Source organism: Saimiri boliviensis, chromosome 15 (assembly GCF_048565385.1).
Source record: "Saimiri boliviensis isolate mSaiBol1 chromosome 15, mSaiBol1.pri, whole genome shotgun sequence".
Taxonomy (NCBI): Eukaryota; Metazoa; Chordata; class Mammalia; order Primates; family Cebidae; genus Saimiri; species Saimiri boliviensis.
The window spans coordinates 76,255,471-76,326,227 of record NC_133463.1 but is presented as its reverse complement, the minus strand read 5'-3'; the positions used below and the strand labels follow the sequence as shown (position 1 = coordinate 76,326,227).

The window sequence follows — 70,757 nt, the reverse complement described above, 5'->3', positions numbered from 1 at the left end:
GCATGTTCTCCTATACTGTGGTGGAGAGAATGCGCTCTGGAATCCGATGAACATAGGTTTGAATTCTGACTCCACCTTCAATCAGCTGCATGAGTTTTGACAAACTACTTCGTTGCTTCAGCCGTCGGTATTCTCTGTACAATGAGAACCATAAAAAGAATGGGCGAGCTGGGTGCGGTGGCTCATGCCTGTAATCCCAGCACTTGGGGAAGTGGAGGCGGGCGGATCACCTGAAGTCAGGAGTTGGAGACCAGCCTGGCCAATGTGGACAAACCCTGTTTCTACTTAAAATACAAAATTAAGGCCAGGCGCGGTGGCTCATGCCTGTAATCCCAGCACTTTGGGAGGCCGAGGCGGGTGGATAATGAGGTCAAGAGATCGAGACCATCCTGGTCAACATGGTGAAACCCCGTCTCTACTAAAAATACAAAAAATTAGGCCGGGCGCGGTGGCTCAAGCCTGTAATCCCAGCACTTTGGGAGGCCGAGGCAGGTGGATCACAAGGTCAAGAGATCGAGACCATCCTGGTCAACATGGTGAAACCCCGTCTCTACTAAAAATACAAAAAATGAGCTGGGCATGGTGGCTCGTGCCTGTCATCCCAGCTACTCAGGAGGCTGAGGCAGGAGAATTGCCTGAACCCAGGAGGCGGAGGTTGCGGTGAGCCGAGATCGCGCCATTGCACTCCAGCCTGGGTAACAAGAGCGAAACTCCGTCTCACAAAAAAAAAAAAAAAAAAAAAAAAAAAAAAAAAATACAAAAAATTAGCTGGGCATGGTGGCGTGTGCCTGTAATCCCAGCTACTCAGGAGGCTGAGGCAGGAGAATTGCTTGAACCCAGGAGGCGGAGGTTGTGGTGAGCCGAGATTGCGCCATTTCACTCCAGCCTGGGTAACAAGAGCGAAACTCCGTCTCAAAAAAAAAAAAAAAAAAAAATTAGCCGGGCATAGTGGCGCATTCCTGTAATCTCAGCTGCTTGGGAGGCTGAGGCAGGCGAATCACTTGAACCCGGGAGGCAGAGGTTGCCGTGAGCCGAGATCATTCCACTGCACTCCAGCCTGAGCAACAAGAGCAAGACTCCATCTCAAAAAGGAAAAAAAAAAGAGAGAGAGAATGGGCGAGATCATGTGTGTGAAGGGCTTGGCACACTGCTTGGCGCACAGTGTTCATGAAGTGACAACATACTGTTAGTTTTTCACCAAAAAAAGTGAACTGACATCCAGAAACTAAAAAGAGGAAGGCACAGGCGTCGCTAGCAATGAGGAACCTTTTGGCCTGGGACCTCTGGAAGAAAAAAAATCGGAAGGGTGTGTGGCTAACAGAGGACATTTGACTAAGGACTGAAACGTTAATTCAACTTTCAGAGGAACCCTAATGGCCTTGCACCCTGTAAGCAGAGAAGAACCACATGCCTGGATGGGTGAAGGAGCTTGAAGTGAGGAGGGGCTTCCTTACTTACGAATGCATGCCCATGCACACACGTGCATTCGCACACGGCTTCCCGTAATCTGTCATTCAAGGCTGGAAAGTGGGAGGAAGAAAGAAGAGGCAGCAAGGGTGGGTGGGGAGCAGGAAGAGAAAGCCATGTCCAAAAAAAAAAGGAAGGAAATGGGGCTGGGAGTGGTTGGCTGCATAGAGGGCTGAAAGGAGAAAATAAAACTGGCTTCCAATGGATGGAGGTGATTGCCCTCATTTAGATTTACCCCTGTGAATAGGTCTTACCTGGATTATGGAGTGCCTGCTGTGTGTACTTGCTGGTTTAGCACTGGGAGTGGAGTTGATCTATGCTATAAATCCAACCTTGGGCCGGGTGCGGTGGCTCAAGCCTGTAATCCCAGCACTTTGGGAGGCTGAGGCAGGTGGATCTCAAGGTCAAGAGATCGAGACCATCCTGGTCAACATGGTGAAACTCCGTCTCTACTAAAAATACAAAAAATTAGCTGGGCATGGTGGCGCGTGCATGTAATCCCAGCTACTCAGGAGGCTGAGAGAGGAGAATTGCTTGAACCCAGGAGGCGGAGGTTGCGGTGAGCCGAGATCGCGCCATTGCACTCCAGCCTGGGTAACAAGAGCGAAACTCCGTCTCAAAAAAAAAAAAAAAAAAAAAAAATCCAACCTTGGAGGTGCTTACCCACCTGTACTGGGCTGAGTAGTGGTCCCCCAAGTTCATGTTCATAAGGGACCTCAGAATGTGACCTTGTTTGGAATAGAGTCTTTGCAGCTGTAATTAGTCAAGATGAGATCACACTGGAGTAGGGTGAACCTTAAATCCAATGATGGCTTTAAATCCTTAAATCCAGGCTGGGCGTGGTGGCTCATATCTATAATCCCAGCACCTTGGGAGGCTGAGGTAGGTGGATCACTTGAGGTCAGGAGTTCGAGACCAGCCTGGCCAACATAGTGACACCCCATCTCTACTAAAACAAAATTAGCTGGGCGTGGTAGCTCACGTCTGTGATCTCAGCTACTTGACAGCCTGAAGCATGAGAATCCTTGAACCAGGGAGGTGGAGGTGGCAGTGAGCTGAGGTCATGCCATTGCACTCCAGCCTAGGTGACGGGTGACAGAGTGACAGAGTGAGACTTTCCCAAAAACAAAAACAAAAACAAACCAAGGACATACAGAGATACATACACATGCAGGGAGGAGGCTGTGTGAAGTCAGAGGCAGAGATTGTGGATATGCATTTATGAGCTAAGGAACGCTAAGGAACGCTAAGGAATGCCGGCATCTGCTAGAAGCTCGGAAAGGCAGGGAATGGCTTTACCCTAGAATCTTCAGAGGGAGTACAACCCTGCTGACACCTTGATTTTAAAATTCCAGTTTCTAGAACTGTGAAGAGAAATTTTTATTGTTATAAGCCACACAATTCATCATAATCTGTTTTGGCAATCCTAGGAAACTAATATACCATCATAAGAGAAAAACAAGCCAGGCATGGCAGCTCACATCTGTAATCCTAGCAGTCTGGGGGACCAACGCAGGAAAACTGCTTGAGCCCAGGAGTTCGAGACCAGCCTGAGCAATAGAGGGAGACCCCAGACTCTACAAAAAATTTAGAAAGAAGCCAGGTATGATAAATAGCACACACTTGTAATGCTAGCTATTTTGGAGGCTGAGGTGGGAGGATTGTTTGAGCCTGGGAAGTCCAGGCTGCAGTGAGACAATGATTGTGCCACTGCACTTCAGCCTGGGTGACAGAGTGAGACCCTGTCTCAAATAAATAAATAAATAAATAGATGGGATTTCACCACGTTGGCCGGGATGGCCTCCATCTCTTGACTTTGTCATCCGCCTGCTTCCGCCTCCCAAAGTTCTGGGATTACAGGCGTGAGTCATTGTGGCCAACATGGTGAAACCCCATCTCTACTAAAAATACAAAAATTAGCCAGGCATGGTGGAAACAAACAAACAAACAAAAACAGAAAATAGGCTCTCCTCACTTTGCAAGGCACTGTATTCATGGAAACTCATTTGTATCAGAACCATGTCCTCACTTTTCATGGTTCCATGGTAACCAAGGTCAAGCCTCAGTTAAATGAAATATACTATCACATTGAGAAGAAAAGAAAAAAACCCATAGAACCATACAAAGTAAGGACTGCCTGTGTACACATGTGCACACACGCATGAAAAAGCACAGTATATAATTCATCAGAAAGTTAATGAAGTGCGGTGCAAGGTGACTGTGAGAAGACAAAGATGCAGAACGAGTTGGGAAGGGCTTCCTGGCACAAGCTCGTTTTGATCAGAGTTTTTTTTTTTTTTTTTTGAGACGGAGTTTTCGCTCTTGTTACCCAGGCTGGAGTGCAATGGCACGATCTCGGCTCACCGCAACCTCCGCCTCCTGGGTTCAGGCAATTCTCCTGCCTCAGCCTCCTGAGTAGCTGGGATGACAGGCACGCGCCACCATGCCCAGCTATTTTTTTTGTATTTTTAGTAGAGACGGGGTTTCACCATGTCGACCAGGATGGTCTCGATCTCTCGACCTCGTGATCCACCCGCCTCGGCCTCCCAAAGTGCTGGGATTACAGGCTTGAGCCACCGCGCCCGGCTGATAAGAGTTTTCAAAGGTTGGAAGAACTTGGACTGTCAGAAAAGTCACAGGGGAATGTTGGGTGTTATTTTCTTTCAGGGTTCTGATGCCTCCTCTACCACTAGCTTGCTGGGCCATCTTCACCTGCTCGCACCTGTTTCCTCTTCTGTGGAAAGGTGATCATACATCCCGATTTTCCTGGAAACACCTAGACCTGATCATCCACAGAAGCTACTTGGACTCTCAAAGGTGGCCTGGTTTTTCTTTAATTTTCTTTTCTTCTTCAATGTTTTTCTCTTTTATTTACTTCTCAGAACATACCACTTTAGGTGGCCTGGTTTGTATTGAAAACACCGGGATTGTCTTTACGTTCTACATTATTTATTTACTTTTTTGAGACGGTACCTTGCTCTGTCACCCAGGCTGGACTGCAGCGGTTCAACTGGCTCACTGCAACCTCCAGCTCCTGGGTTCAAGCAATTCTCATGCCTCAGCCACCCGAGTACCTGTGATTACAGGTGTGAGCCACTGCGCCTGGCCTACTTTTTACTTTTCAAATATGAAATTATAACATTGGCTGGACGCAGTGGCTCACGCCTGTAATCCCAGTACTTTGGGAGGCCAAGGTGGGTGGATCACTCGAGGCCAGGAGTTCCAGACCAGCTTGGCCAACATGGTGAAACCCTGACTCAAAAAAGAAAAAAAGAAAAGAAATTATAACATTGTATTAAATACGCATTTCAAATGACAATTTCCCTGGAGACTCTGATACTCAGCTATCCTGTGGTGGGACCTTCCCTGAATAGAGAACCACTTGACTGGTGTGTCACTGAGTCATTTCCAGGGGATTTAGCCTAAGGTTTTAGAGCATGGACTTGAGTCAGATCGAGCTGGGATTGTACCTAAAGACCACCCCTGTTAGCTATGTGACCTTGACATTCATTTACAACTGCCCCTTCCCCATTTTGGAGGCCCAGTTTTCTCATGAACACAATTAAGCTGATAGCAATATACAGTCTGTAGAATTGTATACAAAATCAATGGTATACAAAATCCTTAGCACAAAACCTTTCATAAAGTCATGATTTCTTCAACGGCAGTTTTGGTTGGGTCGGATGGCTCACGCCTGTAGTCCCAGCACTTTGGGATGCTGAGGCCGGTAGATCATCTGAGATCAGGAGTTTGAGATCATCCTGGCCAACACGGTGAAACCTTGTCTCTACTAAAAATACAAAAATTAGCCGGGCATGGTGGGGGGTGCCTATAATCCCAGCCATCGGGAGGCTGAGGCACGAGAATTGGTTCAACCTGGGAGGCGGAGGTGAGTTGAGATCATGCCAGTACACTCCAACCTGGCAATAGAGGGAGACTCTGTCTCAAAAAAAAAAAAAAAGGCGGTTTTTAAAAAAATCTGAGAATTCTGTTTAAACTTCACAGAGTTTATTTGGGTTTGATACTTCGAGACTGTAAGAGTGGAGACACTACAGAGTGCAGACCAGCTTATCAGCTGTGTTGTGGGTGGGGGCTGGACTCCAGTACAGACTACCCCAAATGTAGATAGTGGAAGAAAGGAAGACACAGCTGCCCAGGATTGGGTTGTATGTACACCGTGTTATGACTTGCAGCGTTTCTGTCTCTGTGCCATTTTTTTTTTTTAAGGTTGTTGCTTCAGAGCAAGACGGCATGAAGTTATGGGGAAAATTTAAAGAATGCTTCATCCCTCATGGCTTTTTAGTTGTAAGAAACAGAAACTCCTACTGGCTAATTTAGTCCTAAGAGGAATTTTCTAGAAAGGTGTTGGAGAGCTCCAGAATTGATAGAGATAGGAAAGCCAGGGTTGAGACAGCTTTGACTCAGGCAATACCAAGTGTTTGGAGAGCTGCATGACTCAGTCACTCCACGGACAGCCACCAGAAAAGATGTGCTCTGCCCGGGGTCGTTCCAGCTAAGATTCAAAGTCCGGCCGGGTGTAATGACCCATGCCTGTCGTCCCAGGACTCCAGTAGGCTGAGGTGGGCGGATGGCGAGGCCAAGAGATCGAGACCTTCCTGGCCAACATGTTGAAATCCCGTCTCTACTAAAAACACAAAACATAGCCAGGCATGGTGGCACGTGCCTGTAGTCCCAGCTACCCAGGAGGCTGAGGCAGGAGAATTGCTTAAATTTGGGAGGCAGAGGTTACAGTTAGCTGAGCTCGCACCACTGCACTCCAGCCTGGCAACAAAGCAAGACTCTGTTTCACAAAAATAAATAAATAAAAGATTCAAAGTCCTGAGAGAAAGAGTCTGCTCTGTCTTCTCTGGGCATCTCTGTGACTAGAAGAGGGCAGGCACTTCCTTAGTTCGGCAAAAACCACCCACATTTGGTAAGAGAAAATTCCAGGTCGGGCCTGGTGACTCACGCTTGTAATCCCAGCACTTTGGAAGGCTGAAGCAGGAGAATCTCTTGAGTCCAAGAGTTCAAGACCAGCCTGGGCCACATGGTGAGACCCTGCCTTTATTAAATTCTTTTTTTAAATCAGAAATTCCTGCTCATTAAATTCTTTTTTTAATTTAAACAGAATATATATATAGTCCAGGTGCGGTGGTTCATGCCTGTAATCCCAGCATTTGGGGAGGCTGAAGTGGGCAGATCACGAGGTCAAGAGATTGAAACCATCCTGGCCAACATGGTGAAACTCTGTCTCTACTGAAAAATACAAAAAAATTAGCTCGGCGGGGTGGCATGCCCCTGTAATCCCAGCTACTTGGGAGGCTGAGGCAGGAGAATTGCCTGAACCAGAGAGGTAGAGGTTGCAATGAGCTGATGTCGCACAACTGCACTCCAGCCTGGCACCTGGCAACAGAGCTAGACCCTGTCTCAAAAACATATATATATATATATATGACAGGGTCTCATTCTGTCATCCACACTGGAGTGCTGTGGCACAATCTCAGCCCACTGCAACCTTTGCCTCCTGGGTTCAAGTGATTCTTGTGCCTCAGCCTCCTAGATAGCTGTGATTACAGGTGTGCAGTACCACATAGCTCATTTTTTGTATTTTTAGTAGAGATGGGATTTTATCATGTTGGCCAAGCTGTTCTCAATGACCCACTCGTCTCCGCCTCTCAAAGTACTAGAATTACAAGTGTGACTCACTGCGTGTGGCCAAAAAAAAAAAAATTCCAAAAAAAGATGGAGAGGCATTACCCAAAAAGGAGGAAGAAAGAACACTGAGCAGTCCCAAGGCCGTAAAGGCTCCCTGGAAGTGAACTTGAGCTGCTGTCTCCACCTACCCCTGAATGCCTGTGTCCTCTGTGTACAGACAGGTTGCTCCCACTCCCGTCTGGACCTCAGCTTTTTCACCTGTAAAATGAGGCAGTCCACTCACGTGACATTAGTAGTCTTTCCATCCAGATTGTTCTCTGGACTCCGGCAACTCCCACGGCTCTGATCTCTCATTTCCTTCCATTTAGACTCCAAACCTCCTGTCACCAAGGTCACAAATGGAGACTGAGACATCCGAGGCCAGCTTCCGAAGGGCAGACCACTGGCAGGAGGCCCTCTGGCAAAAGCCCATGGGCACTCAGCAGGCATTCCACAGCAGTGCCCACATTTATGCTGGGGAAGGCAGCAGTCCCCGTGCCTGGGAGGGAGATTATTTGCGTGGTGAGGGAAATGACAGCCTGGTTTGTTAAGAAGTGAGAGGGCCCTGCCAGGCTCCTGGAAAAACAACCTCAGGATCCGTGTCTGTCCTGAGTAGACCTGGTGAGGGTTCATGAGGCTGAGGCGCAAAGATGGGGTTTCTGTCCCCTCTGAGCTCATCACACCACAGCGCTATTAGATCTCGAGGAGGCCCCGCACCTTGGGGAATGTTTCCTCAGTGCCTCATCTGGGAGCCTTCCAGAGTCACACAGCGCACCTTGTTAAAAGTTTGTTGAAGCAGCTGAAGCGGCCTTAAAACATGTTAAACTGGCACAGGCCATCATGGATTTTTCAGCTTAGTGGTAAGAGATGGCAGATGAGTCAGGCTGGGTATCAGAGCTGACCCAGCTTGAATCCCAGCTCTGTCACTTTTCTGCTGGGAGACCTTGTGCAATTTGCTTAATTTCTCATTCTTTTCTCTCATCTGTCAAATGTACATAATTATAGCTATGTATTCATGTGGTTGTCATGAAGATTCAGTGAAAAGTGTTTTTTGTTTTATTTTTGTTTTTTGAGATGGAGTTGCGCTCTGTCACCAGGCTGTAGTGCACTGGTATGATCTCTGCTCACTGCAACCTCCACCTTCCGGGTTCAAGCAATTCTCCTGCCTCAGCCTCCAGAGTAGCTGGGACTACAGGTGCACGCCACCACGCTTGGCTAATTTTTGTATTTTTAGTAGAGACAAGGTTTCACCATGTTGGCCAGGATGGTCTCGATCTCTTGACCTCGTGATCTGTCTGCCTTGGCTTCTCAAGGTGTTGGGATTACAGGCGTGAGCCACAGTGCCCGGCTGAAAAGTGTTTTACACAGTTCTAAGTACTTAGAAAACACTCTATAAATGCTAGTGTTATTATTCTTTCTGCTTACTTGTTTTTTTTTTTTTTTGAGACAGAGTTTCACTCTTGTTACCCAGGCTGGAGTGCAATGGCGCCATCTCGGCTCACCGCAACCTCCGCCTCCTGGGTTCAGGCAATTCTCCTGCCTCAGGCTCCTGAGTAGCTGGGACTACAGGCACGTGCCGCCATGCCCAGGTAATTTTTTGTATTTTTAGTAGAGACGGGGTTTCACCACGTTGACCAGGATGGTCTCGATTTCTTGACCTTGCGATCCACCCGCCTCGGCCTCCCAAAGTGCTGGGATTACAGGCTTGAGCCACCGCGCCTGGCCCTGCTTACTTGTTAAGTATCAGTCTTACTCTGTCACTCAGTGGAGGTTGCAGTGAGCCAAGATCATTTACATAAATGATCAGGTAATTATTTACGTAAATGCTTGGATCATGCCACTCTTCTCCACTAGACTGTTGAATCTGTTTCTTCCATCCTGGTGTCTCCTTTGTTTATTGGAGGTGCCCGATAAATATTTGCTGACTGCGCCAGTCTGGGTGTGAGGATAAGACCTGGTATGAACTTGGAAATTGGGGGAATTTGAAAGTTTCATCTCAGTAGGTACACATCCTGCATCTCAGAAGACCTGAGGTCTTACTTTGATTTGATATCAGTTAGGATTCAAACCAGAGCCCGAGGTCGTAAACTAATTCAGCTAAAAGCCAGTAGAGAGATCTCAGGAAGATTGCATCTTCTCCAGGGGCTTCATCCAGAAAGAGAATGCTAAGATTGTCTCCAACTCTGAGTCATGGTCCCATATCTTAAGCCTCAAGCAAACAATCGGGTACAAACTCCTTTGGGCATAAACTTATCACCAGTTTCTTTCTGTCCACGGATGTCAGCACCTGAGCACATTGACTGTATTTGTTCAACAATGTGCCTACCAGGCTTGGTGGCTCACACCTGCAGTCCCAGCACTTTGGGAGGCTGAGGCAAGCAGATCATGAGGTTAGGAGATCAAGACCATCCTGGCCAACATGGTGAAACCCTGTCTCTACTCAAAACAGAAAAATTAGCTGGGCGTGGTGGCAAGTGCCTGTAATCCCAAGTACTCGGGAGGCTGAGGAAGGAGAATCGCTTGAACCAGGGAACTGGAGGTTGCAGTGAGCCAAGATCATGCCACTGCACTCCAGTCTGGCAATAGAGTGAGATCCAGTCTGTTTTGGGAGGCTGAGGAGGGCAGATCACAAGGTCAGGAGATTGAGACCATCCTGGCTAACACGGTGAAACCCCATCTCTACTAAAATGCACACACACACAAAATTAGCTGGACGTGGTAGCACATGCCTGTAGTCCTAGATACTTGGGAAGGTGAGGCAGGATAATCGCTTGAACCCGGGAAGGGGAGGTTTCGGTGAGCTGAGATCGCGCCACTGCACTCCAGACTGGGCGACAGAGCAAGACTCAGTCTCAAAAATAAAAATTAAAATTAAGATTAGGCCGGGCACTGTGGCTCACGCTTATAATCCCAGGACTTTGGAAGGCTGAGGTGGGTGGATCATGAGGTCGAGAGATCGAGACCATCCTGGTCAGCATGGTGAAACCCCGTCTCTACTAAAAATACAAAAAATTAGCTGGGCATGGTGGCGCGTGCCTGTAATCCCAGCTACTCAGGAGGCTGAGGCAGGAGAATTGCCTGAACCCAGGAGGCGGAGGTTGCGGTGAGCTGAGATCACGCCATTGCACTCCAACCTGGGTGACAAAAGCGAAACTCCGTCTCAAAAAAAAAAAAAAAAAAAAAGAAGAAGTAAAGAAAGAAAGAAGGAAAGAAATTGCCTCCATAAGGTTGTAGCCTAGATGAGAGTAGGTGATGTGTCAGGAGATGAGGCAGGACAGGTAATGTGGGGGCAGATCTCGAACAGGTAGGAAGGTAATGGTACTTTATAATCAGCGAGAAGATACTGCAGAAAGCCCCAGGCACAAGATGATGGTAGGCAGCAAGAGAGCAGAAGCAATGGGCCAGGCGCAGGCGTCCCCAGACTTTTTACACAGGGGTGCCAGTTCACTGTCCCTCAGACTGTTGGAGGGTTGCCACATACTGTGCTCCTGTCACTGACCACCGTTGAAAGAGGTGCCCCTTCCTGAAGTGCGGCGGGGGGCTGGATAAATGGCCTCAGGGGGCCTCATGTGGCCCGCAGGCCATAGTTTGGGGACGCCTGGGCCAGGGGATGTGTGGACAGAGCCTGGAGGTATTTCGGAGGCAAAATCTAAAGGACTTGGTGTTACATTAGAAAGGGAGGGTGATCAAGACCAGCCTGACAAACATGGTGAAACCCTGTTTCTACTACAAATACAAAAATTAGCCCGGCATGGTGGCGGGTGCCTGTAATCCCAGCTACTTGGGAGGCTGCGGTAGGAGAATCACCTGAACCAGGGAGGCAGAGGTTGCAGTGAGTCGAGACTGTGCCTTGCCCTCCAACCTGGGTGACAGAGCAAGACTCCATCTCAAAAAAAAAAAAAAAAAAAAAAGCTGGGCGCGGTGGCTCAAGCCTGTAATCCCAGCACTTTGGGAGGCCGAGGCGGGTGGATCACGAGGTCGAGAGATCGAGACCATCCTGGTCAACATGGTGAAACCCCGTCTCTACTAAAAGTGCAAAAAATTAGCTGGGCATGGTGGTGCGTGCCTGTAATCCCAGCTACTCAGGAGGCTGAGGCAGGAGAATTGCCTGAGCCCAGGAGGCGGAGGTTGCGGTGAGCTGAGATCGCGCCATTGCACTCCAGCCTGGGTAACAAGGGCGAAACTCCGTCTCAAAAAAAAAAAAAAAAAAAAAAAAAGGCAAGAAAGGGAAGGTGAGGCAGGGCATAGTGGCTCATGCCTGGCATCCCCACACTTTGGGAGGCCAAGGCAAGTGGATTGCTTGAGTCCAGAAATTTGAGATCAACCTGGGCAACATCGTGAAACCCCACCTCAATCAAAATGTTAAAATTAGGTGGGCATCTGTAGTTCCAACTACCCGGGGGGCTGAGGTGGAGGATCACCTGAGCCCAGGAGGTTGAGGCTGCAGTGAGCTGCAACCATGCCACTGCACTTCAGCCTTGGTAGCAGAGTGAGACATTATCTTTTTTTTTTTTTGGAGATGGGGTTTCGCTCTTGTTACCCAGGCTGGAATGCAGTGGCGCGATCTCGGCTCACCGCAACCTCTGCCTCCTGGGTTCAAGCAATTCTCCTGCCTCAGCCTCCTGAGTAGCTGGGATTACAGGCACGCAACACCATGCCCAGCTAATTTTTTGTATTTTTAGTAGAGACGGGGTTTCACCATGTTGATCAGGATGGTCTCGATCTCTTGACCTCGTGATCCACCCGCCTCGACCTCCCATAGTGCTGGGATTACAGGCTTGAGCCACCGCGCCCAACCTATTATCTTTTTTTTTCTTTTTTTCTTTTTTTTTTTGAGACGGAGTTTTACTCTTGTTACCCAGGCTGGAGTGCAATGGCATGATCTTGGCTCACCGCAACCTCTGCCTCCTGGGTTCAAGCAATTCTCCTGCCTTAGTCTCCCAAGTAGCTGGGACTACAGGCATGAGCCACCATGCCCAGCTAGTTTTTGTATTTTTAGTAGAGACGAGGTTTCACCATGTTGACCAGGATGGTCTCGATCTCTTGACCTCGTGATCCACCTGCCTCAGTCTCCCAAAGTGCTGGGATTACAGGCGTGAGCCACCGCGCCTGGCCTGGAACTTTCTTTTTTTGAGAGATAGGGTTTCACTTTGTCATGCAGGCTGGAATGCAGTGGTGCAGTCATAGCTCTCTGCCTCCTCAAATACCTGGACTCAAGGGATCCTCTTGCATAGCTGGGTCTTCAGGCATGCATCACCCAGCACATTTTAAATATTTTGTAGAGACAGGACCTCACCATCTTGCCCAAGTTGGTCTTGAACCCCTGGGCTCAGGTAATCCTCCCATCTTGGCCTCCCAAAGTGCTGGGATTGCAAGATCTAGCCACCATACCAGGCCTACTTGTGGGATTGTTTTTTTTTTTTTTTTTTTTTTTTTGAGATGGAGTCTCACTTTGTTGCCCAGGCTGGAGTGCAATGGCGTAACCTCTGTTCACCGTAACCTCTGCCTCCTGGGTTCAAGCGATTGTCCTGCTCAACCTCCCGAGTAGCTGGGACTGCAGGCACATGCCACCACGCCCAGCTAATTTTTGTGTATTTAGTAGAGATGGGGTTTCACTATGTTGGCCAGGCTGTTCTCAAACTCCTGACCTTGTGATCTGCCTGCCGTGGCCTCCCAAAGTGCTGGGATTACAGGCCTGAGCCACCGCACCCGGCCCTACTTGTGAAACTTTAAAAGAAAAAAAATGGGCTGCTCGTGGTGGCTCATGCTTGTAATCCAAGCACTTTGGAGGCCAAGGTGGGCGGATCACCTGAGGCCGGGAGTTCAAGACCAGCCTGACCAACAAGGTGAAACCCTGTCTTTATTTAAAAAAAAAAAAAAAAATTGAAATCTTAGATCCCACTTTCTGAACATTCTGATTTAGCAGTTCTTAGGTGGAGTTTGGAAATCTCTAACTTACAAAAGGTAATTCCGAAAACCAGGTTTCTAAAGCATATGGGCTATATTCTATGTAGCTCTCAGGAGCTTTGCACCACAATTGTCCAAAGAGTCAACGCGAAGAACATCTGTTCCTTTCTGCATGCCCATCTTTTCTTTTTAGAACTTGTCCTTTGCCTGCCTGATGGTGCTACCAGCTGCAGGGCTCCAAAACTCCCACAGGAGAGGGGCTGAGGTCCAACTGATCCACTGGCCTCAGAGTGGGCACATGACTGCGGGAGATGATTGGAATTCTGTCCCAGACTTTTGCCTTGGAGGGCAAGAGGGGCCCTGTCTTTGAGAAGCTTGTGTAAGCCTCTAACGGCTGGCAGCCATCTTTGCCCCAAGTGGAGACAGATCTTGACTAAGATGAAACTCTAGAGATAGGCTATTGTGTAAGGCCCTAGATTGAGTCATTCCTGCTTCTTCAGTTACAAAAACTAATATACTTTTTTTTTTTTTTTTTTTTTTTTTTTTTTTTTTTTTTTTGCTTTTGCCCATTTAAGCTGAGTTTCTTGTCATTTGTCACCAGGAGATCCTGACCGATAGATTCAGAGAAGCTACTGCTGAGGCTTTTGCTGTCTGGAATGAGGTAGGTAGACGTGGGGGAAGAGATTTGGCATGACCGAGGATGCAGCACGGGACTGAGTGGGGTGAAAAAGGCTCACAGCACCAGCATGTAGAAACTTAAATTAATGGCTGTGCGCGGTGGCTCACGCCTATAATCCCAGAACTTTGGGAGGCCAAGGCGGGTGGATCACGAGGCCAAGGGATCGAGAGCATCCTGGCCAACGTGGTAAAATCCCGTCTCTACTAAAAATACAGAAATTAGCTGGGTGTGGTGGCATGCGCCTCTAGTCCCAGTGGAGGCTGAGGCAGGAGAATCGCTTGAACCCTGGAGGTAGAGGTTGCAGTGAGCTGAGATCACACCACCTCACTCCAGCCTGGGTGACAGAGCAAGACTCTGTCTCAAAAAAGAAAAGAAAAGAGGCCGGGCGCGGTGGCTCAAGCCTGTAATCCCAGCACTTTGGGAGGCCGAGGCGGGTGGATCACGAGGTCAAGAGATCGAGACCATCCTGGTCAACATGGTGAAACCCCGTCTCTACTAAAATACAAAAAAAATTAGCTGGGCATGGTGGCACATGCCTGTAATCCCAGCTACTAGGAGGCTGAGGCAGGAGAATTGCCTGAACCCAGGAGGCGGAGGTTGCGGTGAGCCGAGATCGTGCCATTGCACTCCAGCCTGGGTAACAAGAGCGAAACTCCGTCTCAAAAAAAAAAAAAAAAAAAAAAAAAAGAAAAGAAAAGAAAGACACTTAAACTATATGGCAAATACCTGCATTTACTCATTCATTTGTTTATAGGCTCATTCATTTTCAAAACAATTTTAGATCATGGACATCCCTCCGGGTCTTCAGGATATAATTATGAAAGAGAAAGACACAGTCTTTGTCCACAAGGAATCTAGCAACAGAGAAAGAGAATTAAGCGGGTTATTTACACATAAGAGCACATGAACCTGGCCTGGCGCAGTGGCTCAAGCCTGTAATCCCAGCACTTTGGGAGGCCGAGGCAGGTGGATCATGAGGTCGAGAGATCGAGACCATCCTGGTCAATGTGGTGAAACCCCGTCTCTACTAAAAATACAAAAAATTAGCTGGGCATGGTGGCGCGTGCCTGTAGTCCCAGCTACTCAGGAGGCTGAGGCAGGAAAATTGCTTGAACCCAGGAGGCGGAGGTTGCGGTGAGCCGAGATCGCGCCATTGCACTCCAGCCTGGGTAACAAGAGCGACACTCTGTCTCAAAAAAAAAAAAAAAAAAAAAAAAAGCCGGGCGCGGTGGCTCAAGCCTGTAATCCCAGCACTTTGGGAGGCTGAGGCGGGTGGATCACGAGGTCGAGAGATCAAGACCATCCTGGTCAACATGGTGAAACCCCGTCTCTACTAAAGGTGCAAAAAATTAGCTGGGCATGGTGGCGCGTGCCTGTAATCCCAGCTACTCCGGAGGCTGAGGCAGGAGAATTGCCTGAGCCCAGGAGGCGGAGGTTGCGGTGAGCCGAGATCGCGCCATTGCACTCCAGCCTGGGTAACAAGAGCGAAACTCCGTCTCAAAAAAAAAAAAAAAAAAAAAAAAAAGAGCACATGAACCTGTGCTGTGATACAGGAAGGGAGTCCAGTGAAGGAGACCTGGCCCGGCCTTTGAAGTTCCTACCTGGAAGAATCAGTACCTGGGGGGAGGCTGTGTTGGGGAATGCATCCTTCCTCACCTCTGTTCCACGCACAGCTGAGAGCTCGAGGCCCTGAACAAAGACGGAAACTCCCTGGAGATGCCTACATCTGGCGACACCATCTCCTTTGTTCCTCTGTCTTCAGTTCTCCCTCTCTCAGCTCTGTCCCATCAGCATCTAAGCGAATTATCTCTTCTACCTTTGATAACATAAAATGAAATTTGAATGAATCAAATCAAGTCAAATAAAAATCTTTGACCTCACTTGATATATTCATCTCTTTTATTTTATTTTATTTTATTTTTTTTTATTTTTTATTTTTTATTTTATTTTTTTTTTGAGACGGAGTTTCGCTCTTATTACCCAGGCTGGAGTGCAATGGCGCGATCTCGGCTCTCCGCAACCTCCGCCTCCTGGGTTCAGGCAATTCTCCTGCCTCAGCCTCCTGAGTAGCTGGGATTACAGGCACGCGCCACCATGCCCAGCTAATTTTTTGTATTTTTAGTAGAGACGGGGTTTCACCATGTTGACCAGGATGGTCTCGATCTCTCGACCTCGTGATCCACCCGCCTCGGCCTCCCAAAGTGCTGGGATTACAGGCTTGAGCCACCACGCCCGGCTTTTATTTTATTTTTTTGAGATGGAGTCTCACTCTTTCATGCAGACTGGAGTGCAATGGTGGGATCTCGGCTCACTGCAACCTCTGCCTCCTGAGTTCAAGTGATTCTCCTGTCTCAGCCTCCCAAGTAGCTGGGATTATAGGTGCCTGCCACCACTCCCAGCTAATTCTTTTTTGTATTTTCAGTAGAGATGGGGTTTCACCAGGTTGGCCATGCTGATCTTGAACTCCTGACCTCAGGTGATCCACCCGCCTCAGCCTCCCAAGTGCTGGGATTACAGACCCAGCCAGTATACATCTCTTTTTTTCTCTTCTCAGCTGAGTCTCTTGAAAGGTGGTCGAGAACTTTGTTTTACTCCCTCTGCTAATCATGCTCCAACATCCATAACCCCATCAAAATGGGCCTTTCTTTGGCTGTTCACCAAAGGATCATTGAGTCGCTATTAGATGCTAGGCACTTATGTTGGCACTGAAGATTCATTGTTTTTTTTTTTTTTTTTTTTTTTTGAGACGGAGTTTCGCTCTTGTTACCCAGGCTGGAGTGCAATGGCGCGATCTCGGCTCACCGCAACCTCCGCCTCCTGGGTTCAGGCAATTCTCCTGCCTCAGCCTCCTGAGTAGCTGGGATTACAGGCACGTGCCACCATGCCCAGCTAATTTTTTTGTATTTTTAGTAGAGACGGGGTTTCACCATGTTGACCAGGATGGTCTTGATCTCTTGATCTCGTGATCCACCTGCCTCGGCCTCCCAAAGTGCTGGGATTACAGGCTTGAGCCACCGCGCCTGGCTGAAGATTCATTGTTAAACAAGACTGATGGTGGGTCTATTCCTCAAGGAGTTGATTTAAGAGATAGGATGAGGAATTTTCTGAAAAAGTTTGCAGTATTATCTCAGGCACTCCCATTCCCCCGTGGAACCTTGTCTGGCTGTTGGAGGATGCTAGGTGAGCCACAAAGGATGAAGAAGAGCATGCCAGGCTGGTGGGTAGCAGTGCCAGTGGATGGGTAGGTGGGGGGTAAACAGTGTTTTGACCAGAAGGGACGAGGTATCTGAAAAAGCTCACAGGACATGGAGGACTGGGAAGAATGGCTTTGGACTTCATTCTGAAGATAGCAGGACCCCTCAGGATGGTTTTAAGCAGAGAGAGTTATCACTTTAGCTGTGATTCAGAAGGATCACCAGGATTGCGGAAAAGGTTCACAGGGACTGATGGAGAAGGCAGAGGGTCTCAAACTTCGTCAAGTCCTCCAGAGCTGCATGAAACAGTTTTCCAGGCCCCATCTCCTGAGATTCTTTCTTTCATTCTTTCTTTGTTTTCTTTTGAGATGGAGTTTTGCTTTGTCACCCAGGCTGGAGTGCAATAGGGTGATCTCCGCTCACCACAACCTCCGCCTCCTGGGTTCAAGCGATTCTCCTGCCTCAGTCTCCAGAGTAGCTGGGATTGCAGGCACCCATCACCACGCCCGGCCCATCTCCTGAGATTCTAATTCAGACTGTGTTCCTGCATCTGCAAGAAATTCACAGGTGATATGGATGTTGCTTGTCTTGGAATCATGCTTTGGGAACTCTTGGAGAAGGTAAGGCAGGGTGGTGGGAGAATAAAAAGGCAGCTGTTTCTGGAGATGGATTGAAGGAAGGGAATGAAAGAGAGGATGCCAGGTGAATGGGGCTGTCATCCCACTTAGGAGTGATGTGGCCAAGGAGCTGCGTTCACATGGTTAAATCCGACGGACCTTCCTCTGCTATCTTGCTGCGCCTCTTGCTGTCTTTGACACACCAGGGCTTCCTCCCTGACGTTGGTTACACCCTTTCCTCCAGGGTTCTCTTCATCTCTCTGAGGCTATCTTCTCCTTTGGCTCCTCTTCCAGCATTTCCTGGGCCATTTTCTGAATTCCGTTTTCTCTGGGGAGAGAAGGAATGTCTTTGGCAGCTCCTGTAGCTTGAACCCTCTCTTGCTACATAGTAAGCTCTAAAGTGTTTGTAAAATAGAGCCAAATTGCCTGTTTTCAGCCCAGCGTGGTGGCTTACACCTGTAATCCCAGCAATTTGGTAAGCCGAGACGGGTGGATCACCTGAGGGAAGGAGTTCGAGACCAGCCTGACCGACGTGGTGAAAACCTGTCTCTACTAAAAATACAAAACTAGCCAGGTGTGGTGGCACATGACTGTAATCCCAGCTACTTGAAAGGCTGAGGCAGGAGACTTGTTTGAACCCTGGAAGCAAAGATTACAGTGAGCTGAGATCATGGCATTGCATTCCAGCCTGGGCAACAAGAGCGAAACTCCATCTCAAAAAAAAAAAAAAAAAAAAGGCCGGGCGCGGTGGCTCAAGCCCTTAATCCCAGCACTTTGGGAGGTCGAGGTGGGTGGATCATGAGGTCAAGAGATCGAGACCATCCTGGTCAACATGGTGAAACCCCGTCTCTACTAAAAATACAAAACATTAGCTGGGCATGGTTGTGCGTGCCTGTAATCTCAGCCACTCAGGAGGCTGAAGCAGGAGAATTGCCTGAACCCAGGAGGCGGAGGTTGCGGTGAGCCGAGATCGCGCCATTGCACTCCAGCCTGGGTAACAAGAGTGAAACTCCGTCTCAAAAAAAAAAAAAAAAAAAAAAAATTGCCTGTTTTCTTTGTTCTCCACTAATTCATACCCCTCAGTGCCAGGACCTTATTCATCCATTTATCTTGGTATCTCTTCCCATCTCTATCGTGGTGTTGGCAAACAGTGTGCCCAGATGTTTGTGAATGAATACATAATTTCTGCTTTCACCATTTTGCCAGCTTCATGAATGCGGGCAAGTTACTTAATCCCTCAAAGTTTCAGTCTTCTTATTTGGGAAATGGGCATTGGAGATAGAGTTTACTTCCTAACTGCTGCTTTGGGGATGAAGTAAGATAATACATATAACAATGTTGGCCAGGCACGATGGCTTACACCTGTAATCCCAGCACTTTGGGAGGCCGAGGTAGGCGGATCACCTGAGATCGGGAGTTCAAGACCAGCCTGACCAACATGGAGAAACTGAAAAACACAAAATAGCTGGGCGTGGCACATGTCTGTAACACCAGCTACTCAGGAGGCTGAGGCAAGAATGAGGCAGGAGAATTGCTTGAACCGACGAGGTGGAGGCTGTGGTGAGCTGAGATTGCACCACTGCACTCCAGCCTGGGTAACAAGAGTGAAACTCCATCTCAAAAAAAAAAAAAAAAAAAGTTTAGCACACAGTAAACATTTAACTACTATTACTGTGGGTTTTTTTTTTTTTGTTTGTTTGTTTTTTTCTGTTGTCGTTGGTTTGTTTTTGAAACAAAGTCTCATTCTGTCCCCCAGGTTGGAGTACAGTGGCGCAATCTTGGCTCACTGCAGCGTCCGCCTCCCCAGTTCAATAGATTCTCCTGCCTTAGCCTCCTGAGTAGCTGGGACTACAGGCATGTGCCACCACGCCCAGGCATTTTTTTGCATTTTTAGTAGAGATCGGGTTTTACTTTGTTAGCTGGGATGGTCTCGATCTCCTGACCTGGTGGTCCACCCGCCTTAGCCTCCCAAAGTGCTGGGATGACAGGAATGAGCCACTGCGCTCGGCCATATTACTGTTGTGTTGTTGTTGGTCCTTGTGTAACTTGGGGACAGCCATTTAACTTGTCTAAACCTCAGTATTGTCACATTCAACAACTGTCACATTCTTCCAGCTGGCCGTTGTTAGGTCTGGTGAGATGGAGAGTCTGGAAAGAGTGGACGTATGAAATAAAAGTTCATTCCCTTTCCCGGAGCTCTCTCCTTTCCCACCCCTATAGACCTCAGACTGCACTGGAGTGTTTTATCCCGTAATGCGCTGTCGCGGATGACAATGGGAAGAAAGTGTTGGGGCTGGGGCTGAGCTCCCAGGCATTGTTTGAAAACAAAGAACATTCCTTTCAACCTCAGAAGATCTACATCCCATTAACACTTGTTTCCCTCAACTCTGTCTTCCGACAAAGCTTAGTGTAGGCTAATAATGAATGAAATAAAATTAAACACGGAATCAACTTAGAGTCATTTACAGTCATCTCAAACCAGTTTGGTAAAGCCAGGATTCCTGGGTGTTTTCCTCTAAATGTATAGTTAGTCTAAGTTCTCTCCGAAGGAGGTAGAACAAAGAAAAATTATTGCTAAGGCTTTGGAGGTAGGTAGTAGAGTCTCTTTAGTTTTTTATTTCTTTTCTTTTCTTTTCTTTTTTTTTTTTTTTGAGAAGGAGTTTCGCTCTTGTTACCCGGGCTGGAGTACAAAGGCACGATCTCGGCTCACCGCAACCTCCGCCTCCTGGGTTCAGGCAGTTTTCCTGCCTCAACCTCCTGAGTAGCTGGGATTACAGGCACGCACCACCATGCCCAGCTAATTTTTTGTATTTTTAGTAGAGACGGTGTTTCACCATGTTGACCAGGATGGTCTCGATCTCTTGACCTCGTGATCCACCCGCCTCGGCCTCCCAAAGTGCTGGGATTACAGGCTTGAGCCACCGCGCCCGGCTAGTTTTTTATTTCTTAAAGTGAGTCCCTGTTCTCATCCTGCTGGCTTTGTTTTTACTCTTCTTCTCCTTTATTATTGTTATTATTATTTACTTATTCATTTTTGAGACGGAGTCTCGCTCTGTTTCCCAGGCTGGAGTGCAGTGGTGCAATCTTGGCTCACTGCAGCCTCTGTGCTTCCCGGGTTCAAGCGATTATCCTGCCTCAGCCTCCTGAGTAGCTGGGACTGCAGGTGTGTGCCACCACGCCTGGCTAATTTTTTTTTTGTATTTTTTTAGTAGAGACTGGGTTTCACCATGTTAGCCAGGATGGTCTTGATCTCTTGACTTCCCCAAAGTGCTGGGATTAGAGGCGTGAGCCGTCACGCTGGGCCACCCTTCTTCTCTTTTAATATAGGCCTAGAATGTTCTATCACCTTGAGGGAGGAGCCTTTGTAAAGTAATCTAGCAGGACATTTAAAGACAAGGGTGGAGAACATCTTTCAGCATTTTCTAGACGAGGATTATTTATTGTTGGGAAAAAAAAGTACAGGGGCCCCTAGCGTGTACACTAAAACATAATTATTGACTGAGCCAATTATAGTTATTGCAAACAAACCACAGAAAACCCCCTAATGCAACAATTTTTGTCTTCTTTCCCAAGCTTTGTGTGAGAATTTGTCTTCGAGACCAGCAGAGAACTCTTTACTTATGCATCCAAGCTGTGAGCTAAGTATTAGGCTGGGAGTGTGAAAACTTTGTTCATTTTCAAATTTGATGGATTGTTTTTATACTGTTGATCTCTTTTGTTGCTTCCAAATGGCAGCATAAAATAACACTTCCTTCCTCTTTATGCATTCCATCCCTAAACAAAAATCATTCCAGGAATCCCCAGGGAGAGTCATTAATTCCTGGATAGTGTCATGGGTAAAGGGCATTGTCAGAATTAGCGTATTCCTTCTTATATATTCCTGACCAAATTGCAGACTCCTCCCCTTCACCTCCGATTCTTGATTATTATCTACAAAACAGATTGCACAATGGTAGAGACCCCTGGGACTCCCTGGATTGGCTTTGAGGGCCAATTTGTATTGTGGTCAAGCTCAGCCTGACTCTTGGAAAGGAAGTTGGCATCTGTCCTGTTTTCAGAGCCATTCTCTGGCTCAGTAAAGGTAAGAGGTGGCCTAATAGGTACTTGGAATGGTTCCTTTCTATTCCCATAGCCAAGCTCCACATCCCTAAAGTTCTTTCCTGAGCATTTGGAACAGAGAGTTGTTTTCCTTGCTAGGAACACTCTCTCCTATTCTGAGGGCTTGCCTGGGCTTAGTGATTCAGACTAACACCTTCCCAGTTCCCAAGTGAGTCACCCCAGAGCTGCATTCCAGCCCTGGGCCGCAAAGGGGCAAAGACCGACCTGTTTAAGAGCGCCTCGCTTTTGTAACACTTTGAACTACTCAACTTCTGTGGAGTGCATCTCCCTTTGAATTTCACCTATAGGCGTGCCAATTTGAAGCTGTAAGGGCGGTACTTAGGACTCAAAAGGAAGATCAAGAAAAAGACATTAAGGTCTTAAATAGATTATTCTAGGAGTCAGAGCCCAAGACAGTAATTATTTATTGATTTATGGGTGGTGGTAGATTGAAATCCCTAAGAGCAGGGAGCTGAAGGCCTACTACTCCGAGACGGAGACAATGAGGTCATTAGAACAGCAATAGTAACGTTCATTTACCTATAGAATCAGCAGCATTTCTGGTTTGGGCCATAGGTTTTCAGAGGCTTATAGTTAATACGCATGTTCAAAAACACCTTTTCAAGGACACAGGATGAGCATGTGTCATGAGTATGTGAAAGAAAATGGAAGCAAGGAGAGTCTGTACTTTGTAAAATGATGGCTCCCATGGCAAAGAATACATGTGTTTTATGGCCTGAACTGGCTTCTTCCTAGGAGCCATCGTGAATCTGATTCAACAAATGAATAAGGTAGAAGTCCAGGTGGTGACCTTCTCAATGTGAAAGGAAAAATTCAGCAAGGAACAACAAAATAAAAAACAACAAAAAAAGGGGGAAACTGATGCCTGATCAAGCTTAGATGTTGAGACTTAAAATACATAACCCACTGGAATGTAACTGTGTTCTCAAAGCCGCCATCAGATTCCTACCATCGTTTGAGGGGTGGCTTGGACAGGGTAGGAGTAAACAGCCTGAGTTTCAGTCTCACTTCCACTCTTTCCTATCAGTGAATCTCCGGCATGTGGATGAGTCTTTCTGTGCCTCAGCTTCCCTATTTCTAATACGGGAGGAAATCAACAGTATCTCCTTCATGGTGTTGATACAGAGTTAGGAATAAAATGCTTGGGAGTGCTTGGCACACAAATAGAGCTTAGCATTGTTATGACTTGAGTCCGGCCACCCATCAGGCCCCAAACCTTCTCCATCTCAGCACTAATGACCCAGATGAACCAAGGCATGATAGTGAAGGGTTAAGTGTTCTGAACAGAATGGGACCTGGATGCTGCTTTTTGTGATCTGCGTAGCTGTAGAGAAGGGACATAACTGCTTTCAGCTCTTCTATTTCCTTGTTTGTAAAATAGGGTGAATAGTTGCATCCCTCCCAGAGTTCCTCTGGGGCTTAAGAGATAACCCATGGATGGGCCGGTGCCTGGTTGTGAAGGCAGCAGAGGCTGGTTCCTGCCCTTTCCCCATCAACTGTCTCACTGGGCAGAATTCCTGGGTTTGGATTGAGCTGGGGGCTGGCACTGGTTAACTAAAGTAACAGGGGTCTCCACCTCCCTCCCAACCCCCAGTCCTTATATTTCTTTGTGTACTCAACTGTTACCTTTGACCTCTTGTATCTCCTTTGAGTACCTCTAGCCTTCTCACCAGCCTTCGCCATTTCTTCTTTTAACTGTCAACCCTGGCTCTTACCCATCATCTCCAGGAACCCCTGAGAACTTGAAGACCTTAAGGCCCCCAGACTCATTTCAACAGAGGAAAACTCCCGCCTTTCTCAAAACCGCTTTTTTATAAGGGGCAACTGACGAAAACAAACGGGTGGTGGTGGCGTGGGGAGGAGGGGGGAAAAACAAAACGTTCACAACTTAAGATTTGGCTCAATGATATATTTGCCAGTTATTTTATTTTTTTCTAAAAACAATAGAAAAAAAATCAACTTTAAAAAGCAAAATGTACTTAAATAAAAAAAATTCAGGATCATAGTACCTATAATGCTAGGTACTATACACTAGGATTGGAGTTCTGTGTAACTGCTATAAACGTTTTATTAAAGTTATTTACATTTAATGGCAATATTTACAGAGAAAAGTTGTGTAAATCTTAAACTTTTTTAAAAACAATTCTTAAATACAAATCTGTTAAAGAAAAAAAAAAAAAAAAGATGGTAAGCATAAAAAAGTTCTTTTATGCCCAAAGTCCAATTTGAGGCAGTTTACATTATGGCTAAACCTTTCAGTCAAGACTCAGCCAAGGTTGTGAGGTTGCATTTGACCATGCGTTGCAAACAAGTTCATAGGTAACGGATGTTGACGGTTCTGTGGGACGGAATCTTTTTCCTTACTTTTCCTTATGCACAAGAGTTCCGCAGCTGTTCAAGTTTGTGTTTCAACTGATCCCGTCGCTTCCGCAACAAGTCCTTTTCAGAAATGAGCTTTTGCTCCTCGGCTTGGATGGACAGGATGTATGCTGTGGCTTTCTTAAGAATAACTACCTTGGGGGCCTTTTCATTGTTTTCCAGCTCTGGGATCTGGTCACGGAGGGCAAAGAAGCTCCGTTTGAGCTCGTTCCTTCTCTGGCGCTCCAGGACGTTGTGCGTTCGCCTCTTGTCATTTTCCTCGGTGTCTGAGGACCTGGGGCTGGTGCATTTTCGGTTGTTGCTGATCTGCCTCAGGACTCTGACACTGTCCAACTTGACCCTCTTGGCAGCTGGGTAGTCCTTCCGCGTGGAGGGAGGGGCTGCGTAATTGTGCTGATGTGTGGAGACGTGGCACCTCTTGAGGACCAGTGGGCTGTGAGGAGGTTTGCTGTGGCCTCCAGAAGAGGGTGATCCTGACTCTGACCTTTTGCCAGGGGGCTGCCTCTTTTCCACAGAAACGACGTCGATTTCTTCATCCTCTTGTTCCTCCTCTTTAAGAAAGGAAATAGAAATCACTCGGTTAGCGATGATTCATTAAAATGATCAATTACCAGATGTGATGCTGTAGAAATATAAAGCATTAATGTTAGAAAGGTCTTTGGACAAAATGATCTCCCCAAAGAACCAATCGAGCCAGTCACCCTACCTCCTCTCACCATGAAGGCAGGACAGCTGGGTGATGGCACAAACAAGAAAACTACCATTTCCCAGGATACCACATTGATGCCAGTTCTTACCTAAGACTTAATGAGGCTTTGGACACACCCAAAGCAAAGCTCATTCCCAAGCACCTCCTATTTTTTTTTTTTTTTTTTTGAGACGGAGTTTCGCTCTTGTTACCCAGGCTGGAGTGCAATGGCGCGATCTCGGCTCACCGCAACCTCCGCCTCCTGGGTTCAAGCAATTCTCCTGCCTCAGCCTCCTGAGTAGCTGGGATTACAGGCACGTGCCACCATGCCCAGCTAATTTTTTTGTATCTTTAGTAGAGACGGGGTTTCACCATGTTGACCAGGATGGTCTCGATCTCTTGACCTCGTGATCCACCCGCCTCGGCCTCCCAAAGTGCTGGGATTACAGGCTTGAGCCACCGCGCCCGGCTGCACCTCCTATTTTTAAGGGACTTTACCAAGAACCCTTCAGGTGTTGCAAATGAGAGCTGCAAATTGCTTGGTATGACTTTAGCAACTCCCTATTTTACTGGAAGTGAAAAAGAAAAAACAATTGCAGTTTTGCCAAAAGTCCAAGAGGATGGGGTAAGAAAAAAAAAAAAAAAAAAAAGTCCTTGCAACTCAAGGATTTGCTTTTCAGTGTTCAAAAGAGGCTGGGAAGATCCCAGCTCCTCAGCCTCACTCTTGAGGCAGCTGACTGGCTCCTGCATCAGGGAGGCCCTGCTTGGCCGCTAACCACAGCCCCCATTTTTGTAGATAGTTCATTAAATCCCAACCACTTCTCTGAAGTTAAGAGAGAAGCAATTCATTCATCTCTCAGAGATCAATCCTCTCTTATCCCCATTCCCCCCCATCCACCCACCCCGGGGCAATGAAAATGCTTACAGGAGGTAAGAAGTGGATTGAGCTGTGATCATAAGCCAGGTTTAAAAACCTAAATGAAATCCCTGAGAGGTGGGAGAGAAAGGGGGAAGGGGGCTGGCAACAAGGGCGGTCTAAGGGGAAGGGATGGGAGGAAACGCTAAAGCCCAGGGTTTCAGAGCTGCTGAGTTCCCAAATCTGTCCAGATCTGCTCTCTCTCCTTCCTACTAAGAGAAAGGTAGAGTCGACTGAAGTGGCCCGTTGAATAAAATGCCAGTGAAAATGGGAGAGAGATCCAGCCGCCCCCCTTTGGACAGGCCTGGACGGGCTCCGCTTACCAGAGTCGCTGCTGGTGGTGGGCGGTGTCTCCTCATGCAGCACCAGGGGCTCGGGGCTGGCCCGCGGGGAGGACTCGGTCGAGGAGAGCAGAGAGTCTGAGGACGGGGAGAAGGCGCTGGTGTCTGGCGAGGCGCAGGGCTTGGGCGAGCTGCTGTCATTGAGCGGGTACGGGAAGACCACCGAGGGGTCGATGCACTCCGAGGCGGCGGCGCTCAGATCCTGCAGGTACAAGCTGGAGGTGGAGCAGACGCTGTGCCCGCGGGCGGGGTTCGGGCTGCCGCTGTCTTTGCGCGCAGCCTGGTAGGAGGCCAGCTTCTCTGAGACGAGCTTGGCGGCGGCCGAGAAGCCGCTCCACATACAGTCCTGGATGATGATGTTTTTGATGAAGGTCTCGTCGTCCGGGTCGCAGATGAAGCTCTGGTTCACCATGTCTCCTCCCAGCAGCTCCGTCACCATCTCCAGCTGGTCGGCTGTGGAGAAGCTCCCGCCACCGCCGTCGTTGTCTCCCCGAGGAGAGAAGGGCGTGACCGAAACGCAGGAGGTCGAGCAGAGCCCGGAGCGGCGGCTCGGGGACAGTGGCGGGGTGGGCAGCAGCTCGAATTTCTTCCAGATATCCTCGCTGGGCGCTGGCGGCTGCAGCTCGCTCTGCTGCTGCTGCTGGTAGAAGTTCTCTTCTTCGTCGCAGTAGAAATACGGCTGCACCGAGTCGTAGTCGAGGTCATAGTTCCTGTTGCTGAAGCTGACGTTGAGGGGCATCGTCGCGAGAGCCTGCTGGAGGGGGCACACAAAGCGGGAGGCAGTCTTGAGTGAAAGGGGTCTTGGTGCAGAAACCTGGCGCAGCGCGCAGGGCGCACCACAGTCCCGGAGCACTCCCCTTCCCGTGCTATATCCCCTAAAGCGACTGGGTGGTCTCGGTGGGGCAAAAAAAGGAGGGGGGGGAGAGGACACCCTTTCACTCTCTTTGGGCAGCTCCCTACTATCTCAGACATGCACTTTGTGAACCAGCAGCTTGGTGACTACCAAGTCCCAGCCCCCGGGAGCCCGTTGCGCGAAGCCCAGGAGGCGGCCCCGCAGCGGCGGAGGATTCGAAATCCGCCTTGGTCTCCCCTTAAGAGGCCGCGGGAGGCGGCGGTGAGAGTTTGCCAAAACCCAAGGCGCAAAGTTTTGCGCCACCTGAAGGAGAAGGCGAGAGGCGCCTGGCGCTAGCGGCGGCGCGCACCCCGCTCCCGCGCCCGGGCCCCTCCGCCGCGGCTGTTCCCACTCGCGCACTCGCTGAGCTCCTACCCCGCCGGCGCCGCAGGCCCTCCCAACCTCCCCTCTCCACCGCTCCCGTCCCCACCCCCAATGCGTCCCCCTTCTTCGTTTGCCGGCGTTTCTTCTGCCCTCTCGCCGGCTGGAAGGGTGAGCTCAGCCGCGGGCTTTAACACCCCTCCATAAATACAAGGGGGCTGTCAAATAATAACAGGGGCACCTCCCTGCGCACTCAATACAGCGACGCAACTGCGCCAGAAACCCCGCTGCGATACCTCGCCCCGAGCCACCCGCCAAGGGTAGCAGCTGTTCTGGAACAGCCCCGACCCCCCGCTCCTCGCCGTCCCTCCGCATCTCAGGGGCTCGAGGACACCCGAGGGCGGCCGCGGCAGGGGAGTCAGGGCTGGGTGCGGAGATTCGCCCCGGTTTTTCCAAGTCAAGGATTCCAGGAGAATCGGACACATCCCCGCCTCCGTTTCCCCCTGCCTGCGCCTCACCAACACCACGTCCTAACACCTCTGGAGATCCAGGTTTTAAATTGTATGATTGCTTTTTAAAAAGCCAAAATGCCAACTTCTTGAAAGGATCAGGGCGAGTTGGAATAGCCGCGGGGACGGGCGGGCGGGCGGGACGCGCCGCAGTGTCTGTGTGCGGCTGTCAGAAATGCGGTGAGTCGAAATTTAAATGCCCTCCCGGAGACTGGGAAAAGTCAGCGGCCGCAGAGCTCTCCGGCTCTCACAGGCGATATGTGGTCCCTACTCCAAGGAGCTCAGGATGCAAGGGGTTTACTGCCCACCCCAAAGCAACTCCCCAGCCCCCCCAAAACCCAAATAGCAATTAACACAATAAAGCAGGAGTGTCCGACCGGCCGGGAGTCAGTGTTAATATATTCCTAAGGCAGAAATCTCCAAAGGCTACTCTTAAGAACACATTCCCGTTTTCCCCCTGTCGTCTCCTCTCCCATCTTGACAACTCACTTTACCCCGATCCAGTTCTGGATCACACCCCACCCCACCCCAACCTACCACAACTACTCTGAGAAAAGTGTCAATAGCGCAGGAATGCGAGAAAAGACAACCTATTTCGGCATTCGACTCATCTCAGCATTAAAGCGATTAAAAAAAAAAAAAAATAGAAGACAAATGGACTCCGGTGCCTACCTCGTTTTCCACTGCCCGAAAAAAATCCAGCGTCCAAACTGCGGCAAGGAGACCTTTCCGAGGAGCGGGTCCCGGCAGCGGCGAGGAGGTGTCCCCGAATGGGCAGAATAGCCTCCCCTCGTCGGGAGAGTCGCGTCCTTGCTCGGGTGTTGTAAGTTCCAGTGCAAAGTGCCCGCCCGCTGCTAAGGGCAAAGTTTCGTGGATGCGGAGAGGGCTGCGGACCGCTGGCTGCGGGCGGGGGAGGGGGGGTCAGCGGGAGGGTTGGACCGGAGGCGAAGCCCCCTTTTCGCTTCGGATCCCCCTTCCCAGGACGCCCGGAGCGCAGCTCGGCTCGCTCGGCTCTTCCACCCTCGCCTGCCCGCCCGCTCGCTCCCTCTGCCTCTCGCTGAAATTACTACAGCGAGTTAGATAAAGCCCCGAAAACCGGCTTTTATACTCAGCGCGTCCCCTCCCTCCGTTCCTTTTCCCGCCAAGCCTCTGAGAAGCCCTGCCCTTCTCGAGGCAGGAGGGGAGCCCGGGACTGCTGGGGCCCGGCGGTGGCGGCGGCCGCGAGCAGCACAGCTCGGGGGGTCCTCAGCCGCGCAGACCCTCGCACTATAAAGGGCTGGTTGGTGGGCGGGGATTCGCGAGAGAGTATCTTTTTTCTTTTCCCCCACGCCCTCTGCTTTGGGAACCCGGGAGGGGCGCTTCTGGGGAGGGTGGTGGGGAGGGGGGTGGGGAGGAGATTCAGCCCGGCAGCCGAGCACTCTAGCTCTCGGATGTAAACAGAGTAAGAGAGTCGCATGAATTAACTGCGCTCGCCTACCATTTTCTTTTGCTCCGGCTCAAACCCTCTCTTTCTCTGCTGCTCCTCCGTAGCAGCGCCGTTTGACAGACGGCATCCTTGTCCTGTGAGTTTAAATAATTGCAGGCGGAACAGCTGCCCTCCACACAGCGAATACACTGCGCGCCCACCGCCACGCCACGCGCGTCCCAGGCGGCAAGGCGCCTCCCTAAGGCCGGGGCGAGGGCCGCGCTTGGATCAGGAGTCCCAGGGAGAGTGGAGGAAACAAGGGCATTAATGGGCGCGCGTTCAGAGCGTGGGGTGTTCGTGTAAATAGTGAGATGATAGAGGCAGAAGGAGGAACATGATGCCGAGAATGATTAAAATAACTCAGCAACGCATTGCCACGTATACTTGGAGAGCGCGTTATGAATAAACTCCCATTGCATTTGTTGGGGGGTGTCATGCATTATGTATTATGTATGCACAGCTATCTGGATTGGGTACCTTCCACCCAGACTGAGTCCCCCAATTTGCTGCCAAAGCAGCAGAGACCGCCCCTCCCGCCCCGCCCGCGCAGGCCTCCGTGGGGCCCCGTGCGGGAGGCGTCTGTTCCTCCTGGACGCGCTAAAGCCTGAGATGTTTCTGCCTGTTTCCGAGCTGGATTAGGGCGGGAGGGACATTGCCTGCTCTCTGCCAGTCAGTACCCCAGCATCCCACCCCCGCGCCCCTCACACGGAGTTCCCAATTTCGCAGCCAGGTTTTAGAAGAGACAAATCCTCTTTGCGCCCTGTGGCGCCGGTTTGCACCAGTCTCGGGCTCCAAGGTTTGGGAGAAATCAAAGGCGCTAGACGGGAGAATATGGGGCGAGGGGCGCAGGGGGGACCCGAACCGCGGGACCGGGCTTCCTAAAAGGGGGAAGTGGAGAGCTTGTGGAATGAGACCGGGGAGTAAGCAGAGACCCCTGTGAAAAAAAAAAAAAAAAAACCGTTAACTCTTTCCTCCCCGCACAAACCGGACGTTAAATTCTTTTCCAGGTTCTCTTTCCCCTTTTATTATTATAAGCCAGGTCATGCACAAAAAAATGCTTCGATTCTGATCCAAGAAGGGGAGAGTAGTATTACTTCCGTGCCTTTTTGAGGGAGGCGGGGTCTTGAGCTAATTAAAATTTGGCTGCCTTTCAGGCATTAATTTCCTAGTTCACTGACTCCAATTTTTTTTTTTTTTTCTGAATACTAGTGAAAGTGTATTATATGTAACCCGAAAACATGTATTCACATTTCATTCACACTTCGACTTAGCTAGTTACCCAACCCGGCACATGATTTGTTCGCTCCCTGAAATGATCTATATTTAACACATAACGCATATTCCCTCGGGATTTTTTTTATTTTGTGCTATTCCACGGCACGAAAAACAAAAGACATTCTTCTCATCCTTGGTAAACTTTTCTCTCACTCCACCGCCTCCAAAATAGAAAACTATTCGGGGAGAAGGGGTGAGCGTACAGCCTGAACACTGTTGAAGATGGGTTATTACCCACTGAGTTTGCAGCTCGGCGTTCGATTGTTAAGTGAATATAGTAACTTCCCCCGAATCAGACGCACAGCACAATTCAGCTTTAAGGATTGCAAATTACTCCCGCCTCTAGGCCTTTGCCGCAAACTTGGGGAACAACCAATCGCTAGGCTGGATTTTGCTGCAAAGCGTCTTCCCCCCCGCCCCCCGCTCCCTCTCCGGGCTGCACCCGCGTTCGGGTTTGCGAAAGTAAAGTAAGTGTGCCCTCTACTGGCGGGAAAGATCACCGCGCCGGGATGTCAACGAGGGCGGAGGTCAGGTGGGGGCAGGGGCGTCCGAGGTGCAAGGTTTCCAGCGGGGGAAGGACAGGCGGTTCCTTAAAGTAAGTTTCCAGCCACCTCCTTGTTATTCTTTCAGGTTGGCTGCAGAAGGGCCGAAGAAAGAGGAGTTACTGGAGGAAAAAGTGGTTCAGAGCTGACTATTCAACCACATAAGAGATGGTGAAAATTAACGCATCACTACTTAATGGAGAACCGAGTATGGCAAACCTGAAATAATTCACAAGTACATACACGAAAACAAAATTTTCAGCAAACCCAAACAAGCTTTAGCCGCTTTAGCCCTCACATCTTAGAAACTCATCTTTTTTTTATTTTATTTTTTTATTTTTATTTTTATTTTTTTTAAGCAGAGTCTCACTGTGTTGCCCAGGCTGGAGTGCCGTGGCTCGTTCTCAGCTCACTGCAACCTCCGCCTCCCGGGTTCAAGCAATTCTTCTGCCTCAGCCTCTCCAGTAGCTGGGATTACAGGCACCCACCACTACATCCAGCTAATTTTTTGCATTTTTAGTAGAGATGGGGTTTCACCATGTTGGCCAGGCTGGTCTCCAACTCCTGACCTCGTGATTTGCCCGCTTCAGCCTCTCAAAGTGCTGCAATTACCAGGCATAAGCCACAGCGCCCAGCCTTCATCATCTTTTTTAACCACCAAATTTGAAAGCAAGACACTGGGATTACTGGGGAAAGGGGGGACACAGTAAAAGGTGATGGGTATTTGGTTTGTCCTATTATTATTATTAATTAATTATTATTATTATTTTTGAGACAGGGTCTCCTTCTGTCAGTCAGGCTGGAGTGCAGTGGCATAATCATAGCTCACTGCAACCTCGATCTCCCGAGCTCAAAGCTACCCTTCCACCTCAGCCTGATAACTCTAGCCCAGTAGCTGGGGCTACAGTGCGCCACCACACCCGATTAATTTTTTAACGTTTTGTAGAGAGGCGGTCTGGCCATGTTGCCCAGGCTGGTCTCGAACTCCTGGGTTAAAGTGATCCTTCGGCCTCTGCTTCTGAAAGTGCGAGTCACCACTCCAGGTCTTGGCTTCTTATTTTTATTTTTAAAATATTGGGCTGGTGAATAATAAGCAGCTGTTTTAATAGCAAGAAGAGGTATTTAAGATCTCACAGAAAAAAAGTGTGAAGGAATAGGAGCATTTTAGATTTATTTATTTATTTTTGAGATGGAGTCTTGCTCTGTCGTCAGGCTGGAGTGCAGTGGCGCAGTCTCGGCTCACTGCAACCTCTGCCTCCTGAGTGCAAGCAATTCTCTGCCTCAGCCTCCTGAGGAGCTGGGATTACAGACACCTACCACCACTCCTGGCTAATTTTTGTGTTTTTAGTAGAGACGGGGTTTCACCATATTGGCCAGGCTGGTCTTGAACTCTTGACCTTGTGATCCTCCCGCCTCAGCCTCCCAAAGTGTTGGGATTATAGACATGAGCCACTGCGCCCGGCACGCCTTTTATTAAAAGTCTTTTGTTTTTTTGAGACAGAGTCTCACTTTGTCACCAAGCTGGAGTGCAGTGGCGCAATCTCGGCTCACTGCAACCTCTGACTCCCTGGTTCAAGGGATTCTCCTTCCTCAGCCTCCTGAATAGCTGAGATTACAGGTAGGTACTACCACGCCCATCTAATGTTTGTATTTTTAGTAAGGACAGGGTTTCACCATATTGGCCAGGATGGTCTTGATCTCCTGACCTTGTGATCTGTCCGCCTTGGTTTCCCAAAGTGCTGGGATTACAGGCACGAGCCCTCATGCTCGGCAAAAGTTTTAACACTAAAATGAATATGCAATAAGTTTGAAGTGAATGTGAAGGAAATTTACCTGGCATGTGTCCCTGGTCAAGTAGATTTTTATTGGGCAAAGGATGCCTGAAGGTGCCTGATCACTTAGATGCCCTCAGGACTGCTGGCAGCGGAGGGTCCTTCCTGGAAGGGCTTTGTAGGGTGATTTCCGAGGAATCTGGCACTTTTGACATTACTCTAATAGAAGCTAAATGAGTGCTTTCCACAAGGGCACCCACTCCCCCCGCCCAAAAGAAAAACCGTCAACAGGCCGGGCGTGGTGGCTCAAGTCTGTAATCCGAGCACTTTGGGAGGCTGAGGCGGGCGGATCACGAGGTCAAGAGATCGAGACCATCCTGGCCAACATGGTGAAACCCCATCTCTACTAAAGATAAAAATTTAGCTGGGCGTGGTGGCGTGCATCTGTAGTCCCAGCTACTTGGGAGGCTGAGGCGGAAGAATTGCTTGAACCCAGGAGGCGGAGGTTGCAGTGAGCTGAGATTGTGCCCCTGCACTCCAGGCTGGCGCCTGGCGACAGAGTGAGACTCTGTCTCAAAAAAAAAAAAAAAAAAAAAAAAAAAGAAAAACCCTCAACAACAAACAAGCAACAATCACAAAACCAAAAGTAGGTCTGACTTGGCCTCATAGGGTAGTTGTTTTTGTTGTTTGTGTTGTTTTCTGAGACTTGTTTTTGCTTGTTACCCAGGCTAGAGTGCAATGGCGCAATCTCAGCTCACTGCAACCTCCGCCTCCTGGGTTCAAGCAATTCTCCTGCCTCAGCCTCCCGAGTAGCTGGGATGACCGGCATGTACCACCACGCCAGGCTAATTTTGTATTTTTAGTAGAGACAGGATTTTTCCACGTTGGCCAGGCTGGTCTCGAACTCCTGAACTGAGATGATTTGCCCACCTCAGCCTCTCAAAGTGTTGAGATTACAGGTGTGAGCCACTGAACCTGGCGGTAGCTTTTGAAAGTTGCTAAAGTTGACATATATACCAGATCTTCAGATCTGACTCTCAAATTTTGCCAGTCCAGTGTAGGGCATGTGAGCCCCAGGCAGATATAAATGCCGGTGGGTTTAGGACTCAACCTTACTCTCCCACAGGCTGGTGACATCACCCAAGGTGTTACTTCAAGTAACAGCTTGGTGCCATCTCCATTTTTACATGAGAGAAAACAGCCAGATCTTAGCCAGGTTAAAGGACATAACTGATTTTTTTTCCTTTGGTAATTTTTGAGACATATTTGATCTAGAGTAGACACTTGCTGAATTGAGAAATGGCTGAGATTACTAGTATCATATATGATTACCAGAGTGATACATGTCCATTGGAAAAAACCATTAAGAAATAGAAAAGGAGGGCCGGGCGCGGTGGCCCAAGCCTGTAATCCCAGCACTTTGGGAGGCCGAGGCGGGCGGATCGCGAGGTCAAGAGATCGAGACCATCCTGGTCAACATGGTGAAACCCCGTCTCTACTAAAAATACCAAAAAATTAGCTGGGCATGGCGGCGCATGCCTGTAATCCCAGCTACTCAGGAGGCTGAGGCAGGAGAATTGCCTGAACCCAGGAGGCGGAGGTTGCAGTGAGCCGAGATCGCGCCATTGCACTCCAGCCTGGGTAACAAGAGCAAAACTCCGTCTCAAAAAAAAAAAAAAAAAAAAAAAAGGCAGGTCAGGCCGGGCATGGTGGCTGACGCCTGTAATCCAAGCACTTTGGAGGCCAAGGTGGGCTGATCACCTGAGGTCGGGAGTTCAAGACCAGCCTGACCAACATAATGAAACCCCTTCTTTAAAAAAGAAAAGAAAAGAAAGAAAGAAACAGCAGGTCTTCTAGAGGGCTGGGGTTGAGACTCCAGGTCAATAGTCTGATGGGACAGCCTCACGGAAGAGAGTAGTGTGTCGCTAAAGGAAAGATTTTTTTCCCATCAGATGGTACAAATAAGAATCATTCATTCTCGGCCTGCAATGCCAGCACTTGAGAGGTAGAGGTGGGTGGACCAGGTCAGGAGTTTCAGACCAGCCTGACCAACATGGCAAAACCCCGTCTCTACTAAAAATACAAAAATTAGCCAGTTGTGGTGGCACGTGCCTGTAATCCCAGCTACTCAGGGTGACAGAGTGAGACTCAGTCCAAAAAAAGGAATCATTCATTCTCACAATGCCATAGTCTCACAGTAGTAGTCATGCCATTTTTATACTTAGGAAAAAAGAAAAAAGTGTAGAAAGAATGACCAATTTGATCAAACTTTCTCCTTTCTTCCCAGAGACCCAAAAGGCGAGATTCAGAATGTGAGACTTGTATCGAATAACACCAGTTTCCCCCACCCAACACCTTTTTTGAATATCTCTTTCCCTACCTGTCAAAAATCTTCCACTGAACTGCTCCTCTGGCGTTAAGAGCGGTTAGTAATATGGAAAGAAACGGGACATGGTGATGAAAAAGCTAGCGAACTTGGGGGTCACACTGAAGCCCCTCACGGTGGCCGAGTTGTTATTTTTAAAATTCTTTCAAGTCACGTGTGGCCTGTCAAGAGGTGAGGTGAGGGAAGAGAATGAGAAATAGCTATCTCCAGTGGAAAGATCGCTTTGAAAGAAGGGATGTTAGATGAAAAACCAAGCTAGCCAGGGAATGTTAAAAAAAGAGAAGGTCTCGCAAGCATTTTAATGCCAACCATGTGTTCCAATGAGCAGAACACAGGAAAACCCTTCAGCAGATGAGAAAATGAAATTCGGCATCACTGATTCACAGGAATGATAACAAACACGATGGAGAAGAAAATCTGTATATTTTAAAGAATGCATGTTTTTTTGGTTAGCGGCCTTTCTCTTCCTGGTTTCTAGTATACAACATTCGTTAAAGGAGCTGAGCAAAAATAATAATAGATGTTTTTAAGGCGAGGCCTGAGAGCTTAGTGTCCTGTGTTACACTGAGTTCTTGAGGTTGTTTCCTATTCACGTCTTCCAGACCTCAGATCCTAGCAGAAGGTCTCAGGATGGACCCAGTAAACTCTGGTCACATCTCCAGGGCGGCTTTCTTTTATTTATTTATTTTTTCTTTGCTACAATCCTGCCTTACTTCGTAGCTACAAGGGTGGACAAATGGCTCCTTTGCTGAACCTCTTCAAAGGCTTGGTTTATTGTTCCATAAGCGCCAAATCCAAGCCAGTCTCAAAAGCTTCCACACTTTGGTTCACTGGCCTGTCTTTGCTATGGTCTTTTTGGTTGACATGTGTTCCCATAATGGACCCTTGCGGGGTTGAACATACAGGTTACTGCAAAGGAAACCCATGGAGAGAAATGTTTGCTTTTTTTTTTTTTTTTTTGGAGACGGAGTTTCGCTCTTGTTACCCAGGCTGGAGTGCAATGGCACGATCTCAGCTCACCGCAACCTCCGCCTCCTGGGTTCAGGCAATTCTCCTGCCTCAGCCTCCTGAGTAGCTGGGATTACAGGCACGCGCCACCATGCCCAGCTAATTTTTTGTATTTTTAGTAGAGACGGGGTTTCACCATGTTGACCAGGATGGTCTCGATCTCTTGACCTCGTGATCCACCCGCCTCGGCCTCCCAAAGTGCTGGGATTACAGGCGTGAGCCACCGCGCCCGGCCGAGAAGGTGCTTTCTTGAAGGTATCTCGTGATCCCTTCCACCAAAGCCATTGGCCTCATTCCCATTTCATTTTCGGACTTTGCTGCTTGCTGTCAGGCTTTTGGAAATGATTATTCTTTCGATTTCCATAAATCAGTGGGTCTCAATCAGAGGCAATTGACAATGTCTGGAGACATTCTGGGTTGTCACAAAGGGATGGGGCCTTACTCCTTTGCGTTTTTAGTGGGTCGAGGTCAAGGACGCTGCCAAATGTCCTGGATTGCACAGGACAGCGCCCGTAACAGAGTGGGGCTCGAATGTCAACAGTGCTGTGGTGGAGAATCCCTGGGTTCACTCCACACTCCCCTGATTAGATTCCCACACATTCAGCTTGTTCTGCTTCCCTTATTGGCTCACTTTCCTTTTCACCCACTCCCTGTAGCTGTTAGAATCATCTTGCAGGGCGCGGTGGCTCAAGCCTGTAATCTCAGCACTTTGGGAGGCGGAGGCGTGTGGATCACGAGGTCAAGAGATCAAGACCATCCTGGTCAACATGGTGAAACCCCGTCTCTACCAAAAATACAAAAAATTAGCTGGGCGTGGTGGCGCCTGCCTGTAATCCCAGCTACTCAGGAGGCTGAGGCAGGAGAATTGCTTGAACCCAGGAGGCGGAGGTTGCGGTGAGCCGAGATCGCGCCATTGCACTCCAGCCTGGGTAACAAGAGCAAAACTCCGTCTCAAAAAAAAAAAAAAAAAAAAAAAAAAAGAATCGTCTTGCAGTAGATTGCTAATAGCTCCTGGTCTCTCCCACTTCATTTAACCTTGCACACTGATTACTTTCCTCTTCATTTCAAATTCTTCAGTTGCCCCCCATGGCCTAAAATGAGGTTCTCCCTTATGAGCCCGGAATTCCAAGCCCTCATGCATCTGGCCTCCACCTTATCTTACCCTATTTCTCACCAACTCTGCACTTCAGAGACACAGATCTATTTACAGTCACTCTGAGTGATACACGAGTTTCCACCTCAGCACTTTGGTTCAGGCAGTTCCCCAGACTTCCTGTCTCTTCTCTTGTTGATTTATCTAAGAACTACCTTTCCTCCCAGCCCAAGCTCAAGCCCCATTTTCTCTGTGGACTCTTCCTTTTTCCATGATTATCTTACAGAATCATAAAAGTATGGAGCCAGAAGAAGTTCTGGAAAGCATCTAATTAAGCTGTTCTGAAACATAAACGTTTGTTTTCAGGGTGGAATCTGGGGTCTCCGGCTAAAATAGACTTTCTAACTGTGGCCTTTTCTAGCTATCAGAGAAAGACCTCCTTTTTCTCTTCTTCGTGAGATTATAAATGTTCCGGGGGTCGGAGGAGGCAAGGGGAGGGATAGCGTTATGAGAAATACCTAACGTACATGACGGGTTGATGGGTGCAGCAAACCATCACGGCACAAACCTGGACGTTCTGCTAGTATATCCCAGAATTTAAAGTGTAATTAAAAAAAAAAAAGAAAGAAAAAATAAATTAAAAAAATAGAATGTTACTAGCTCCTGAAAATAAATAAATAAATAAAAGTCCTGAGGCCAGGAATCATGTCTGGCCTATAGTGAACGCTCAGCCAGTCCTTTTAGAGAGAATGAATGTATGCCCACTCTCCACTGGTTAAGAGAATTAACTCAATGGGCAGCCTTACTCAATAACTTTTTGGCTATACAAGAATCTAGAGTATAAGCAGAGGTTGCTGAATCAGCTTGGTTGGAGACCTACTCTTGCTAAATCTGTCAAGTCACATGACCTCTCTGAATTTCACTTTTCTCATCTGTAAAATGGGACTACTACAATTGCAGCATCTATGTTATTGAAGGTGTTCCAGGAATTAAATGAGATAATACACTTAACATGGAGCCTGCTGCCTGTCCCACACTCAGCAAATGTTAGCAATTGTTAACCGCAGTCCGGCTGTTTTAAGTTCATTGTATCAGTATTTCATGGTGTTTCATAGTGAGTTCCATGAAATTGATGTCCTTTATCACTTCATCAAGCATGAAACATTGTGGACTAATACAAGCTTGTCAAGTTGAGGTTTAGAATCACAAAGAGATTATCTGATGTTTGGAGACTAATTCCAAACCCACCTCCTTCCTGTCTCCAACTCTTTCATGACTTACTTACTATTCCAAGTGTATGCCACTTTACAGATCACTCTATTCAGAAAAAGCAAAATTCTGGAAGTTCAGGAAGGCAGAATTAGGCATTGTTCCTACTTAATACGAATCAACGCATTGTGTTAGGATTTCCCCCCTTTCATTGATTTCATATGTTGCACAGGAGCTGATCCCCAGCGTGTGGTCCCGGAAGCCCAGGGCAGAGGGTAGCACCTTTATTCCTGGCTAGACAAAACTTATACTGAAATCTACAGCTTTTTTTTTTTTTCTTGGTGAGCTGTTCTAGACATTGAAAAAACTGTTTTTCTTCAAAGCATAAATTGTAGCTCAACACCCAGGTTTAAAAACTGTCTCTTAATTTCTGATCCACATTTACCACTAACACATCAAGGGTTGCCAACTTGGATGCTTACAGAGGGCTGACAGGGAATGTAAATGAGGAGTACAAGTTAGGGAGTGGTGGAGACTATGGCAAACTGGAGAGCATCTGCCTGTGTAGATCTGGTGGCTCCTATTTGGCACCTGCTCTGGTGGTTACCCTGAAATATGGGCCCATGGGTGGCAATGCTTCCAGTTTTTCAGGGAGGGTGGAAATCCAGGGTTTAAAATGTTCACAACTTTTTATAAGAAGTAGATGGAGATTTCCAGCCAACAACACTGTGTTGGGAAAAAAATAATATGGAGAAGCAAAGTGTGTCTATGGGCAGGGTCGGCCCTCAGGCTGTCAGCCTGATGTCTCTGCTCCTACGTCTTAGTAATCCAGTGCGAGTGTCTTCCTTTAGAAGCTTTTTCTGATCCTTTCCCCCTATCTTGAGAGTTTTAACCATCTTCTCATTCTCTGTGTTAGAAAATACAAGTTTGGGCCGGGCGCGGTGGCTCACGCCTGTAATCCCAGCACTTTGGGAGGCCGAGGCGGGTGGATCATGAGGTCAAGAGATCGAGACAATCCTGGTCAACATGGTGAAACCCCGTCTCTACTAAAAATAAAAAATTAGCTGGGCATGGTGGCACGTGCCTGTAATCCCAGCTACTCAGGAGGCTGAGGCAGGAGAATTGCTTGAACCCAGGAGGCGGAGGTTACAATGAGCCGAGATTGCACCATTGCACTCCAGCCTGGGTAACAAGAGTGAAACTCTGTCTCAAAAAAAAAAAAAAAAAAAAAGGAAAGAAAATACAAGTTTGGCAGAGCATGGTGGCTAACACTTGCAATCCCAGCACTTTGGGAGGCCGAGGCCGGCAGATTGCTTGTGCCCAGGAGTTTGGGACCAGCCTAAGCAACATAGTGAGACCCCCTTCTCTACAAAAAAATTTAAAAAAAATTAGCTGGGTGTGGCGCCGCATGTCTGTAATCCCAGCTACTTGGAAAGCAAAGGTGGGAGGGGAAGGATTGCTCGAGCCCAGGCTATCGAGGCTGTGGTGAGCCAAGATCGTGCCACTGCACTCTAGCCTGGGTGACAGAGTGAGTTCCTGGCTCAGAAACAAATGCAAACAAACACAAATTCAAGTTTTGGCCGGACGCAGTGGCTCACACCTGTAATCCTGTCACTTTGGGAGGCCAAGGCGGGCAGATCATCTGAGATCAGGAGTTCGAGACCAGCCCGGCCAACATGGCAAAACCCCATCTCTACTAAAATTGACAAAAATTAGCCAGGCATGGTGGTTCGCACCTGTGATCCCAGGTACTCGGGAGGCTGAGGCAGAAGAATTGCTTGAACCTGGGAGGCAGAGGTTGCCATGAGCCGAGACGGTGCCACTGCACTCCAACCTGGGCGAGAGAGAGACTTCATCTGAAAAAAAAAAAAAAAAAAAAAAAAAAATTAAACTTTTATAGCTTTTGTGCTTTTTAATATCTGATTCCTTGAGCACAAGCTTCTGGGGTCGGTATGGATTGTGTGTTACTCATGTTCTTACCCATCAAGAAAGTCTCCATATGGCACAGTCTCAAGGTGCCATTCACAGAGTACGTGGTCTCCAGAGCCCAGCACAGTGCCTGGCACGTGGTAGGTACTCCGTAAATGCTTAGTGAAGGAATGCTATTAGAGTGAGCTTCCGAGCTGAAGGCACGCTTAACCTAACCCAGGTTTTTTTTTTTTTTTCTTTTTTTTTTCCCCGAGACGGAGTTTCACTCTTGTTGCCCAGGCTGGAGTGCAATGGCGTGATCTCGGCTCACCACAACCTCCGTCTCCTGGGTTCAGGCAATTCTCCTGCCTCAGCCTCCTGAGTAGCTGGGATTACAGGCACGCACCACCATGCCCAGCTAATTTTTTTTGTATTTTTAGTAGAGACGGGGTTTCACCATGTTGACCAGGATGGTCTCGATCTCTTGACCTCGTGATCCACCCGCCTCAGCCTCCCAAAGTGCTGGGATTACAGGCGTGAGCCACCGCGCCTGGCCCCTAACCCAGTTTTAATCAATATATAGAGAGAAGTATTGCCCTTGCTTTGGTTCCATCGACAGGTAGGGCTGGCTCTCTTCATGTGTCCTTGTTGACAAGTTGGGCCCCGACATTGCTGGAGCAAGGGTGACGAGGATGGGAGCCAGTGCAGATGAGAAGAATTGGCCTCGTTGACCAAAAAGCAAATTTAACAAAATAAAAACCAAACCACACTTAAGACAGTGTGGAACAGCACCCCCTACAGGCCCGTTCCTTACATCTTTATAATCCCTCGGGAGGAAAATTCCATCAGAACTGAAGAAGGAAGGGGAGGATGGGAAGATGGTAACAGGAACTGGGCTAGGGAGAAGCGCAGACTGTCAGAGCTTTCAAATGGCAAGTGATGGCCCCGTAGTGGATGATGACATCAATTTAACGATGTTCACTGTTTGGATAATGAAAACATTTAATGCCCAGACTTGACAACTTGGTGATGTATACATGTAAGAAATTCTCACTTGAACCCCCCTACAAGTATAAACATTTAAAAATAGTAAAAAAGAAATGAATTTAATAAATTATGATGAGCAATTTCACGAAATGGCCGAGCACAGAAAATGTCAAAGTGTATCACAGGTGAAGTATTCTTTTATGAATCCTTTCTTTCTGTGTGTGTTGGAATTGGACAATATGGGAAATGGATCTCAGTGAGTTAAAATGGTTAGAAAGCCCCACTGCATTCCCTCCGTAAATCTCCATAGTAATCCTAGAAGGTGGAGGTTAAAATTCCATTTAACAGTTGGGGAAAATTGAGGTGTTGCAGGGACTGGCTTAAACTCACAGAGTAGTAGACATGAGACTCAGCACTAGAAATCTTTTGATTGCATACCCTTGGCTGCCTCTGCCCAACCACCAGTCAAGCCTGGTGCCAGGCGCTCTCTATTTCTCTGCTGCTGGTGATGACCAGGGCAAATTTCCTTAGGGAAATGAGGAATGAGAGGTTAGCTCTTACTTTTGCCATTTTCCTGGGGCATAATGCTAAGGCATCATGTGTATCAAGACAATGGATACAGAAAAATGGACAAATCCTTGCCTCCAAGGGGCTTGCTAAAGCATGTATTCTCTCTCTCTCTCTCTTCTGGAAAGTTTCATAAGACAAGTTAGTAGCCGGGCACAGTGGCTCAAGCCTGTAATCCCAAGCACTTTGGGAGGCCAAGGCGGGTGGATCACGAGGTCGAGAGATCGAGACCATCCTGGTCAAGATGGTGAAACCCCGTCTCTACTAAAAATACAAAACATTAGCTGGGCATGGTGGCGCGTGCCTGTAATCCCAGCTACTCGGGAGGCTGAGGCAGGAGAATTGCCTGAACCCAGGAGGCGGAGGTTGCGGTGAGCCGAGATCGCGCCATTGCACTCCAGCCTGGGTAACAAGAGCGAAACTCCGTCTCAAAAAAAAAAAAAAAAAAAAAAAAAGACAAGTTAGTAATATCTGTGCTTGTAAAGTTGACTTTGGTTTTGGTGAGAAAACGAGGGCAGAGAATGAAGCAGTGATGGTGTACAGGAGGAAAAATCGGTTAGTGTCAGCCTCGGTGGTCCCGTGAATCCCCGTAAGCCAGAACTGGAGTTCTGTCCCTGCCCTTGACTGGCTGTGGTGCCTTGGAAATTCCTTCACGTAACTGGGCCTCAGTTTCTCAATCTGTAGAAGATGGCAACAACTATAGCTGTCTTTTAGAGCTGTCCTGAGGTTAAATGACATCACAGGCACTCAAAAATGCTAGCTACCTTGTTGACATCGAGATTAGCAGTATTTTGGCTGGGAGCAGTGGCTCACACCTGTAGTCCCAGCACTCTGGGAGGCTGAGGCGCGCAGATCGCTTTAGCTCGGGAGTTCAAGACCCGCCCGGGCGATGTGGTGAAACCCCATCTTTACAAACAACCAGGCATGGCGGCACTTGCCTGTAGTCCCAGCTCTTCAGGAGGCTGAGATAGGAAGACTCCTTGAGCCTGGGAGGCAGAGGTTGCAGTGGGCCTAGACTGTGCCACTGTATACTCCAGCCTGGGCTACAGAGAGAGACCCTGTAAAAAAAAAAAACAACAAAAAAACAAAACAAAACAGTATATTTTTAAATTAAAAAATTTTAAAATAGGCTGGGCGCAGTGGCTCACGCCTGTAATCCCAGCACTTTGGGAGGCCAAGGCGGGTGGATCACGAGGTCAAGAGATCGAGACCATCCTGGTCAACATGGTGAAACCCCGTCTCTACTAAAAATACAAAAAATTAGCTGGGCATGGTGGCGCGTGCCTGTAATCCCAGCTACTCAGGAGGCTGAGGCAGGAGAATTGCCTGAACCCAGGAGGCGGAGGTTGTGGTGAGCCGAGATTGCGCCATTGCACTCCAGCCTGGGTAACAAGAGCGAAACTCCGTCTCAAAAAAAAAAAAAAAAAAAAAAAATTTTAAAATTATTTTAATTTTTCATCATGGTAGGATCTGATCTAAAGCACTGTTGAGACCAGCCTGGACAACATAGTGAGACCGCATCTGTACAAAATGAATAAATAAATAAATAAAAAACCAAAAAATGCAAAAAAAAAAAAAAAAAGAAAAAAGAAAGAAAAGAAAAGAAAAGCACTTTTCTTTGTCTCAAGAGTCTCTGATTCTTGGTTTCAGTTCCTCAGAGTGGAATGTTGCCGCCCACCTCAATTCTTCTTTGAGGATTTCATGAGGGCATGAACAGTACAGTTTAAGCCCTGTGCTGGGTGGGCATCCTGGTGCTGTCTGTATGCGGCGAGTCTTATCACTGGGGGTACAGCTGAGGCTGGCAGGTTCTGCTCCACACTTTCTGCTTGTGGTCATTGCACCCAGATTCTAGTCTGCAAAACTCTTCGCTGTGCATCTCCGTCCACACGTATTTAGAACGTTGATGCTTTCGGAAACGGTAGCCTGTGGGCCATGCTGGAATTCTTACCCTTGCTGCAGCTCTCTAGGGTGGGATGCCAGGGCGGGAGCTGACGTTGGAAACTGGCCAGGGGACTTCACAGGCCCAACAAAGACTTTTTTTTCAAGGGTTGATTTGGTAATAGGCAGAGGGGAATTCCGAGGATAAATAATAATTTATGCAAGGAATGCCATCTGCTTCTCTGGGAAGCATTAGTACATAATTGCAGACACAATTTCCTTCCACTCCTGTCCTTTACCCATTCAGCTCCTTAAGTCATTATATGGACACCTCTCAAGCTGGCTGTTTGGGTGGGTGGAGAGGCATGGGGTGTCCAGCTTGGACGTTGGCGGAAGACAGTTTGCCATAAAACTGAAATAATTAATTGAAATGCATTAGAGGATTAAACACTAAATAGGAACATATTGAAGTTCCGGCCAGTATATCCAAATTCTGTTCTGGAAGTTAATAAAAACTGACTTCACTGGAGATATAAAATTGTAAATTAAATTTGGTCTTTGAACAAAGAATCTGTTATAGGGCTCTGATGAGATTAGGAATCAAAAACTTTGTGCCCCACTCCCTAATTTTACTTTGGCATCTTTGAGAATGTTTTGGGACTCTTTATTTATGTATGAATTCTTCTGTTTCTCTTCATAGCTTGGATAGCTTCTTGCAGAGGTGGTGAGGGGTAAAGTGGGCTCAGGCAGGGTGAGGTGGAGGCGGGAGGTTTTGGAAATCATGCTAAAGTACTCAGAGCAGAGGCTGCAAACTTGCTTGAGGACCAAATCTTGCTTCCTGGTAGATTGGTTTGGATTATGGGTTTTGACCCTTTCAGCATTTACAACATTTAAAAATAGATGCCAACACTTATACATCAATAGATTTCACATGAAACATCTGAATTTTTTGCCTTTCTTTAAACAGGCAGAGTTGGTAGTGCATTCAGAGGTGAATGGAAGTTGAAAAGCCAGGAGCTGTTCCGTTTGCCCCAGTCTCCACCACTCCCATATGCGCCACCCACTTAATTCATCCATAATCCCTTTCTGGCTTGTGCCTGTCCTCTGTAGGTATTTGTTCCCTGTTTTAAAAACTTTCCTGTTATATTCATGGTTCTGATTATTCGGAGGAATTTTATACTCAGAGAGAAGGTATTTTTAAAAAGTTTGTTTAATAATGATGATCCTATTACAGCTAACATTAGATTAGCACATGCACTCACGCGCCTGCCTCCCTTTTTACCTTTGTAATGGTAAAAATACATTACCATTATGTGTAATGGTAAAGCTTTATTGAGCTAAAGTTCACAGGCCATACAATTCACCCACTTAAACTGCATGGTTCAACAAATTTTAGTTATTCACACGGTTGTACAACTATCACCACAATCTTATTTATTTTGAGAGAAGGAGTCTCGCTCTGTCACGCAAACTGGAGTGCAGTGGCACAATCATAGCTCGCGATGGTCCCAAACTCCTGGGCTCGAGTGATCCTCCCCACCTCTAGCTTCTGAGTATCTGGAACTACAGGCACATGCACCCGGCTAATTTTTAAAAACCTGTTAGAGACAGGGTCTCGCTACACTACCGAGGCTGGTCTTGAACTCCTGAGCTCAAGCCATCCTACCACCTCAGCCTCATCTCCTCCGTGTGGACGGAGATGCACAGCGAAGAGTTTTGCAGACTAGAATCTGGGTGCAATGACCACAAGCAGAAAGTGTGGAGCAGAACCTGCCAGCCTCAGCTGTACCCCCAGTGATAAGCTGGGATTGTAGGTGTGAGCTGCAGTCCCTGGCCACAATCAATTTTAGAACATTTTCATTACCCTCCAAAGAAACCCTCTACCTATTAGCAGCTACTCCCCATTTCCCACAGACATACTGAGGCCTTGGCAAGCATCAGCTTACTTTCTGTCTTTATGTATTTGCTTATTTTGGCCATTTCATATTAAGGGAATAATTCAATGTGTGGTGCACTGTCCTGGCTGCTTTAATGTAGCATAATCTCTTCAAAGTTCATCCACAGCATAGCATTACCAGTACTTCACTTCCTTTTATTGATAAATAACACTCCACTGTACGGATATATGACATTTTATATATCCACTCATTCATTGAGGGGAATTTGGGTTGTTTCTACTCTTTGGGATTGTGAATAATGCTGCTATGACCATTCCTGTACAAATTACTGTGTGAATATATGCTTTCTTTTATCTTGGGTCTGTCTATCTACTGATTGTTGGAAATGCTGGATATTATAGTATTGCTTTAAAATTTTTTTTTTCTTTTGAGATGAGGTCTCACTCTGTTGCCCAGACTGGAGCACAGTGGTGTGATCTCTGCTTACTGCAACCTCTGCCTCCTGGGCTCAAGCAATCCTCCCACCTCAACCTCCTCAGTAGCTGGGACCACAGGTGCATGCCACCACATAATAGCTAATTTTTTGTGTTTTTGGTAGAGTCAGGGTTTCACCATGTTGCCCAGGCTGGCCTTGAAATTCTGAGCTCAAGCAATCTGCCTGCCTTGGCCTCCCAAAGTGCTGGGATTACAGGCTTGAACCACCACACTCAGCCTTCATATGGTAATTCTGTTCTCACCACGTGAGGAACTGCTGAACCATTTTTCAAAGTGGCTGCACCATTTTATTTATTTATATATATTTTTTGAGATGGGGTTTTGCTCTCGTTGCCTAGGCTGGGATGCAATGACACGATCTTGGCTCACTGCAACCTCTGTCTCCCGGGTTCAAGCAATTCTCCTACCACCACACTCAGCTAGTTTTTTGTATTTTTGGTAGAGACAGGGGTTTCACCATGGCCAGGCTGGGCTGAAACTCCTGACCTCAGGTGATCCACCCACTTTGGCCTCCCAAAGTACTGGGCTTAGAGACGTGAGCCACTGTGCCCGGCAGGCACTATTTTATATTCCTGTCAGCAGTGTATGACGTTTCAATTTCTCCAGACCTGGGTCAATATTTGTTGTTATCTGGCTTTCTTTATCATTTTAGTCATGTCAGTGGTGAAGTAGTATCTCACTGTGCTTTTTTTTTTTTGAGACGGAGTTTCGCTCTTGTTACCCAGGCTGGAGTGCAATGGCGCGATCTCGGCTCACCGCAACCTCCGCCTCCTGGGTTCAGGCAATTCTCCTGCCTCAGCCTCCTGAGTAGCTGGAATTCCAGGCACACGCCACCATGCCCAGCTATTTTTTTTGTATTTTTAGTAGAGACGGGGTTTCACCATGTTGACCAGGATGGTCTCGATCTCTTGACCTTGTGATCCACCCGCCTCGGCCTCCCAAAGTGCTGGGATTACAGGCTTGAGCCACCGCGCCCGGCCCTCACTGTGCTTTTTGACTTACCTTTCTTTTTTGTTTATTTTTTTCTTTTTTGAAACCAGGTCTTTTCTGTCACCCAGGTCGGAGTGCAGTGGCACAGGCATGGCTCACTGCAGCCTCCAACTTGAGAACTCCCATGCCAGCCCCCTGAGTAGCTGGGACAGCTGGTACTACAGGCATATGCCACCATGCATGGCTAATTATCATAGTTTTTGCATAGAAAGTGTTTCATGCCTGGCCAATTATTGTATTTTTTGCATAGAAATCTTGTTCAAGCTGGTATTGAACTCCTGGGCTCAAGTAATCTGCCTCCCGAAGTGATGGGAGTACAGGCATGAGCCACCAAACAACTTTCCATGTGCTAATTGGCCATTTGCCAGGCCTAAGTGCTTAAGTCTAGCAATTCTTTTTTTTTTTTTTTTTTTTTTTTTTGAGATGGAGTTTCACTCTTGTTACCCAGGCTGGAGTGCAATGGCGTGGTCTTGGCTCACTGCAACCTCCGCCTCCTGGGTTCAGGCAATTCTCCTGCCTCAGCCTCCTGAGTAGCTGGGATTACAGGCACGCGCCACCATGCCCAGCTAATTTTTTGTATTTTTAGTAGAGACGGGGTTTCACCATGTTGACCGGGATGGTCTCGATCTCTCGACCTCGTGATCCACCCGCCTCGGCCTCCCAAAGTGCTGGGATTACAGGCTTGAGCCACCGCGCCCGGCCTAGTCTAGCAATTCTTTACTCCGTGACAGCCTTGGGCATAAGTACTATTGTTACCATCCTGTCCTATGACGTGCCAGGCTCAGGCTTTTACCTGCAATCTTTCTTTTCTCTCTCTTTCTTTCCTTTCCCTCCCTCCCTCCCTTCGTCCCTCCCTCCTTTCTTCCTTCCTTCATTCTCTTTTTTGAGACAGAGTCCAGCTCTGTCGCCCAGGCTGGAGTGCAGTGGCATAATCTTGGTTCACCGCAATCTCCATCTCCTGGGATCAAGCAATTCTCCTGCCTCAGCCTCCTGAGTAGATGGGATTACAGGCGTGCCCCACCACACCTAGCTAATTTTTGTATTTTTAGTAGAGATGGATTTCACCATGTTGATCAGGCTGGTCTCAAACTCCTGACCTCATAATCTGCCCACCTCAGCCTCCCAAAGTGCTGGGATTACAGGCGGGAGCCACTGAGCCTGGCACAAGCTTTCTTTTCAAGAAATAAATTGAGCTGGGCGCAGTGGCTCAAGCCTGTAATCCCAGCACTTTGGGAGGCTGAGGCAGGTGGATCATGAAGTCAGGAGATCGAGACCATCCTGGTCAACATGGTGAAACCCCGTCTCTACTAAAAATACAAAAAATTAGCCAGGCATGGTGGCGCGTGCCTGTAATCCCAGCTACTCAGGAGGCTGAGGCAGGAGAATTGCCTGAACCCAGAAGGCAGAGGTTGCGGTGAGCTGAGATGGCACCATTGCACTCCAGCCTGGGTAACAAGAGCGAAACTCCGTCTCAAAAAAAAAAAAAAAAATGAATTGAACACTATTCAATGCAAGGAAATTTTAGTTCTGGCTCAACTGTCAATATATAGTTAGCACTTAATAGTCAGTGCCTCGGTAATTCCTATTTATCTTGCTTTTCCTGACTCAGAAACTTTGTACTTGCTTTTTTTTTCCTTGATTAATTATTTCCTTGTTAATTAAAAAATTTAAATTTTCTATTTTAATTTTATTCTGGCTATTTTTTTTCAGTTTTATTGTTATTATTTTTTGAGATGGAGTCTCGCTCTGTCACCCAGGCTGGAGTGCAGTGACATAATCTCGGCTCACTGTGGCCTCCAACTTACAGGGTTCAAGTGATTCTCCTGCCTCAGCCTCCCTAGTAGCTGGGATTACGGATGTGCGCCACCATGCCCAGCTATTTTTTAAAAATTTTAAATAGAGACGGGGTTTCACCATGTTGGTCAGGCTGGTCTCAAACTCCTGACCTCAGGTGATCTGCCCACCATGGCCTCCCAAAGTGCTGGGATTACGGGAGTGAACCACCACACCTGGCCTTTCCAGGCTATTTCCTTGATTAATTTTTTTTTCCTCGACTAACTTTTGCTTTCCTTCTACATTTTCGGAGACGCCTTCCTGACCTTTCTGTCTAAATTAGAAGACTTTTTCTTTCTCACAGCCCTGTGAATTTACCGTAATAGCATTCTTTCATTTTTGTGCCTTTATATTTTCTTATCTTACTTTTATTTATTTATTTATTTTTTTAATTTTTAATTTTTTTTTTTTTTTTGAGATGGAGTTTCGCTCTTGTTACCCAGGCTGGAGTGCAATGGTGCGATCTCGGCTCACCGCAACCTCCGCCTCCTGGGTTCAGGCAATTCTCCTGCCTCAGCCTCCTGAGTAGCTGGGATTACAGGCACGTGCCACCATGCCCAGCTAATTTTTTGCACTTTTAGTAGAGACGGGGTTTCACCATGTTGACCAGGATGGTCTCGATCTCTCGACCTGGTGATCCACCCACCTCGGCCTCCCAAAGTGCTGGGATTCCAGGCTTGAGCCACCGCGCCCGGCGCCTTATCTTACTTTTAAATGAAAGTTTTCATTTGATAAATTTGCAATCATGCTATATATGCTCCTTTGTGTTCTGCCTTTTTTTCCATTTCACATGTGTCACAAAAATTGTCAGCATAATTGAAAGCAAATGTTAAATGACTGCAAAATAGTCTATTAGGTGATTATAAAATACCTCATTTAATCATCCTTTTAAAAGTTTGTAGTGTTTTATTGATTTGCTATGGTAAATAACACTGATATGAACATCTTTGGAAATAAAGCTGTTTTTAATATTTAGGATTCTTTTCTTGTAGAATCTAGAAAAGGAATTATTGAGTTGGAGGCATTTATAAAGCCCTTGATTCATATTACTAAAGCTTGAGGGGAAAAAAGAGATATTGTAATTTGTACTGCCTCAGGGATATATGAGAGTGCTATACTAACCAGACTCATGTCAGTACTGTTTATTACCATTTTAAAAATACGGCCAGGTGAGGTGCCTCACTCCTATAACCCCAGCACTTTGGGAGGCTGGTGCTGGTGGATCACCTGAGGTCGGCAGTTCGAGACTAGCCTGACCAACATGGTGAAACCCCATCTCTACTAAAAGTACAAAAATTAGCCGGGCATGATGGTGGGTGCTTGTAACTCCAGCTACTCGGGAGACTGAGGCTGGTGAATTTCTTGAACCCGGGAGGTGGATGTTGCAGTGAACCAAGATCGTGCCATTGCACTCCAGCCTGGGTGACAGAGTAAGACTCTGTTAAAAAAAAAAAATAGCTTTTCAGTAGTCTGCATTTCCTTGATTTACAGTGGAAACAATCTAATAATTGCACAAATGACAGAAACACATCTTAATTGATATGCCAATATAAAAAAATGGATGGTACATTATTAGTGAATTTTCCTAAAGGAGCCGAAGAAAAACTGTAGGAGCATTTGTTGGTGAGGATAAGAGAATGAAGTGACCTCAATAGGCTTGAGAAAATTGCTGATAATGGGATTTGCAGATAAGGCAGAAGGACATATGGCTGGACTATCACTCCATAGCTCATTTTTTATGCCTTATCAGAATGGAGGGCTGCTCCCCTGTAAATGATGGCTATACCTGGCAGTGTAATAAAAAGTGCTGTGGGTGGATGGGAAAGGCTGCAGAGATGGCTCCTGGTGCATAAGACACAGAACTTAAGATGCTGACAGTTGCAATGAAAAGAGCCTTGGAGAACACTGAGAGGTTAGGAGTGTTCGGACATTTTGTTTATTTTATTTTATTTTTTTTCTTGAGACAAGGCCTCACTTCTGTCACCTGGCTGAAGTGCAGTGGCATGATCATGGCTCAATGCAGCCTCAATCTCCTGGGCTCAGATGATCCTCCCACCTCAGCCTCCTGAGAAGCTGGGACTACAGGTGCACACTACCACACCTGGCTAATTTTTGTATTTTGTATTTTTTGTAGAGATGAGGTTTCACAGAGTTGGCAAGGCTGGTCTCGAACTCTTGGGCTCTAGGGATCCACCCACTTCAGCCTCCCAAAGTGTTGGGATTACAGGCATGAGCCACCACACCCAGCCTTCATTTGGTTTATTTTACAAGTGGACTATGTTATTTCTCTGTGAAATCTCAACATGAAAACTGGGGTGGGGGTGGACAGGAGAATGTAGAAGGTGATTTGGTCCACTCTCTCACTCATTAAGGGCCTTGACATGTTGGCCATTGTCTTCAGGTGAGATTATCATCATCATCATCATTATTATTATTTTGAGACAAAGTTTCACTCTTGTCACCCAGGGTGAAGTGCAGTGGCATAATATCGGCTCACTGCGACCTCTGCCTCTCCAGGTGAGATTATTAATGCAGTCCCAGAAACATACTGAAAGAATGGAGAGATTTTCAGCCTTGGACTTTCCTACAAGCACTTACATGTATTCATGATTTAGTCCCCACAGCAACCCAATCAGAGGAGTGCCCATTTTATTTACATTTTACAAAAGAGGTAACTGCCCTGTGGGAAAAATGAGCTTGCCTGTGATTAAAGAATAAATGGTACCAAGGTGGGCAGATCACTTGAGGCCACAAGTTCAAGACCAGCCTGGGTCATGTGTCAAAAACCCGTCTCTACTAAAAATACAAACATATTAGCCGGGTGTGGTGGTGCACACCTTTAGTTCCAGCTACTTAGGGGGCGAGGTGTTGGGGGGTGGGGGTGGGGGTAGGGTGAGGCAGGAGAATTGCTTGAGCCCAGGAGGTGGAGATTACAGTGAGCCAAGATCATGCCACTGCACTCCAGCCCGAGTGGCAGAGAGAGACTCTGTCTCAAAAATAAAATAAAATAAAATAAAATAAAATAAAATAAAATAAAATAAAATAGCCGGGCGCGGTGGCTCAAGTCTGTAATCCCAGCACTTTGGGAGGCCGAGGCGGGTGGATCACGAGGTCGAGAGATCGAGACCATCCTGGTCAACATGGTGAAACCCCGTCTCTACTAAAAATACAAAAAATTAGCTGGACATGGTGGCGCGTGCCTGTAATCCCAGCTACTCAGGAGGCTGAGGCAGGAGAATTGCCTGAACCCAGGAGGCGGAGGTTGCGGTGAGCCGAGATCGCGCCATTGCACTCCAGCCTGGGTAACAAGAGCGAAACTCCGTCTCAAAAAAAAAAAAAATAAATAAATAAATAAATAAAATAAAAAGAGTAAATGGTGGAACAGGGATTCAAATTCAGGCAGTGTGAAGAGGGCAGGATGAGGATTTTGAAACTGGAGCATGGGCCAAGATGAAGTGGATTATCACTGAGAAAATGTGGTTCATTTTGATTCTTTTTTTTTTTTTTTTTTTTTTGAGACGGAGTTTCGCTCTTGTTACCCAGGCTGGAGTGCAATGGCGCGATCTCGGCTCACCGCAACCTCCACCTCCTGGGCTCAGGCAATTCTCCTGCCTCAGCCTCCTGAGTAGCTGGGATTACAGGCACGTGCCGCCATGCCCAGCTAATTTTTTTTTGTATTTTTAGTAGAGACGGGGTTTCACCATGTTGACCAGGATGGTCTCGATCTCTCGACCTCGTGATCCACCCGCCTCGGCCTCCCAAAGTGCTGGGATTACAGGCTTGAGCCACCGCGCCCGGCCTTTTTTTTTTTTTTTTTTTTTTTTTTTTTTTAAAGCTAAATTTTCACTGAAGATGGTATTAGCCAACCTTGGCTTCCTGAAAGATATCCATTAAATCAGGCAGTTGAAGTAGGGATGGATGGCAGGGAAGGTCAGAGGGCCCCCACTTAGACATTTGAGAGCAAGAACTTGAAGAAATCAATAGGACATTCCTATTAACTGTCCATTCACTTATCCTTCTCCAGATTCATATTTTCTGAACTAGGCAGTGTCATGGCTAGAGAAGAGAGGACATCAGGTTCCAGCGCTTTTCCTAGTCCATAAATCTGTGCTACTTTAACTCTCTCAGCCTTCATCCTCTTATCTTTAAAACGGGGATAATAACAGTACCTACCTCATGGAATTCTTGGGAAGAATAAATAAGATAATGCATGTAATGCGCTTATAGTATCTGGCACATATTAAGTGTTCAGTCGATGTTAACTTAATATTTAGTATTTTTTTCTTTCAACAAATGTTTGCTTAGCTTCCCTTGTGCTCTATTGGGTTGGTGGAAATGTTTTGGATGACCCAGTCATGGATAAGATAAAATTCTGAGGGTAAAGGTTTTAGCTGCAAAACCCTCTTTTCATGAAATGTGTTTAAAGGTAAGAATTTTAAAGGGTAGGACCGTATATTATCTATGATACAGACAGGTCAGGAGAAAGAGAATAACCACAAAGTTCACTGAGAAAACAGAGTAAGCAAGGTCTTCTTGACACGGATTGGGAATTATGTACCCTTCATTTTTATTTCTTTTGAAACAGGGTTTCTCACTCTCACCCAGGCTGGAGTGCAGTGGTATGATCACGGCTCATTGCAATCTTGAACTTGCCAGGCTCAAGAAATCCTTCTAACTCAGCCTTCTGAGTAGCTGAGACTACAGGCGTGTGTAGAGACAGGGTCTCACTGTACTGCCCCAGCTCGTCTCCAACTCCTGGACTCAAGCAATCTGCCTGCTACAGCCTCCCAAAGTGCTGGAATTACAGGCACAAACCAAGGCATCCTATGGGCCATTTAGCTGTCTATGATGAACAAAAAGAAACAACGAAAACACTAACACTTCTTCGCTAAAGTCAAAATGAGGACCTCTGCCAGAAAGCTATGTTTACTCCTTGTCTCCGTGAAAGCAGAGTTGAATGAACTGGAAAGAATTTGGGCCATAAAACAAGGTCCCTGAATTAGCACTTACCTTTTGTGAATAAATCATCTAAATATTACATCAGAGTTCAAACAACATTTTGTGTCTCTGAAGTGACACTTTGAATCACTTCTCAGGTGATTAAAAAAAAAAAAAAAAAAAAACAACGGCCGGGTTTGGTGGCTCACGCTTGTAATCCTGGCACTGTGGGAGACCAAGGCAGGAAGGTTACTCGAGCCCAGGAATTTGAGACCAGCTTGGCCAACATGGCAAAACCCTGTCTCTACCGAAAAATACTAAAATTAGCCAAGCATGATGACACACGACTGTAGTCCCAGCTAATTGGGAGGCTGAGGTGTGGGAGGATTGCCTGAGTCCAGGGAGGTTGAAGCTGCAGTGAGCTGAGATTGTGTCACTGCACTCCAGCCTGGGTGACAGAGTGAGACTCTATCTCACCACATGGAGGACAGTGGCTGTTCACAGCTCGCTGCAGCCTCAACCTTCCAGACTCAAGTGATCCTCCCATCTATATCAGCCTCCCCGGTAGCTGGGACTACAGACTTGTGCTACCACACCTGGCTCATTTTTTCTTTTAAGAGATGGGGTCTCGGCCGGGCGCGGTGGCTCAAGCCTGTAATCCCAGCACTTTGGGAGGCCGAGGCGGGTGGATCACGAGGTCGAGAGATCGAGACCATCCTGGTCAACATGGCGAAACCCCGTCTCTACTAAAAATACAAAAAATTAGCTGGGCATGGTGGCACGTGCCTGTAATCCCAGCTACTCAGGAGGCTGAGGCAGGAGAATTGCTTGAACCCAGGAGGCGGAGGTTGCGGTGAGCCGAGATCGCGCCATTGCACTCCAGCCTGGGTAACAGGAGTGAAACTCCGTCTCAAAAAAAAAAAAAAAAAAAAAGAGATGGGGTCTCACTATATTGCCCAGGCTGGCCTCAAACTCCTGGGTTCAAGGGATCCTCCTGCCTTGGCTTTCCAAAGTGCTGGGATTACAGGTGAGCCATCATGCCTGGCCCTATTAAGTATTATTTTAAAAATATATTGAATTTGGTTGGATGTGGGGGTTCACACCTGTAATTCCAGCATTTGGGAGGCTGAGGTGGGCACATTGCTTCAGGTTAAGAATTCAAGACCAGCCTGGCCAACATGGAAAACCCCATCTCTGCTAAAAATACAAAAAAGTATGGTAGTCCCAGCTAACTGGGAGGCTGAAGCATGAGAATTGTTTGAATCTGGGAGGTGGAGGTTGCAGTGAGCCAAGATCATCCCACTGCACTCCAGCCTGGGTGGTAGAGAGAGATCCTGCCTAAAAAAAAAAAAAAAAGAAAAAATTTGGATTTGGTACAGAAATTATCATATTAACAGTTATCATTTTTGCAGCATGTGCACATGCTAATTCTACACCTAGAGCTTGATGCATCCTTATTTCATTTTAATCACTCAGCGGCTCTGTGGTAGAAGCATCCTGATTCTGATTTTACAGATGAGAAAACTGAGGTTCAGAGAAGTCATGATTTACCTGAAGACACACAGTTAAGAACCAGAATCAGGCCCTGCACAGTGGCTCATGCCTATAATCCCAGCACATTGGGAGTCTGAGGTGGATGGATTGCCTGAGGTCAGGAGTTTGAGACCAGCCTGACCAACATGGTGAAATCCCATCTCTACTAAAAAAATACAAAAATTAGGCCGGGCGCGGTGGCTCAAGCCTGTAATCCCAGCACTTTGGGAGGCCGAGGCGGGTGGATCATGAGGTCAAGAGATCGAGACCATGGTCAACAGGGTGAAACCCTGTCTCTACTAAAAATACAAAAAATTAGCTGGGCATGGTGGCGCGTGCCTGTAATTCCAGCTACTCAGGAGGCTGAGGCAGGAGAATTGCCTAAACCCAGGAGGCGGAGGTTGCGGTGAGCTGAGATAGCGCCATTGCACTCCAGCCTGGGTAACAAGAGTGAAACTCTGTCTCAAAAAAAAAAAAAAAAAAATCCAAAAATTAGCCAGGTGTGATGGCAGCGCCTGTAGTCTCAGTTGCTTGGGAGGCTGAGGCAGGAGAATCGCTTGAACCCAGGAGGTGGAGGATACAGTGAGCTGAGATCGCACCACTTTACTCCACACACCACTGCCTGGGCAGAGGGGACTTCATTTAAAAAATAAAAATAAAAAAAAGAATCAGAATCAGCCTAGACAAGTCTTGTGTGATGCCCTAAGAGTAGGAAGGTGGTTCTAGTCTCAGTGTTGCCCCAGACACTCTGGAAGCCCTACATTGGCTAACTCAGCCTGTCTTCTCCAAAATAAATATATGTGCTCTGCTGCTTCACAATGTTCTTGTCAGGATCAGATGTAATACTGGACAGAAAATCCCTTTGGATTTCTCACATTTCTCATTAGCTCTGTGGACAAATCCCTTTCTCTCCAGGCTTCATTTTTGCATCTGTGCAATGAAGGCATTGGGACTAGCTATATTAAACTCCTTTCCAGCTCTGAAAGTGTAGAATTTTGCATCTTCACACCTCTCCCAGTTCCTCAGTGGTGAATTGGAGACATTGGTTGTTACCAAGGGAGGACGAGAAGCTGTGAATGCTTCCTTTTGAGCTTTGGGGTTGAGTAATGTTGGTAATTTCAAAGCTTCATTATCTTTCTCCCTGATGTTTTGCTTCTAAATAATTGTAGTTTTAGGGGAGGGGGGCTTGAATAACAATGTTGGAAATAGTTCTACTGGGGAAGGTGAAGGGTATTTGGAGTTTTTAATTTAGAACCTAGTGACCAAACACTGCTCAGAGTTTGTCCCTGGGGCACCCAAGTCCCCATCAAGACCTATACAGTGTTTCAGAATTGAGCCCGTTACTGAGTGGAGGCTGGGTGGCATAGGATGATATGCAAGGGGTGGGGGAACACACAGTAGTTACCAGCTTGGGCGTGGGGGGCGTCTAACAGCTTGATTCTAATCCCTGTTCTCTTACTACATAGCTTTGTGATCTTAAGTTTTCCAGGGCTAGTTCTCCATATAGCCAGAATGGTAATGTCCTCCTGAGTGTTTTAAAAAAGAAAATGAGATATTTATTTGAAGCCTGGTCCCTAGTTAACTGTTATCCAATTCAGACTCTTTGGAGGATGGTCTATCCTTCAGGAGGTCAGGTGGGTATGGAAGCTGCTCTGGGTGGACCTTTGCAGCAGAGCTGTGATGTTTCACTGAACTAGAAACTTCTTGGGGAAGATTTGCACCACAGTGTTTTTCTTTTCCTACAGGCCGATCTAGGTTGGGCAAGGGGAGGGGGCTGCGTGGTATGGCCTTCCATACATTTCATCCTTATAACAGCATAACATTGTTACTCTTAGTGCCCATTTTGTGAAAGAGGAAATTGAGGTGCAGACAGGTGAAACTTGACAAAGATTACAGAGCTAGCAAATGGAGGAGCTGGGTTTCAGAACCGTGCTGGCAACCCATGTTGTTTTATATTTACCAGATTCCTAATAAAATCACTAATGAAAAAAAAAAAACAGAGGCTTACTGATGCTAGACCTCTGCACCCTCAAGCTTCTACCCTGCCACTGGCTGCAAATAAATGACAAGAATCATTTGCTGAACTGCTCTTGACCATTCAGAACTGCTCTAAGGTTCAAGGAGAAAGAAACTAAAACCACATGAAAGACTGATTGCAGATATAGCAGGAATTCATGTACCCTGCAACATGCCTATGTGGCTGTTCTGTTAAAAGGTGATGTCTGTTTCCTTCCCATGGACCTGCCTGGGTTGTCCTTGTGACTTGCTTTGGACACAGAAATGAGATGGAGTTGATGATGTGCCAGTTCCGAGCTTAGGCTTCAAGAAGCTTTGCATACGTGTGTTCACTTCTGCTTATTCTTTCTTGGAAATTTGCCCAGGCACTGTGGAAACAAATTCAGGCTAGATTTTTGGAGAACAAGAGATCATGTAGATCAAAGCCAAGGTGCTCTAGCCAAAAGCCAGCAAGTCTCTAGAGGCAGAACTGCCTTGTTGAGCTGACCATAGCCCAGCCGAGACTAGAAGAACCGCTCAACTGAGCCCAGCCGAAATTATCCACCTGTGCAATTGTGGGCTAAATAAATGGATGTTATTTTAAAACATTATTTAAACAAATTTTAGCATACTTTATTTTTTATTTTTATTATTTTTATTTTTATTTTTGAGATGGAGTTTCACTCTTGTTACCCAGGCTGGAGTGCAATGGTGCGATCTCGGCTCACCGCAACCTCCGCATCCTGAGTTCAAGCAATTCTCCTACCTCAGCCTCCCGAGTAGCTGGGATTACAGGCACGCAACACCATGCCCAGCTAATTTTTGTATTTTTAGTAGAGACGGGGTTTCACCATGTTGACCAGGATGATCTCGATCTCTTGACCTTGCGATCCACTCGTCTCGGCCTCCCAAAGTGCTGGTATTACAGGCGTGAGCCACCGTGCCTGGCCTGTGATACTTTAAAATTTCTGGAAAAGTTGAAAAGATAATATTGCCGACAACTGGTTTCAATTACTCCTAATTTATCATCACATTGTTTGTGACACCAGTATTTATATGTTACTACTAATGAAACTGTGGACAATTTTTTCAATTTTACCAGTTTTTTGTTAATACACTTTTCACTATTCCAGGATCCAATCCAAGATACCACAGTGCATTTAGTGTCATGTTGTGTTAGTTTCCGTTTTTTTGTTTTTTTTTTTTGAGATAAAGTTTTGCTCTTATTACCCAGGCTGGAGTGCAATGGCGCGATCTTGGCTCACCGCAACCTCCGCTTCCTGGGTTCAGGCAATTCTCTTGCCTCAGCCTCCTGAGTAGCTGGGATTACAGGCATGCACCACCATGCCCAGCTAATTTTTTGTATTTTTAATAGAGATGGGGTTTCACCATGTTGACCCAGATGGTCTCAATCTCTTGACCTCGTGATCCACCCGCCTCGGCCTCCCAAAGTGCTGGGATTACAGGTGTGAACCACCGCGCCCGGCCTTGTTAGTTTCCTTTTATCTGTAACAGTTTCTCAGTCTTCCTTGCTTTCATGTCTTTGACAGTTTTGGGAAGTACTAGTTAGGTATTTTGTAAAGTATTCCTTAATTGTGTTTGGCTGATTTTTTTTTCATAATTAGAACATAGTTTTGGGTTATTGGGAAAAAAAATGCTACAGATGTGAAGTGTCCTTTTCATCACATCAGGGGGTATGGGATATCCACTTGACATTAATGGTGATGGATATCAGCTTTGAACACTTGGTTGGAAAGGGTTTGCCAGATTATTCTACTGTAAAGTTAGAGAAAAGTTTTTCTTTTTTTTTTTTTTTTGAGACAGAGTCTCACTCTGTCACCCAGGCTGGAGTGCAGTGGCATGATCTTGGCTCACTGCTACCTCTGCCACCCAGGTTCAAGCAATTTTTCTTCCTCAGCCTCCCGAGTAGCTGGGATTACAGGTGCCTGCCAGCACACTCGGCTAATTTTTATAGTTTTGTAGAGACGGGTTTTCACCATCTTGGCCGGTCTTGAACTCCTGACCTTGTGATCCAACCGCCTCAGTCTTCCAAAGTGCTGGGATTATAGGCATAAGCCACTGAGCCCTGCCTAAATTACTATTTTTCAAAGGGATTACATGCTGGGGTGGGTTATTATGATAATTCCTCCTGTTCGTGCCTTCTTAAACTTCATTTTTCCTATTTCTTGGGCTCTTTTTCAACTTCAGATTCTTGCTTTGACAATCCATTGTAATACTGCTTTCAAACTGATAGTGCTAAAACAAAGTTCTAAATTAAAAGTTTAGCTTTTTTTTTTTTTTTTTTTTTTTTCCGAGATGGAGTTTCACTCTTGTTGCCCAGGTTGGAGTGCAGTGGCACAATCTTGGCTCACTGCAACCTCCGTCTCCCATGTTCAAGCTATTCTTCTGCCTCAGCCTCCTGAGTAGCTGGGATTACAGGCGCCTGCCACTACGTCCAGCAAATATTTTTTGTATTTTTAGTGGAGACTGGGTTTCATGATGTTGGGCAGATTGGTCTCAAACTCCTGACCGAGGTGATCCACCCGCCTCGGCCTTCCAAAGTGCTGGAATTACAGGCATGAGCCACTGTGCCTGGCTCGCTTTTTAAATTCTAAGAATCTTCCTGGGTTCTGGTTAAATACGTCTATCTTCATAAACTTTCCCTGGCACACTCTGTGAACTCTTATAGTATTTGTTCACTCATTCATCCTCTTGAGTGAGAACTGTATAGACCCTGGGCCACAAAGATGAACTAGACAAAATCCCTAGTCTCATGAAACTTGCCCGTAGGAAGATACACAATAAATCCAGGAGTCAAATAATTTAAAAATAAATATATAACTTTGGTGTTCTCTGATAACCATGTTCTTGTGCTGGAGGTACTAGGTTATAATCTCCCATGCATCTCAGTTAACTGATAGAACTAATTAGTAAATACATATCATGCATGTACCATGAACCAGGAATTGTGATAAATGTGTGCAACAGATTTTTTCACATTGCTTTTGGAGTCACTGAAAGCAAATGTTGTATCATCCAACCCATTCTATCGTTAAACCATATAACAGGGACAGGGGAAGGACTGCTCATTGGTAACAGAGCTGGGAAAACGATCTCTGTTCACATGCTTCTAGCCTGGGGTTCTTTCCAATCTGTCCGCTGTTCTCTTGGCTGATGAAAAGGAGTGGCTGTCAGACTGGAAAGGCAAAAGGAAATATACTATCTCAGGTATGGGGATAGGAGGTTGGGATGACGTTTATCCAGATACTGACCATTCTCTAGGGTCAGATTATGAGGCCGGTTGGTATCCCCTGAACTGAGACTTCCCTGGAACTGAAGCAGTAATCACCAAACTTCCCCATTTGACCAAAGACCAGACATCCTATCTATCGATTTGTTTTACATTTTCCCTACTAGAATATAAATTTCACAATGGCAGAGTCTTTGTCTGTTTTCACTTTTATATATGAAGTACCTAGAACATGCCTGTTACTTAGTAGGAGTTTAATACATAGCTATGTATGAGTACTGACTTGGGAAAGGCAGAGAAACCAACATCAGTGACATTTATTTTTTATTTTTTTATTTTTAAATTTTAATTTAATTAATTAATTTTTCTTTTAAGTAGAATAACCAGTTTACAGTGACTTTTTTTTTTTTTTTTTTAAATAGGACTTCACTGCATCCTTTACTTTTTCAAAATCCTAACCTTCCATGTTCCCCGTGGGCTATAAACCAAGCCTGAGTACTTTAGCATATTTATTGGCTGGGGCTCTTTCAGTTGCATACAGTAGAAACTAGTATCTAATAAGCCTAAGCAAACAAAATCTTATACAACACATTTTGAAAACCTTAAATTTATTGTTTACCCAAGTGTATGTTTCCTTCAGGTATGGCTGGATCAAGGGCTTTGGTCAATGCATAAAAACTCTGTTCCTCTTGGCTGGACTTTCCTCTGGGCTGGCTTCATTCTTAGGCAGGCTTTCTCTATATGGTAGTGGTTGGTTACATGAGCCAAAACATTCCCTATTTTGCTTGAAACCAGTGGGAGTTGGGTTTCTGTCACTTGCAAAAAATGAAACGCATTGACTCATACCCTTTGACCTAATCAGAGCCTGGCGTGGTAGAGGTACACGAATACAGCTGAGGCCTGCACTTGAGGAATCTGAATTCCTCTGTTACCTTGGATCAGCTCAATGATCATCTCTGTCTAAGCTCAAGTCAATGGCTTATTAATGAGATTCCACCCTGGGCAGATTTCACTTAACAATATAAGCTTATGTGATGGTTCCTCCTGTGGGAATCAAAAGGCCTATGTGTTAAACACTGTTTGTTTGAAAGCCACTGAAATTAGAGTATTTCTTTTATTCTGAAGATAATCCATCATAAACCAGTTGAAAAGGTGGGTGTTATCAGCTTTTTTTAAATGTGGAAGTGGGAGGGTCTCCTGCATTTTTTTTTTTTTTTTTTTTGAGATGGAGTCTTGCTCTGTTGCCAGGCTGGAGTGCAGTGGCACAATCTCAGCTCACTGCAACCTCTGCCTCCTGGGTTCAAGAGATTCTTCTGTCTCAGCCTCGAGAGTAGCTGGGATCACAGGCATGTGCCACTATGCCTAGCTTTTTTTTTTTTTTTGTATTTTTAGTGGAGATGGGATATCACCATGTTGACCAGGATGGTCTCGATCTCTTGATCTCGTGATCCGCCCATCTCGTCCCCCCAAAGTGCTGGGATTACAGGCGTGAGCCACCACGCCCGGCCTCCTGCATTTTTTTTTAAACCATTGTATGAGGATTGCAGCAGTGACCTCCAGATTTTTCAGAGCTTCTAAAGATCCCCATCATGACTCAAATTTCAGATGCTACTACTTGGTTGAAGAAAGCATTTTGCAATTGCTTTAACCTGTTGCTCTTCCCAAAAAGCCTATACTAAGTTTCAATAGTGTTCATTTTTTTACAAAGATATTAAAAACTCAAGAATGAGACTGAGGAGGCTGGGTTTGATGGCTCACACCTATAATCCCAGCACTTTGGGATGCCAAGGTGGGCAGATCACTTGAGGCCAGAAGTTCAAGACCAGCCTGGCTAATGTGATGAAATCCTGTCTCTACTAAAAATACAAAAACTAGCTGGGCGGCCGGGCGTGGTGGCTCATGCCTATAATCCCAACACTTTGGGAGGCCGAGGTGGGTGGATCACGAGGTCAAGAGATTGAAACTATCCTGGTCAACATGGTGAAACCCTGTCTCTACTAAAAATACAAAAACTAGCTGGGCATGGTGGCACACACCTGTAGTCCCAGCTACTTGGGAGGCTGAGGCAGGAGAATTGCTTGAACCCAGGAGGCGGATGTTGTTGTGATGAGCCGAGATCGCACCATTGCACTCCAGCCTGGGTAACGAGAGCGAAAATCCGTCTCAAAACAAAACAAAAAACTAGCTGGGCATGGTGCTGTACACCTGTAGTCTCATCTATTTAGGAGGCTGAACCGTGAGAATAGTTTGAACCTTCGAGACAGAGGTTGCAGTGAGCTGAGATCATGCCACTGCACTCCAGCCTGGGTGACAGAGTAAGACTCTGTCCCCTCCCCCAAAAAATGAGGCCAAGGAAAGTTGGGGGTGTTGCACAGTTGTACTTAGCACCCATCAACTGCCAAGGGGGCTTCCTGTGTCTCCTGGCTTCCCTTGTGGGAAGGCTGGTGCTGGCGATTGGTTCCGGCCATGGACTGTGAATGGCAATGATGTCTGTTACTTCACAGCCCGGGTCATTAAGAGCATTGTGCCTCCTCTTTTTCTCTTTTCTTCTTTGCGTGACCACATAATTGTTCTATTGAGCTGATGGAACTGCAGAATGAAAGAAGTCTGAAAACTGGAGTCACCAAAGAAAGCTGCACTACAGAGTTGCTTGACCAGCAGCAGACTTGTGTGAATAAGAATCAAATGTTTTTGCGGGGTGGGGAGGTGGGGAGAGATAGCATGGGGAGAAATGCCAGATACAGGTGATGGGGAGGAAGGCAGCAAATCACACTGCCATGTGTGTACCTATGCAACAATCTTGCATGTTCTTCACATGTACCTCAAAACCTAAAATGCAATAAAAAATTTCATCTTAAAAAAAAAAAAAAGAAGCCGGGCGCGGTGGCTCAAGCCTGTAATCCCAGCACTTTGGGAGGCCGAGGCGGGTGGATCGTGAGGTCAAGAGATCGAGACCATCCTGGTCAACATGGTGAAACCCCATCTCTACTAAAAATACGAAAAGTTAGCTGGGCATGGTGGCGCGTGCCTGTAATCCCAGCTACTCAGGAGGCTGAGGCAGGAGAATTGCCTGAACCCAGGAGGCAGAGGTTGCGGTGAGCCAAGATCGCGCCATTGCACTCCAGCCTGGGTAACAAGAGTGAAACTCCTTCTCAAAAAAAAAAAAAAAAAAAAAAAAAAAAAAAAAAAAAAAAAAAGAATCAAATGTTTTTTCTTTATTTCTTCTTCTTCTTTGTTGTCTTATAAGCCACGGATATTTCAGGCTTTATTTATTACTGCAGCAGAGTTTAGCCTATCCTGAGTAATAAAAGCCTGCACTTCTCCGGTAGATTCCTTGGATGGCTGCTGGCTGAGATACATTTAAACGAAGACAAGATCATGGGACAGTCTATATTTGTTCACCTTTCAATTCCTGCTTTTCAGGTTCTGCCTGGAAATTACTTTGGAGCAAGATACCTGCCTTGAATCACAGCTGTTCTACTGATTTGCTGGTTAACCTTGAGCAAATTGCTTTACATCTCTGAACCTTAGTTACTTCGTCGGTAAAAAGTTAAAAATCATTTGGCTTATGGAGATATTCTACCATTCGTTGCTTTTCAGCAAGCTTCTTATCTTTCTCCACTTCAATTTCTTCATCTGGTAAAAAGAGGAAATACTGCCTTTTATCTCTCCAAGTTGTCCTAAGAATTAAATGAGAAAATATAGAGAACTCAGCCATTATACACACTTAATGTTCATTTCTACCTTTTGAGTCCATTGAGACCTTCTGACTTTTCCTATCACTCTGTCTTATTCCTTTATTTCCCCCATTCTTAATTCAGACTTAATATAGAAAATCTTCTCCTTTTAAAGGAATTCTGGACTGTTTTGAGGTTGGTTTGGTGTCACTAGTAAAGAATACACTTTCCAAAATAACTCTGAGCAAGTGTGTGTCTCTCTCTCTGTGTGTGTGTTTGTGTCTGTGCATTTAAACTACACCCAAGTTATGAAAGGAAACGGCTCCTGGGAGTGGAGGGCAAAGTTAAGTCCACACCTGAAGAAAATACTTAATATACTGATAAAGACCGAAGGACCTAATCATTTGTCTTGAAGAAAACTGAAACAGTTACCCTGATAAACAGACCAATTGAGAACCATTAAAATCTCAGCCACTTATCTGAAGCCAAACAAGAATAACCTCAGTGAGTTTGAAGGTGAGAAGTCACTTAAGCAGAAACTCAGGGAGCAGGATTCCTTGAGAAGGAGGAAATTTACAGCAATGCTTTTCCTCCATGACCCTCCATATGTACGGGCAAGGTGTGTACAAGATAGAGAGTAATGGGCAGGAGTGATCTGCCTACCAGATAGGAATAAGAGGACACGAACAGCCGAAAACAACCCCAGATAATGACAACCTGGGTTTGCATGCAGATTTCCTTTCTTTTTTTTTTTTTTTCCTTTTATTTCAGCTTGCACTGCGTGGTTATCCTTGGAAAGATTGGCGCCCCAGAAGGAAGGGTAGAAAGAACCAATTGACTATTCTCAAAACAAAACAAAACTCAACAAAGGCCCTTTCTTCCTCAAAGACTATTCCCATGGAAAGTAACAAGCGAGCCCACTTGGGATTACCTGACTGCAAAACAATGCCACTTTTATTAGAGGGAGTGAGTTTTCCACTCGTTCAATTGAAGCATGGCTCCACAGAAACTGCAGAAGTCTTCCAAAAGGATGCTGTCCTCAGACTAGAGACCCAGGCAGAGAAATTTAAGGCTGACGGGAGCACTTCTTTTGAGTGAACCAAAAACAAGGGTTAAGAGGGAGTCTCTCTTCTCAAATTATGTTAATCGTCAGCTGTGTTGTTCAGATACCCACTGTTGAGCCATGAGACCTTGTCTGACAGCCTTTTCTCCAGTGTTCTGAAAGGGGTGTGTTGCTTTCGTTCTGAGAACATTTTAAAGCAGTTCAGCCTTTGTGAAAAGCACATTTAGATTTTTGGAGGGGGTTCTGCATAGCATATGTACTTAATAAAACATACTTGTGTTGAGATGGGCATGTTTGCCGTCTTTCCCTCTGAAAAATGCACACCGCCTTTGCACTCAAGAGGAGGAAAGAAAAAACATGGAGCTATCGTGGAAAAGAATCCCTTCCCGACTGAGGGAGGAGAGCAAGGGATTTGTTTTTTTCTCTAATTAAAAGCAAATATGAGCGGTCATTGCAACTTTTTGCTAGTCCTTTATTCCACATCTCAGGAATCCTTCAAACATAATAACCCAAGAGAGTTATGGAAGGCTTATCCCATAGAACTACAGGGAAATACAGACTCCCCCGCACCCGACAAATCTAAGTCTGAAAATGTGACTAGAGAGCTGTGTTGGGAGCTGTTTGATTATCATGAACTCAACTCTTGACCAAACAGTGCACTTGTGTGTGTGTGTGTGTGTGTGTGTGTGTGTGTGTGTGTATGTGTGTGTGTGCTTGAGATGGAGTCTTTCTCTGTCACCCAGGCTGGAGTGCAGTGGCAGTCTTGGTTCACTTCAACCTTCCCCTCCTGGGTTCCAGCAATTCTCCAGCCTTGGTCTCCCGAGTAGCTAGGACGACAGGCACACGCCACCATCCCCAGCTAATTTTTGGATTTTTAGTAGGGATGGAGTTTCTCCATGTGTGGCTAGGCTGGCATCGAACTCCTAACCTCAGGGGATCAGCCCACCTCGGCCTCCCAAAGTGCTGGGATTGCAGGCATGAGCCATCCCGCCTGGTCCCTTTTCTTCTAAGAAATCATCTTAGAGTTTCAGCCATCTCTGAATTTCACTTAGACAGGTCTCTTTGGTTGGAAGAGCAGCATGATAAGTCTTGGTGTGAGTTTTGACTTAGCAGTGTAGTAGACAGTGTTCTTTTTTAGTTTTGTTTTCCAGACAGGGTCTCACTCTGTTGCCCAGGCTGGAGTGCAGTGGTGCAATCACAGCTGACTGTAGCCTTGACTTACAGGGTTCAAACAATCCTCCAACCTCAGCCTTCTAAGAAAAAAATTAGCATGTGCCATCATGCCTGGCTAATTTTTAAATTTTGTAGACACAAGGTCTCACTATGTTGCCCTGGCTGGTCTTAAACTCGAAGCCTCTCCAAGTGCTGTGATTACAGAGTGGGTCACCACTCTGGGCCTTTTTTATTTAAAAACAAAACAAAACATTATGATTTGAAGAAACCTCAATCAACTTTAAAAAGTTTCAATGACAATCAATCACTTTTCTGCAAAGGCTGGTGTTAGGAGAACCCTTGGTTGATGACCTTTTTAAAAATATTTTTTTAAAAAAGATTCGCCCCAGCTCTAGGCTGGAAGCACGTGGAAACCATGTCGTGAGACCCTCGAGAGGTCTAAGAGTCACTGGAACTGGCAGAAGCACCATGGGGCTCTGGGAGAGCCCGAGCTCCTGGTGTGGCGCCTGGAGGCGGTAGCTTCAGAGCCTCCAGTGCCTGTGGGGCTGGAGGTGAAGTTGGGAGTGAAGTCCCTGGTGCTGCTGCTGGTGCTCACCCTTCTCTGCAGCCTGGTGCCCATCTGTGTGCTGCGCCGGCCAAGAGCTAATCATGAAGCCTCAGCTTCCTGCCAGAAAGCCCTGAGCCTAGCAAGCTGTTTTGCGGGGGGTGTCTTTTTGGCTACCTGTCTCCTGGACCTGCTGCCTGACTACCTGGCTGCTATACGTGAGGCCCTGGCAGCCTTGCCCATGACACTCCGGTTCTCACTGCAAGAGTTCATCCTGGCCATGGGCTTCTCCCTCGTCCTGGTGATGGAGCAGATCACATTGGCTTACAAGCAGCAGTCAGGGCCGCCACCTCTGGAGGAAACAAGGGCTCTGCTGGGAACAGTGAATGGTGGCCTGCAGCACTGGAATGATGGACCAGGGGTTCCACAGGCGAGTGGACCCCAGCAACCCCCTCAGCCTTGCGTGCCTGTGTCCTGGTCTTCTCCCTGGTCCTCCACTCTGTGTTTGAGGGGCTGGCAGTAGGGCTGCAGTGAGACCGGGCTCGGGCCACAGACCTGTGCCTGGTTTTGCTGCTGCACAAGGGGATCCTGGCTGTCAGTCTGTCCCTCCGGCTGCTGCAGGGCCACCTGGGGGCACAGGTGGTGGCTGGCTGTGGGATCCTCTTCTCATGCATGACACCTCTAGGCATCGGGCTAGGTGCAGCTCTGACAGAGTGGGCAGGATCTCAGCACCAGCTGGCCCAGTCTGTGCTAGAGGGCATGGCAGCTGGCACCTTTCTCTGTATCACCTTTCTGGAAATCCTGCCCCAGGAGCTGGCCAGTTGTGAGCAAAGGATCCTCAAGGTCATTCTGCTCCTAGCAGGCTTTGCCCTGCTCACTGGCCTGCTCTTCATCCAAATCTAGGGGGCTTCAAGAGAGGGGCAGGGGAGATTGATGATCATGTAACCCTGTTCTTCCTTCCCTCCTCCAGTGTGAGGGGAATAGGAAGGAATGGGGAAGGGGAGTACTGAGGACCAAAAAGTTCTCTGGGAGCTAAAGATAGAGCCTTTGGGGCTATCTGACTAATGAGAGGGAAGTGGGCAGACAAGAGGCTGGCCCCAGTCCCAAGGGACAAGAGATGGTCAAGTCGGTAGAGACATGATCAGGGGACCTTAAGATTGGGGAAGACACTTGACTGCTAGAATCAGAGTTTGGACGCTATACATAAGGACAGGCTGACATGGGAGGCTGGAGGTGGGCACCAGCTGCTGTGGGACGGGGGTATGGAGGGGTCATAAATAGAGTCAGCGTCCTGTTCATCCTAGCCCTTTTCAGCACCCTGCCCTTGGAATGGAACCCTCCTACTTTTCTTAGCTCCTACCCTCATATCTGCCTCCCTCTTCCCGTCTCCCAGGGGACTAGTGCCAAATGATCTCTCCCTGCCAATTTTGGTATCTTCTCTGACCTCGCCAGTCCTGCTAACTCCTCTATTTTTAAAGTGCCAAACATCCCCTCCTTCTTTCTCAAAGCGCAGTAACGTGGCACTGAGCCCTGCCCGGCCCCTCAGTGAAGTGGGGCCTGCTTGTTCTTTAGTTTGGTCCCAGATCGTGGGGTGGGGCAGAAATATTTGCTGCGCCGGGGTAGGGGGAAGGTTGGAAAGCTGCAGCCACCTACTGCTGCTGTACCCTAGGAATATGGGACACGGACATGGTGCCCCATGCCCAGATGATAAACACTGAGCTGTCAAAACATTTTAAAAAAATATACTCGAAAAGCCTAAGGGGGAAGGGCAATGTCTACCCCCAGGGTTATTTTTTGGGAGGAAGGGCTGTGCATGGGGCTATATTCTTTAGAATCTATTTTATTAACTGACCTGTTTTGGGACCCGTTACCCAAATAAAAGATGTTTCTAGAAAAAAAAAAAAAAGATTCAAGGCTGGGTGCGGTGGCTCACGCCTGTAATTTCAGTACTTTGGGAGGCCAAAGTGGGTGGATTACTTGAGGTCAGGAGTTCAAGACCAGCCTGGCCAATATGGTGAAACCCCATCTCTACTAAAAATACAAAAAATTAGCTGGACGTGGTGGTACACACCTGTAATCCCAGCTACTCAGGAGGATGAGGCAGGAGAATCACTTGAACCCAGGAGGTGGAAGTTGCAGTGAGCCGAGATTGTGTCACTGCACTCCAGCCTGGGCGACAAAGCCAGACTTTGTCTCAAAAAAGAAAAACAAAGAGATTCAAAGAGTATGTTCTTTGGAAGTAAAACCTGTGTCTTGTTCACCATTTTGAGGATATAGCTACGAGAAATAAGTAACCAACATGGGTGTTGATGACAAATTTTGAGACATTTTGTAAACTGTGATCTCTGTACTATACATTTCGATTCTTTCACTCAGAAGTTGACTGGAAGCTAACAGTATTCCACCCTACCTTGCTTCTTGCAGCTTAGAAGCTGGCTGATCTCATTTGTTCATGATTTTCGTTTCTCAAGAGCTTCAGGCTCAATGTCGTCTAATCATTTGTCTTCTTCTCTCTATGTTGCCTCACATTAATTAAAAGCATTAATCTGTAATTCTCTCATTTATGCAGAAAACATGTTGCAATATACATACCAAGACACATGTTCGGCAGTGGTGGCACAGATAGAAATGAGAACTGGTTTTTAGCCCTCAAGAAACTGTGTCTATAAAAAAAATTTAAAAAAATTAGTGGGCATTTTGACACACACTTAGGTTGCCAGACTCAGAAGGCTGAGGTGTGAGGATGATTTAAGCCTGAGATTGCACCACTGCACTCCAGCCTTGGCAACAGAGGGAGACCCTATCTCAAAAATTAAATAAATATTAAAAAATAAAAGGGAGAAAGATGCATGTAAAATGATTGCAATGAGAAATGGTGAGTGCAATGAAGGGGATTTAAAGCTGTAGCACATGGTGGCCCGAAGGTATCTGTAGTCAACCTGGTCTTGGTGATTCTCTCCTGTTTGTCATGTCTGTGTTACAGGTTGAGGGACATTATAAGAAGTGCCTGTAGAAAAGATGTCAGCTGGGCCAGATGGCTCATGCCTGGAATACCAACACTTTGGGAGGCTGAGTCAGGTGGATCACTTGAGGCCAGCAGTCTGTCTCTACTAAAAATACCAAAATTAGCCAGGCGTGGTGACACATGCCTGTAATCCCAGCTACCTGAGAGGCTTAGGCACAAGAATTATTTGAACTCCGGAGATGGAGGTTGCAGTGAGCCATGATCACACTACTGCACTCCAGTCTGAGCAACAGAGCAAGATTCTGTCTAAAAAAAGAAAAAAAAAAGAAAGAAAGAAAAATAAAAATAAATAAGATAAACAGAAAAGATATTGTGGAGCATGTTCAATTTATGTACATTGCGTGTCTCTTTAGGAGAACCCTGGAGGCAATCATTCACTTGACTTCAGAATCAGAACTAGCTCTGCTTTTCCCGAGAAGTGGTGCGATTTTGCCTTATGTATGCTGACTGAGACTGGACCAGGTTTCCTTTTTTGTATCAGCTGCTGGTGAGTTTAGAGCCACAACTGTACTCATAGCACCTGTCAGTAA

General features: G+C 46.9%; 1 protein-coding gene, 1 long non-coding RNA gene and 1 pseudogene across 4 annotated transcripts in view; 1 reads left to right on the top strand and 2 right to left on the bottom strand.

Annotated features, from left to right (window-relative positions):
- The window catches only part of LOC141581413 (uncharacterized), a 22,983-nt gene extending 15,476 nt beyond the window's left edge, over nt 1-7,507 (bottom strand). The window contains exon 1 of the long non-coding RNA XR_012513998.1: nt 7,406-7,507. This is a non-coding gene — a long non-coding RNA (uncharacterized LOC141581413). The remainder of the gene's footprint in view (nt 1-7,405) is intronic.
- A 16,064-nt stretch (nt 7,508-23,571) lies between these two features.
- MYC (MYC proto-oncogene, bHLH transcription factor) lies at nt 23,572-28,481 on the bottom strand. Of its 3 annotated transcripts, none has more exons than XM_039464644.2 (3): nt 28,396-28,481; nt 25,984-26,752; nt 23,572-24,607 (listed from the first exon to the last, which is right to left on the bottom strand). In XM_039464644.2, the coding sequence occupies exons 2-3, from the start codon at nt 26,738-26,740 to the stop codon at nt 24,048-24,050; spliced, it is 1,317 nt and encodes a 438-aa protein (XP_039320578.1). In that variant the 5' UTR covers nt 26,741-26,752; nt 28,396-28,481; the 3' UTR covers nt 23,572-24,047. The 3 variants fall into 3 exon arrangements, with proteins under 3 accessions (XP_039320578.1, XP_010342544.2, XP_074243216.1); XM_010344242.3 differs by having other exon boundaries at nt 25,984-26,755; nt 28,396-28,480; XM_074387115.1 differs by lacking the exon at nt 28,396-28,481 and adding an exon at nt 28,101-28,121.
- Nucleotides 28,482-35,228: 6,747 nt separating this feature from the next.
- LOC104652306 (zinc transporter ZIP1 pseudogene) lies at nt 35,229-68,135 on the top strand (annotated as a pseudogene).
- The last annotated feature ends 2,622 nt before the right edge of the window (nt 68,136-70,757 follow it).

Bases quoted from the DNA above. Each gene is read 5' to 3' on its own strand.
- MYC (XM_039464644.2), bottom strand. From the start codon at position 26,740: ATGCCCCTCAACGTCAGCTTCAGCAACAGGAACTATGACCTCGACTAC. The intron at 24,608-25,983 runs GTAAGCGGAGCC...CCTTTCTTAAAG, and splicing joins CACCACCAGCAGCGACTCTG to AGGAGGAACAAGAGGATGAA.